The following is a 72089-nucleotide window of genomic DNA, read 5'->3' on the forward strand; positions in this document are numbered from 1 at the left end:
AAAGGCTCCACCTCCAAATTCCGTCACAGTGGGATTAGGTTTCCACCTATGAATGTGGGGGCACACAAACACTGAGCCTATGGCAGCATACAGTTAGGACCTGTGGCTGGACTCTCTTTGGTTGCAGGTAGCTGGAAAACTGGATATTCAGTCACTCAGATGACTTGACTCTCCAGGATTTTTCTTGCTGAGGTTTTGACGCCACAGTTCTGGCCACTGTGGCAGCTCCTGGACATGCCTCTAGATCAGGGGTGGGCAAACTTTTTGACTCGAGGGCCACAATGGGTTCTTAAACTGGACCGGAGGGCCGGAACAAAAGCATGGATGGAGTGTTTGTGTGAACTAATATAAATTCAAAGTAAACATCATTACATAAAAGGGTATGGTCTATTTTTTTTTTTTTAGTTTTATTCATTTCAAATGGGCTGGATGGCCCTCGGGCTGTAGTTTGCCCACGGCTGCTCTAGATGTGGCTCTCATGGCCAGGAATCTGTAGTCTTCGGACTTCGGTCACCAAAGGAATCTTGACAGGGAGCTGGTTTGAAAAGGAGAGGGGTCTATCTTGTGCAAGGAAGTCTCCCCCACATCTTGCAACCTCGCCTTCTACCTGGCCCTGCAGCCCCACAAGCTTCCCAGCATCCTGGTGCAGTATATTCCCTGGGAACCAGAACTTTCACCTGTGACCTCTCACCTTCCATTCCCTCTAGAAGCCTGTCCACTGACTAGGTCCTCATTTGATCATTTGATCCTCCATTTTTCTGTCAAAACTAACCTCTTCGATGCCCCATTGCATCACAGAAAGTTTAGAAGTTAGTACTAGACCAGCAGTTAGTACTAACAGTTAACAAAACCTCAGAATGCTTCATGAAGTACACCGGCTTGAACAAAGGCTCCCTTAATTCCTAAACTCACTGGCTCTCAACTGGGGGTGGTACCACCCCTGGCAGCATATAGAAATGCTTCAGACGTTCCCGGTCGGCACAATCACAGGGTGGGGTGCCGTTAGGACTGAGACCACGGATGTTAAGTGTTTTACGTCGCAGAGGCTAGTCCTGCATGCTGAATGGACCCACCTCAAATGGACCATCGCAGCGCTGCTTAACGCCTTGCACTGGGAGTCATGCTGCCAAATGCCTCCTGCCACAGAGTCCTCGGGTGGGAAGGGAGGTTCTCATTTTGGGGACAGCAAGCATTTTCGAGAAGTGGCTGCTTTTCCTGCTTATACCCAAACCTGCCTCGGGGGTAACCACCTAGCCCTTCCTGAGCTCCCAGACCCTGCCCTCCTCACTCACCAAGATCCTGAGAAAGGCCAGGGGTCGCCTCCCCACTGGCATAGGAATAGGAGAGGGACAGGGGACTCGATAAGCTCATGCTCTCACGGTGCCATTGCCTTGGAAAGCTCCTTCTCACAGAACAGCATCTGTGGCCTGGCCAGGTGGCTGCAGGGTGGGCGGCCTCAGGTCAGGGTGACAGTGGGTGGGTGGTCACTGTGGCTGGACACAGCCTGAGGCTCATCTGGGCATCCGTCATAGATGGTTAATGGTTCACTTGACCAAAGGGAGCACACAGCAGCTGGGAGTCCACACTTCCTGGGGGAGCCCTCGGTCATTTGAAAAATATCCACTTGGAGAGTTTTATTTTCACAGGAAGTCAGCGAGAGCTTCTCAGCCAGCATTTAAAGTGTGCCTGCTCAGGTTGTCAGGCGCCACACTGCCGGATCAGATCCTGGGCCTCTAGGAGGGAGGAGTAGGGAGGAGGCATGTGCCTCAAACCCTCTCCTCTAGTCTAATATTCGTAAGTGGGTGATGAGGCAGAAAAGCAGAAGACACATGACTCAGCGTCCTTGGGTTCCAACAATGGAAACTGACACACACCAGGAAAGCATGTGTAGGATATTCAGTGTTTAACTGGTTTGTCAGGAACGCAATGAGAACCCCGCTCAGAGTACAGTCTGGAACAAAGGGGAGTTGGGCAGCCACACCAGAGACAACATCAAGCCACAAATCCAGACCTCCATTGCTATGGCCACCCAGGAGCCTCTGCAGGCTGCCCTGCCCCTTCGGACACTCTGCACCCAGCTCACTGCACCCCAGCCCCGGTGAAACCTCACGGCTGCTGCCATCTCAGTGCAGCCCCTTTTCTCTCCTTCCCCCTTCCCCCTGCTCCAGCAGCTCACAAAGCAAAAATCTGGGGTGGGTGCATGTGATTGGCCAGTGTGGGTCAAAGACCCACGCTAATTTCAAGGGAGGCTAGAGAAGTGCTTGGTCTTTTTAGCTCCCTCAGGAGAACGTGGATGTTTCCTCCTTCCATGTGAAATATACATGGTGGGAGTTCCCCAAACATAGGAAATATGCTTGGATGCCAGATAGCCAAAGTTGGGCAAATATCTATGCTAAAATAAAACACCCTAATACTACTGCAAAAGGACCACAGAGATTTCTAGCACAAGAAATGCAAAGTGGTATTGATAATTGAGGCAGGAAGAAACAGGAAAGAGGTAGAATACTAAATTCTTGGCCACCAAGGCTGAGACAATTAGGAAAATGAGATTTTCTTATCCTCCACTCACAGGATCAAAGGAGATTTAAATGAGTCACTTGCCTACAGTGGCGCCATTAGTGAGGGGCCAGCAGGGACCAGATCCACCTCCCACCATCTCACCCAATATTCAGTTCCCCGGAGGCCCTGCAGCCTTGTAGGGAAATCCTTCTTAGTCCTGCGAGTCCCAGGCCCTGAGCATCCCTGGCCAAAGGGCACAGGCTTCTCCCCTGATGGGGCTGCTTTAAATCAAGGCTCCTGAGGCCCACCGCCATATGGAGACATCAAAAGCAGGCAGCCTGGAGAGGAGGCTAAACTCTAGAAGGAGTTTCATCCGTGTTGGTTTTGATATGAGCAAAATTTGCAAATGTGATGTATATGAAAGTGGCAGAGTGAATTGTTGTCCTCAGATCTTCACCCCCACTGTGTCCACACCTTACAAGGGTGGCCTCATCATAAGCCTTTGCATATTTCCATCGCTCTCATGCCTCCGCGGTGACTATGAGAACATGGCCTGACTGGCAAACTGCTCAGGAGATGACAGGCACACCGAGCGGGGTCTTTCCAGCAGAGCCCAGCCTCGCCATCAGTCAACGCCCCTGCCAAACTGCACAGGTGGAAGCAAAAACAAGCCATTGCTATTGTAAGCCACTGAGTTCTAGGAGTGGTTAGTAAAGCATTGATAGCTGACGGATGCAATAAGCCGGCAGTCCTTTTCTAGCACCTGACTTAGAGTTCGGTATCTAGCAGCATGGAAATCAACCGCCTCCTGACACATAGGCGCACACACACACACACACACACACACTTGTGCGCACACACACGCTCACACATTTGCTCACACACATATGTACACACCTATGCATACAAAATACAGTCAGGTGAAATTTCATGAAATTGCTGCCTACTCTGCCCAGAGCTGGAGCTGCAGCTGATGACATACCAGACATCACCCCACAGTTGGCCTTGGAACCTGTCCTCTGACCTCCAGCCCTCCTAGTGCCTCTCCTGCTCGTGTGGTTGACCACATAAGCCCAGGGCTGCAGGCACTCTCCCCTCTGCCATGTGGAGAAGGTGAGGAGCAGGGGAGGCATCCAGAACAATGTGACCAAAGGCCTCCTGTCATCTGCAAGTCAACAACCAAACATCTGGGCATGGGGCTGTCTGGTCTTAGAAAATGCCAAGTGCAGCCCCGCCCTTGGGCTCCTCAGCACCCCAGGAGTTGCAGGAAAGGGTCTCCAGGGTTCAGGCAAACCTTGCCATGGACATTCCTTTCACAGGATTGGCACCCAGAATGTGTGTGGGGGGCAGGAGGGGGGCAAGAGTGTGTGGACGGGAAGGGGACTGAATGGTTATAGCATCCTAAGCCAGAGGACAGCGCGCATCAGGGAAGATGGAGAGGAGGCACATGAACCAACAGTGCGGCCTCCCAGCCTGAGCTGAGAGGAGAGGCTGCTGATGAATTCTAACTGCACCGGGAGTTAACCTACCTATGGGAACATCTCTGTTAGACACGGGCTTGGGCCCACTGAGACAACCACTGGGCACCCCCAGCAAGGGCCCACACCGAGCCCTGCAGGGGAGGGGGCTCTCATTTGCTGTCTCCACTGGGGGCCGGGGCCGCTCAGAGCCGGCACTGTGATCCTGGAGGGCTGCGCGGCTGAGAGGATGAAGTGCCTCAGCGATCAGAGCCCCTGATGGCTGCGGCTACCCCGGGAGCTCTGAACCATGAAGGGAACATGAGGAGCGCATTCCAAGGAAACACTTCATCACCGAGAGACAACCTATTGATCATGGATTCCGGGCAGCTGATTTCTCAATTCAGAATGCAGTGAGCGATTTAATACATTTCTCTTCTGCGGGGAAGATAGAGACCCCAGGTTCTGCAAGCTGGCCTCCGAGGGAGGGCTGCACACAGGGTCCTGTGGGAGGAGGCAGGAGGGACCACGCTCAGGCTGCCCCTGCCCCTCCGACCTGGGTTTGAGAGAAGCTCCCAGAATAAACCTCCCTACTTTACATTTCTGCTCCTTAGGCAGCAGGCACAGTGCACCTTCTTATTGCATTTTCATGTAATATTCATTTTAACGAAATCCCCTAAACACTAGCGCAGTCCCTTCTCACTTGCTACACATTCCAGACTCTGGAAGCTGACCTGGGTGGTGCCTCTGACTTGGCTGGAGAAGGACAACAGGGAGCCCAAGGCTGATGGGCCTCTGGGAGGACCTGCTCCCTGTTGCCATGGCTCTTGGCAGAAGGAGGGAGCCAAGAATCATGGGAATCACCTGGTGACTTCCTATGGGAGAGTCCACCCTGGAGGGGCCCTGCAGGTGACGGGAGGGCAGGGATGTTGCCCAGATGCTCAGTCCTGGAACCTTCTCATTGCACAGCCAAGGGCTCTGAGGTCCAGAGAGGGGAAGGGATGGGCCCAAGACCGAACAGCCGGTGGGATGTCACCGCAGGTCTGCCTTCCAGTGTTGTTTGACTTTCCCCCAGGCTGCCTCCTCTGAATTAAGAGGACTGTCTCCAGTGTTTCTTCTTGGAAAAAAGCAGACCTCGTTTTATTGTGCTCTGCCTTATTGCACCTCACAGATGTTGAGTTGTTTTTTTTTTACAGATAGAAGGCAAGACCCTCCACCAGCAAAAAGATGGTGACTCACAACACTCACTTTATCGCGGTAGCCTTGTTGGCGTCCAGCTCCAGCAGGTCCAGGGGTTCCCCAAGGTCTGGACGGAGTCTTCGAAGAAGAAGGAATGACAAACAGAGGCAGCGTTCAGGTGATCATCATAGCCAGGTTCCTCTTTTTATTGTCCTCTTACATCTGTATTTATACTATTTGAGCTTAATCCTATCCGTTCTATTCCAAAGGTTAGGGCGTTTCTTATCTCCATTCCAAGGTTACTCTATTGTTCTATTTAAACTACAAGGAAGTAACTGAAGGAGATTATTCTAAGTAAAGATTATATAGTTTCAGCGTGATTGTTCGTAGTTAAAGTGATTAACTACCTGCCTGGCACTTAGTTAAGGGGTTTTACTGACAAAAATCCTCACCTGGGGAAACAACCTTTCTCGGGGAGGTGGTCTTGTTTAAAACACATAGCGTTAAGACAGGGAGCAAACATATTAAGAACAGTGTGCCATATACGCCAGGTCCCTTGAAACATAAGCTGTGCAGATGTTTCTTCCCTGCAGCAACTGCGTCAAGCAGCAAGGGTGGATCGGCTTCCAGCATAGCCTGAAACCAAATCCACAATATTTCTGAGGTATGTCCCACAGGCATCATCTTTTTGCTAGTGCGAGGCTCTTCCCTTCCATTTGTAAAAAAAAAAAAAAAAAAAAAAAAAAAAAAAAAGCGCAACATCTTTGAAGCTCAGCAAAGCAAAACACAATAAGATGAGCCTGCCTGCACGTGCCTCCTGGCTCTGCCACTGTTTGTTTGTCACCTTAAACAATATACCTAACCTCTCTGTGCTCACCTTGCTCACGAGTGAACTGAGATTCTCAAAACCCATCTCAGAGTCAGATTATAGGAGATAGTGTATTAAAGTCCTCAGCACAGCGTCTGGCATCTATCAAGTACTTACTGAGTTTTAAATATATTCCAAGCAATATGCTGAGTGTTTTACATAAATGTTTTCACTGAATCCTCATAGCAGTCCTTGGCAGTGGGAGAGCTGTTATCCTCATCTTTACCGATGGCTGTTGTTATCCTCGTGTTCACAGATGAGAAGCCGGAGGTGGGGAGCGACCGAGGGGCTTTCCTAGGTCTCATGCTGGTCCTGGGAAATGCCAGCATCCATCCTGGGCAGTCTGAGGAAGCACCTGTGCTCTGCTGCCTTCTCCCTGCTGCCTAGACCGAGGCAGTCATGAGTATCCCAGGGAAAGGAAACCTAAATGAGGGCCCTAAATCATTCTTCACGTTGCTTCTTGAGAAAAATAGTTTTATCTTTGGTTCCAGTCTTTAGCCTCGCCAATGAGAAGATTCCTAGAATGAGAGGGAACAAGGACAATCCCCAAAGAGGAAACACGATAATTTAATTATCAAAAACCTTGGGTTGGGTCATAACTCAGTAGACTTCAGCCCTGAGCTGTCCTTTGTCTGGGAGCAACTCGCACCATCGAGGAGGAAAAACAAGCTGTGAGTGAGTGACACGGCAGCTGGAGAAGTTAACCCAGTATCTGGGGCTGAGTTCCGTGAGGTGTGGGGCAGCCGAACAGTTCAATGTGCAGTGTCCAGAGGTCAGCAGCCTCAAGCAGGCAATTTGGCAATGCAATCTGAGAGCCGCAGCAGGTGATGGCATCCTTGTTCTAAGACTGGAATGGCAATAACAGTAAATTGTGTTTTCTCTCTGACTCCTGTTCTCATGGAAGATTTTGCCAGCCGATCACAGCACTATTTCTGCTGGGTCTATATATGGCCTCAATATTTTTCTCATCTACCTGGAGTTAGTTCCTCAGCTACCCTTGGGAAGAAATATGTCTTGGGGTTAGGGGAAGCACAATACCATAGCAAGGGCATCATTGGATTTATGAGTTGAAGCAAGGCAAGGGCCTCTAGAATAAGCCCCCAGATCTCGCAAGAAACTTGAAATAATACAGGTTTCAGGTGTACGTCGTTACCTTTTTTTTTTTTAAGTCATATGGCCAAAGCCCTTTTTGATACTTTCCATTCTTTTGATTTATAGATCACTTCTTCCATTCTTAAAATTTAGACCAGAATTTGGAGGACATACTCCATCAACTTGGGACAAGATGGAGAAATTAATTCTATGTGTATACTAGGACCTTTCCTAACATACTGTTTGACCATTTACTTTCAATATAATTAGATGTTTAATTTATATTATTCGTGAGCCATATGTCTTCACCAGAAGAAAAAAATAAAAATATATAATTTAACGACACCTAAAAAAAAGGAAAAACTAGAAATAAGGCCAGGGGTATATTTTGGGCCGACTTGGTAGTGAGAAAAATGGTTATGAATGAGACATCTTGGGCAACAGGGCTCAGGCTCACTTAACCCACACTGATGTGCTTAGACAATAAGACTTGCCTTTGCAGAGGAGTGGGCTACCATCCCTTAAACACCCTATCCCGATTCTGGGGAGGGTCAATCCTACAGCTGGAGGCACCAAACAATCCTGCTTCTGAGCAGCCAGGGCAGGCAAGTAAGGGGAGGGGAGGCATGAGCTGACATTGGTACCACAGAGAGATGACTATGCACAGAGTTCTAGGCCCAGGCCCAGTCCACCCATGGACCTAAGTCCTGGGCCAACAAAGTTTGAGGGCTTCGCCCAGTTTGTTAAAATGACCTCTGTGGGGAGGGGAGTGGTGGCAGCTAAACTTGGGTTTCTCTGAAATTTGGGGTAGCCCTTCTCCTACATAAGTAAGATGTCCCTTCAAAGCCTGTCCAACATGTTTATTTATTAAGAGAGTAGGTTCAGTTCAATCCTGGGTCTGCCACTAACTAGCTGGTAACTTGCGCAAGTTACTTCACCTCTCTAAGCCTTAGTTTTATCATTTATAAAATAAAAAGTTCTAAAAGCTATGTCTTAGGGTGGTTGTGAGCCTTAGATAATTATGCAAAATGCTTACTGATCTTAATACAGTACACACAGTAAGTGTTAGTTGAGATCACAATCAAACATTTATTATATATTATATACCAGACATTATGCTAAGTATTTACAAGCATTAACACATTTAATCCTCATAACAATGATGGGGATTGATTACATTTATGATCCCTATCTCTGGATTTCTTGTATTCTCTCACTTTGCAATATACCTTTCACCCCCCATAATAGATTGAGTTTGTTCTGTAACAGATTGAATCTGTTTGCCCACCACCTGAATCTTATGGGTTACTTTGACCAGAATAATGTGGTAGAAGTGATGTTGCGCTAATTCTGAGCCTTGCACACATCTGTCTCTTGGAACCCTGCCATGGCTGTGTAAACAAGCCCAGACCATCTGGAATAAGCCTCCAGCCCCAGTGTTCCAGCTGAAGCCATTAGACAAGCCTACCACCAGTCAATCCACAACTTGTGTGAAAGACTCATCCAAGATCAGCCAAGCCGCTGGCCTGACCGGAAACATGAGAGAGACCAGATCTACCCAGTGACCTCTACTTACACACTTTAAGTTATGGAGTATTGAGGCAATTTGTTACACAAAAAGCACTAACACAATAACTTTATTAAGTTGAGAAAATTGAGGAACTGGAAGGTTAAGCAAATTGCCCAAGGTCACACAGCTAGTAAGTGCTGAAACTAGGGCACAAACACAGGCTGCTTTTGCTCTAGAGTCTGCTCTCCTAATCAGTATCTTATCTTCTTCTGCTAAAGCAGTGGATGAAAAAAATGTTCTTATTTCTAAGACATCATTCAACCAAGTATGCAGCCACATTCTGAGGCAGATCCAGACAGGGCCTGGGGCAACTGATTGGTCCCTACTATGGCCACCTTGACCAACTATGAGACCAGCAAGATCTCAACCTGGCTGGATGTGAGGCACTTTATACTTACAAGTCAGTAGCATTTAGAAATATAATTCCACTGTCTTACACCTGAGGGCTGAAGGGTTTCACTAATCAGATAAGTCAATGGTGACAAATAAACATTCAAATCTCAATAGCTTAACCCAACAAAGGTTTATTTCTACTTACTACTGTGTGTGGCCTGCCTTGTGGTCACCAAGAAATAGGGAGAAGATATGTGCAAAGGCCAGGCCTAGGAATGCCTCACACCAATTTGCCCACGTCCCATTGGCTAGAAAGTAAGACCCAATCTAACATCAAGGGAGCCTGGGAAATGTAGTCTTCCTATGTGCCCAGGAAGTAGAAATGGCATGACAAACTTATAGCATTGTCTCTACCTAAGTGTCAAGGATCTATTTAGATATTAATACTGTCGATGCCCAGGACAGAGTGTGTGCCCTGGTCTGCCTGGGTCTCTGCTGACCAGTATGAATGCTGTCCTGTGTCCCAGCTGCTGTCCTTTTCTAAAATATATTTTTATTGATTTCAGAGAGGAAGGGAGAGGGAGAGAGATAAAAACATCATAATGAGAGAGAATCATTAATCGGCTGCCTCCTGCACACCCCCTACTGGGGATTGAGCCCACAACCCGGGCATGTGCCCTTGACCAGATGCTTGGTTGTTGACTTGCAGATGACAGGAGGCCTTTGGGGCACATTGTTCTGGACACTCTATCCACTGAGCCAAACCAGCTGCTGTCCTTGTGTAGCTCCTCTGTTTCCCCTTAAAGCCAACTCTACTTAGAATCTCCCTTTGTTGAGTTTCCAGATGCAAGTCAAAGTGAAATTAATACTCCAACTGCCTTCACTGCTGACCAGCCTCCGCTCCTCATCCCATTCTTCTGATAAGGATCTTCTTTAAAAGCTGAGACTTCCCAAGGAATTGACTCGATGAGGCCATGGACCCTCACCTCCCCCACTTTAAATGTCTAAACAAATATGAAAATTTTTGCACAAAATTCCAGGGCTCCCTACTCCCCTGAGAGTCAATCGGTAATGACATTCCGTGTGAGAAACATCACCCAGTCCATCTTGTGAGTGAGAGAAGTGGCACCCAGAGTAGTTCATTAACTTCTCAAAGGCAGACCACTAGTGTCCGTGGCAGGAGTAATGGGAAGGTGTGTCCTAGAACAGAAGGACAGTTCTTGTCTTACAGGCGGGTCTAATACATTGGGCCTCTGCCTCAGGCCCCCCAACTCTGAGTGTCCCGTGCAAGGATTGTAAAAGAGGCCTGTGAGAAGTGGTTCTGTATGTGCACAGCAAATGTTCCATAATCCAGACCTGCCGGGGACTGCTGACCCCTTTTCTTGTCTTTTTTTGAGGCCTGTTAACAATATTTCCTTCATGAAGTTACATGAGAGTTTGATCAGATTGCTGTGGCCTAGAGGTGTGTGGGGAGTGGAGGGGACAATGGATGGGGCCCAGTGGAGGCAGGGAAGGGGCTGAGACAGCAGGGGGCCTATCAATGAGACAATGAGGCATTCAACTGTGAACAATAGAGAATAACTAGGAGGAGGAGAGGTGACAGGCCTATTCCCCAGGAGAGAACCTCACTGCTTTCCTCCCTAAACGCCCTGTCCATCATCTACTCTCCTCCACACCTCCAGGCACAATAGGTTTGCATCCCAGGGCTATGTGGATGCTATTCAAAGCGAGGAGCCAGGAATGAGCACTCCACTCCCTTCTCCCTCTCAGGGTCTTGATGGCCTCCTTCTCTGTCTCTAGACAGCCTGAGTTAAGGGCAACATGTGGCCCAAAACATAGCTCAGGACCACTCTTGTTTAGAGATAATCAAGCTAAAATGCACACCACCTAGCCATAGAGTAAAAAAGAACTGAGGAAACGAAAGGGGTGAGAGGACTGGAGGAGGCCAAGGACAGACTACATGTTTGTCATTGTGGTGATGATAATATCCTATAAGAAGAAAAGGCAATTGAGTGGAGTTTGTGAGTTTGCAAATCTGTTTTTTAAAAAGCCCTTCCCAACTGTCCCTTTTCCCCCCAATTTAGTTCTTGGATCTGTTTCATGGAAGCTGAGCCTTAGAAATATTAAGTGACTTGTCCAAGACCACACCAACAGTTTTGGCAGGAGCTAGTCTCAGGCTTAGGTCTCCACCATTCAATTCCAGGTCCTCTCTGTTGCATGGTGTTGGAGGAGATGGATGTGTGGGCTGGGCGCCGTGTGTTGTGTGTGTGTGTGTGTGTGTGTGTGAGTGACTGGACAGGATGCCTTCCTCCCACCAAATCATGAGGCTTAGTCACCTCACCCCTCTGCTTCTGCCCAGAGCACAACAATGAGACCACTGGACTCCTTCTGGCCTTTGATGACAGTGCTGATGCAGGGTGAGTGTCTGTGGTGTGAATGTGTATGCAGTGTGAGTGTGGTGTGTATATGGTATGAGTATATGTGCGGTGTGAGTGGTATGAGTGTATATAGTGTGCATGTAGTGTTAGTGTGTGTGGTGTGTGTGTATGCAGTGTGTGAGTGTGGTGTGTGTGTGGTATGAATATGTGCATGGTGAGAATGTGTGTGTGTTGTGTGTATGGCATGTATGTGTGTGTGTGTGGTGTGAATGTGTATGATGTGAGTGTGTGGTGTGTGAGTGTGTGATGTGAGTGTGTGGTGTGTGAGGGTGTGATGTGAGTGTGTGGTGTGTGATGTGAGTGTGTGGTGTGTGAGGGTGTGATGTGAGTGTGTGGTGTGTGATGTGAGTGTGTGGTGTGTGAGGGTGTGTGTGTGATGTGAGTGTGTGGTATGTGATGAGTGTGTGAGTGTGTGATGTGAGTTTGTGAGGGTGTATGTGTGGTGTGAGTGTGTGATATGAGTGTGTGATGTGTGAGTGTGTGATGTGAGTGCATGGTATGTGAGTGTGTATGTGTGCATGTGTGTGTGATGTGAGTGTGTGGTGTGTGAGGGTGTGTTTGTGTGGTGTGTGAGGGTGTGTGTGTGGGGGGGAGTGTGGTGAGTGTGTGTGAGTGTGTGTGTGTGTGTGTAATTTGTGTGTTGTGTGAGGGTGTGTGTGGGGGGGGTGTGTGAGGGTGTGTGTGTGTGTGGTGTGTGAGGGTGTGTGTGTGTGTGGGAGTGTGGTGTGTGAGTGTGTGTGAGTGTATGTGTGAAGGTGTGTGTGTGTGTGTGATGTGAGTGTGTGGTGTGTGAGGGTGTGTGTGTGGGAGTGTGGTATGTGAGTGTGTGTGTGAAGGTGTGTGTGTGTGTGTGATGTGAGTGTGTGGCTTGTGAGGGGGTGGTGTGGCACTGGCATGGCAGCGGGCTGCTCAAGGCCAGCACCGCAGGTGGCTGAGAGTTCAGCAGGCCTCTGAAGAGGGAAGTGAGCCTCTCCTTTCTGACTCATTGCAGAAACGCGGTTCACTCCTGAGAGGCAGGAGAACCTGGCGGAACCCGTGAAGACTCAATTACAGGTGCTCTTATCTCTGCAGCATGAAAGACCTAACTTTCCTCGGAGCCTGGATTTTTCACCGTGTGGTAGGGAGAGGCGGGAGAGAAGGATTGGCGATGGCTTTTCCTGTGTGCCCTTCCCGGGACCTAGAGCCAGTGCAAGCCCACTCTGTTCTGTGGCATCTGGGGAGCTAGCTCTTTACAAAGGTCCAGAACTCTGTCATCTTCCCATCAGCTTCCAACTCGTGTAATTCCAGGAGTGGGATTGGTTTCATTTCAAAGATGGGACCCACAAAGGCAGAGTGAGGGGCTTGGAAAACATCAGCTCGAAGGTCGTCATTCCTTAGAATGTTTCTTGAGCATCAGCTACATTCCATGGACCAAACAACTGACTCAAAGGTCCGTGATGGTGCCAGGCACAGGATGCTGACAAACAAACCCTAAATCTCAGTGGCTTTAAGCAACAAAGACATAGTTAATTAGTTAGTTAGTTGGTTAGTTGGTTAGTTAGTTAGTTCAGCACGTTTCTTATCCATTGCAGGTTGTCTGAGAATTGCGCTCCCCATTCTCCTCTCTTCAGGACCCAAATATTCCACTATTTGAAATGTTGCCAGCCTCAGTGGCTAGCTTGGAGCATAGAAATCACATATGGACTCTTAACATCTCCATCTAGAGTTTCCACGGGTCATTTTGCTTGTGTGCCATTGTCCACATCTAACTCTAAGACCCAGGGAAGTGTAGTTCTGCAATGTGCCCAGGAGAAATGTCCGATGTGTCTGTGACCAGTGCTGGTAACTACCAAAGCAGGGAGAATCTGTAGGCTACAAAGTCACAGAATAGACGTGGAAGAACCTAAAAGATCACCCAATAGGTGTCTCTTAATTTACAGAAGATCAAAGCTCAAAAAGGAACTAATTTACCCAAACTTACAGTGTTCAGTCATGTTGCCCCCTTGATGTTAAGGTGGAGAACCAGTCCTTCCCATGGTCCCCAAGATCCCACCAGTCCTGGGCCTCTAGGAAGCCTAGACCCTAGACCCCAGACCCAAGCAGGCCACCCCATAGGCATTTGTACTTTTCCTCCATAACTCTTATCAGAGTTATTACTTCTGAATTTGGATATGGTAGTGACCTCTTCCTTCTCACCAGCAGGTGTTGTGCCCAGATTTCAAGGTTCCCAGGACCTCCAGGGAGCCAGTCAGTCGGATGCAAAAGCAAAGAGTCATTATTTCAAACCTAGGTTTGGCTCCCCTGCCACACTCACCACAACGGTAAGCTCCAGTGACCCAGAGAGAGAGAGAGAGAGAGAGAGAGAGAGAGAGAGAGAGAGAGAAAGGCCTGATGGGACAGGGGGTTTTAAAGGGGGGTGGAGTGAGGGCAGGAGAGGGGACTGTGGGCCCCGCCGATTGGCCAGGCGCAAGTCGGTACAGGATGTGGTCATAGTGATGGCGTGCACTTCCCTTGATTATTATTGGTTAGTCCAGAGAAATCCTGGGTGTGGCTAGCAGTGGCTTCTTCCCGTGAGGAAGCACATGGCACCGTCCCAAAATGGAGGACCCAAGGCAAGATGGAGGGCACACATGGCTCTGTCCCAAGATGGAGAACCCAAGGCAAGATGGAGGGCGCAGTCCTTGTCCGGCTCCTGCTGCTGCCGCTCGAACTCGCCACAAGGCAGGATGGCCCTCCTGCACAGCACCCGCAGCTGGCCTGCGGGCAGACTGGGACTCCAGCGCGTCTGGGCCGCACAGGCCCAGCAAACGGGGTGCGGCCGGTGGAGCGGCCCAGCCCTGGAGGAGCGGCACCCGCCCGGAGCAGGCCCGGCCCATGGGGCCGGTGCACCGCAGCATGGCGGCCTCCCCCAGCTAGGGCACGTGCCCCACTCCGCTGCTGCCCGCTGCTGCACTGGGCCCAGTCCGGGGGGGCAGCGGGCGGGTGGCAGCCCGCACCGGGCTCCCGCCGTGGGCCGGGGAGCCAATGCCCCCCGATGGGGCCCGGCGGTCGGCCCACGCAGGCCCCGGTCCCCCCGACCGGGCCCCGAGGGCCGCATGGACCCCCGGCCCCAGCGCGGGCAAGCGGGGAGCCGACCACAGGGGAAGGGAGGAAAGAGCCAGGCGGTGAGGCCTTCCGCTCCCATGACCTCCCCTGTGGTCGGTCGCCGCCCGGCCCCACCCCTCGGCCGCTGCCGGCCACCACGCAGTGGGTCCGGACACTCAGACCCGTTCCGGGTAGGCCAGGCCCTACGGCAGGCGCGAAGGGATTTCAGAGTCCAGCGGCCAGACTCCTCCTCCCGCACCGCCCGGAGAGGCGGGCGGCGCGCCTTTCACAGGTATGCAACCATGTCTGTTTGCTCACGTTTGTGTAACAAGATTATTTATTCTGACCCTGCATCTCCAATATGTATGTGTATATGTAAGTGCCATGGATTAAGTACATGACACCCTTCTATTCTACAGCAGGGCTAGCCGAAAGAATAGGGTTGTGTGCAGGGCAAATGCCTTATTCACCTCACCATCCCCAGCACTTAGCTGTGTCTGGCACCATCCCCAACACTTACCTGTGTAGGACCTCATTAAATGTGTGTTTGCTGATATTGAAACGAAGAAAATAAAAGCCACAAGTCTGGCTTTCACTGGGGGTGTACTGAGGAGTGTAAGGTGCCCTCCTTGAGTACATCATGGAGCCATCAATAGTCATACATCAGGCAGGAATACCTCAGTGTTTGGTCAATGAAACAGAACTGTTGATGCAGAATATCTACCTGGCCAGCCTGGAATGCCCACCACTCTATGCCTTGGGGCTAAAGTCGGATGGATTGCAAGTGAATTAGCTAGTACATTACTGGTGGTTATTTGATTTGAATAACCATTAACACTTTGGGTTGCCATTAATTTTTTATCACCCATTATTGCCTTGCTGTGAATTACTAATCACAGACCAGGACCCTGAGGTACAGGCATAGGAAGGGCAACTGTGGAGCTGGGAGGAGGAAGCAGAGGGCTGGAGGGAGCCTAGGCATGCTTGATTTGAGTGGGATCAGGGTCTGATGGGGAAATAGCAGCAAGAATGGCCCTCCCCACCCCACACCCCCTCCCACTCCCTGCCCCACACACAGCCTCAGTTGGGAATGAGTGCCAAGATTTAAACCGTAGCTTTATGATGAGAACAATGAATTTCTCTACATGGGTCTCTTTCCTGGAATCTTTGTTGATGAGCCCCCAGGAAAAGTGCTTCAGGTGCCCCTAACCTGGCCTGCCTCCAGGCACACTCCTCTTGCCCTCCCGTGCACAGAATGGAGCACGCAGATAAGCTAATGCACACTAGGACTTCACAGTGGATATCTAGCTGCCAGCACTAGGACATTGGATTCCATTTAGAAACACATTGATTTAAAACTCTCCTGTATAACTAACGGTGAGAGTTCAGGTGTCACAGATACCGTGGGACTTCCACCTTGATGGGCCATGGCTGCAGGAGTGTCTATGCCTGCTCTTCTGGACCCACAGTCCAGTGGGCCACACCGGGGCTGACCCTGCACCTGCCTGACCTGATAGGGCAGCAGTGACAGCTTATTTTCAATCTGCAGATGCAGCTGGTCTTTATGGAGAATAAACCAAACCATTGGGGGTGATATGGCTCTGATTTGACTTGAATGTGCCAATTTCCCAGTGATTGGATTCTTGTATCAGATCAACGCTTTTCTGGTTTCTTGCTTCCAGGCTTGTATCTTAGCTCCATCATGGCCAAGCAGCCTTATTAGACCCTATATTCAGTGTCCCATGTCTGGGTCCCGACCTCTAGCTTTAGATGCCCCAGTGCTAATGTCCTTACTTTCTAACCCAGGCCCTTCTCTACCTGGAGGGATAGTTTAAATGGGATTTTTCTATGTGGACCTTCTTACATTCTTCCTGCGTTGGCTGCTTGGACTGACAACTCTATCTTTAGGCTCCAGTCCCTGTGTGCAGCCCAGGATAATCAATCTCTGGGCATTTCTACCCCTGACTCAACTTCACACAGCCCTGCAGATCTGCCAGGCTTCCCATCCCAGCATAGCCAAGGCCCTGGCTTTACCAGTGCACTGTTAAACTAGGATTGGCATTAGGGGAGTTTTATTTGATTGATTGATTGATTGATTGATTGATACTAGAGAGAGAAAGGGAGGAAGAGAAGGAAGGAGGGAGGGAGAGAGAGATGTCAGAGAAAAACATTGATTGGTTAACTCCTGCATTCACTCTGACTGGGGATTGAACCTGCAACCTAGGTATGTTGCCTGATGGGAATTGAACCTGTAACCTTCGGTTGTATAGGACAGCCTTCCAACTAACTGAGCCACCCGGCCCGGGTGAATTTTGTTTTATTTTATTATTTTATTTATTTTGTTTTGTTTTGTTTGGTTTTTTAGGAGACCAGTGTTGGGCCCGGGAAAGACGAGAGAAGTGACTGGGGCGGGAAGAAGCCCAGGAAGGGCCAAGGAGAAACTAAGAAGTTAGGAAGGAAAAAAGTTGAAGACAGGAAGAAGCTGGGAAGGGGAGAGCTAGGAAAGGAAAAACTAGCAGCGTTAGGGGAGTTTTAGCATTCTTAGTTAATTCTATTCTGGGAAGACTTGAAGGAACATGTAAATTTAATTCAGAGGTTTGGGGATTTTTTTTTTTTACTTAAGAGAAAGTTCAGGGTTCAGATTGGTGTTGCTTGTTTGTTGTTTGCTGTTGTTGGCACCTTCCTTAAGGTATAATCACATACAGATCATATTTATGTTCAAAGAAGTTCCTATTTTTATCCATTTTGTCCACCTTTTGCCTATTTTTAAGTATATGTTAATCATAATCATTTTGAAACCCTTAGCTGCTAACTCCAATATTTAGATTTTTAGAGGTTGGCCTCTTTGAGTGTTTTATTCTTACGTTTAAGTTTCCTTTCCCTGCTTCTTTGCATGCCTAAGAATTTTTTTTTATTATATAACAGATTTGTGGATGAAACATTTTAGAAATTCTGGATTTAGTTGGGTTAGTTTTGAAGGAAGGAAAAAAACATTTAAAGTTTAAAAATAGAAGTCTTAATGAGCTGATCATAATTCTAAACATCAAGAAATATTAGGCTTAGAACTTGAGATAGACAGAGATTCAGCCACAGTGAGGAAATCTATTAGACATTCCTTTCCAAGCTTAATTTTCAACGTATTATATTTTGCTCCTTTGTTGTTTACTATGTGACACTGTCAAACCCACTGTGTGTAGCAAAGCAGCTATCTTGATGCTTGGGAAGACTGACTCCGACATTGAGGGGCACACTGCCTTAGTCCATGTGGGGGTTCAGCAAGTCATTTGGGAAGAAGGGAATGAGGAACATGGCCTTTAAAAGTTAGGGTCTGGGGGAGTTTCCCAGACAGGGGGCCCAGCTTATCTGGATGACTCACTTTAGAATGATGGTGACAGAACTACAGTTAGCAGTTGTAGAGTGAGAATCAGTTAGCTTTTATTGCATTCAAAGCACCCCTAAACTTAGAGGCTTGAAATAATAGCCTTTCATTTATTTAGCTCATGACTTTGCAAACAACCAATGTGGATGCGGCTCCATTGAATAGTTGTTTTTGTCTCAGCTGGGATCACTCAGGAGTCTACAGTCAGCTTCTGGGTTGGGTGGAGGCTGGCTAACAGAGGATGGCCTCGGGTGGAATGGCTTGCTTCTGCCCCTGGTGGTTTTTCTAGGAGGCTGGCCTGAAATTCTTCAAATGGTGGCTGAGAAAGATTCTGGGAAAGACCAGGACTGCTCATGGTCTCTTGAGGCCTAAGCCTAGAATGGGCATACTTTCATCTCCACTGCATTGTATCAGCTAAAACAAGTCACCAGCAAAGCTCAGATTCAAGAGGAAGGGAAGTAGACTTCAATTATTCATAGAAGTAACTGCAAAGCCACATTGAAAAAGCTGTAAATGCCAGGAGGCTTGAACAGTTATGGTCAAATATTTTGGTGATCTAATACATGGAAGGGAGGGATATATTTCTGAACATTTGGGGTTAGGAGAAGTTGAAGACTTGGATCATCTTTTTACTTCCACAATAATTAAAATCATAGCCCTCTCTTAAAACTTCTTCAAGAGGCAGCACAGTGTAATGGAAAGTGCATGAGCTTTGAAGTCAGACAGACCCGAGTTACTGTCTGTGTCACAATGCTCAGAGCGTATAAGTTCTGCCCTGGCCTGGCGGCTCATTGGTTGGAACATTGTCCCTTGCACCAGAAGGTCACCAGTTCCATTCCCACTCAGGGCACATAACTAGATTGCAGGTCCCAACCCCAGGACACAGTCATGTGTGTAGGTGAAGCAATCAATCCATGTGTCTCTGTGTCTCTTCTCTCTCTCTCTCTCTCTCTCTCTCTCTCTCTCTCTCTCTCTTCTCCTCTCTCTAAAATCAGTTTAAAAATATATCTATTTTTTTTTAAGTACATAAGCTCTTGAAAGTCATCTCATATGAAATTTGGATAATCAATATCCACCTCAAATAATTATTGTAAAACTTTGTCAGCCAATAAGACTACTGGCTTGACATGTAGTAATCACCGAATAGTCACATGACCATTATTCATTCTGAGTCTAGTTCTTGCTTCTGTTGCAGAAACTGCACTGACAACCTCAATCTACAGAGATGCTCTCTCCTTGAATCACAGCATCGAGTCACAGCACTGGCGAGCCAGAGGGCCCTGGCCGCTTTCACCCCAGGTTTCCATTGACAGGTGAGGAAATGACCCAAGCTAAAGGGACTTCTCCAGTGTCTCATGGCTTTTCTAGGACTGTAAGTATCGATTTCCTTTATTTGTCACCTATAGAGTCTGACATTGTTAACTCTTTGTTAACATAACCTTGTCTTTTTCTGTAGCCTGGTAGTGCCTTAAGACAGTGGCCTGACCCTAGTTTCCAGGAATGTGCTCTGCAGAGGCTGGCACAGAGTGGCACCCGCTGAGGGGCAGCTGCGTGACTGGGTGTGGATAGTAAAGACTGACATGTCTTTAAAGGTATCTGAAATGGTCAGCAGAGCAGAAGTTACCCACGGGCCCGGTGGAAATGATAAGCTGAACTAAGGAAATTCAGATATCAGAGAGTCTTATTTACCTATCATATTCTTCTAACCTGACCTTGAGGTTATAAATCAGGAAGAAATACATACAGATTTATAAATATCCATAATCATGGCTCTTTATTTAAATGTGTAAGTATCTACTGTGGCCGCATGGCACACATCTCTTGATTTCTCCTCTAATTCACTTCCCAGTTTTCATTATGCCCAGGAGACTGGCCTCTGGGAACTGCTCTCCTGCTGGGTGGCCAGCCCTCCTGGTTTAACACTGACTGTCCTGCATTCCAGGCCACTGCTCACTTCCTGGCAGACTGGCATGATTGGTCACAGGACCTCTTGCCCTCAGCTTCTCCTTGGGTTTAGCCCATGGGAAGCACCAGTGGATCAGAGGGTGGAGCAGATTAAAATCAGGATCTTTGTTTCTGGGCTGCTTCCCGCCGAGTCTCTGTTGACTGGTGAAAACTTCCCTTCCCTTCCCTTCCAATCCCTTCCTTTCCCTTCCTTTCCCTTCCCTTCCCTTCCCTTCCCTTCCCTTCCCTTCCCTTCCCTTCCCTTCCCTTCCCTTCCCTTCCCTTCCCTTCCCTTCCCTTCCTTTCCCTTCCCTTCCCTTCCTTTCCCTTTACCAAAGCCAGTTTTTATCACACAGCCTTCTCCCAGCAGTGGCCCTTCCGAGGTTCCGCTCCTTCAGACCTGAGGGTGGCAATGCCTCCTCTGAGTTGTGAGATCTGGATCCTCTCCTTTTCCATGACCCACACCCAGATCCCTGTCAATGTTCCTCTATTAAATTTGTCCTCACATCTCTGAGGACGGCCCTTATTCCCTGCAAGGATTTGACTGACACTGGCTCTGGTCCCCAAGAACCACGCTTAGTTCTGTGACACGTATAGGAAAGTGTGAAACACGATCCCTACACAGTCTCGTGGGAGAGAATCCCTTCTAATAAAGTCATTGAAAAGCAATAAAACAACATCTGAGCCTCCGTGGTTTTTTTCAGCTATGAAATGAAGGGAATGAACTTAAAAAAACATGTTTTTAGGAATTTCACAAAGCAAGAAGGCATTTTCAGGCAATTTTTTAGTCTTACTAACCATCTTGATTACTGTCTAACTGATATTCTATTAAAAATAAACACAATTTGTGTGGTTCCAACACAGTAAGTCTTCTGACATCTTAATAAGGCGCTGGATTCAATGGAATGTTCAGGGAAAGCCAGGGTGAGGAATGAGCAGGGCTGGCTCGGGATGGTCGCAGAAGGCATCCAGGTGACACTGGGCTTGAAAGATGGGCACTTTGGGATACAAAAAAGCCTGCGAGGAAAAGGCATTCCAGGTTAAGTCAAGACTAGAAGTTAAAACGAGACCTGCAGGGAAGCCCAAGGGTGATACAGAGGCAATGGACTGGCTGGGGTGGGCTGTTTGGGACGGGGTCCAGGGGAACTAAAAGCCTGTAATTCCAGGAGAATCTGACAGGCATAGATTTCCTGCTGCTCTGGGTCAGGAAGGGGAAACAAGTCATTGTAAGCGTAGGATGTGAACATCATTTCCTCTGTCTTAGATGGACTTTTCTTACATGTTGTCTGTGTGAGTTCACATGGCAATAGTGTCAAGGTCACAGCACACATGTTCTCTGTAAGCAGAGACGATGACACGGAAGACCCGGCTCCCAGACAGATGCACTGGTTTGTGTCAGACGCGGTTTGAGAAGCCGTCACTCAAAGGGAAACTCAACACTGGGCTTCCCTTCAGATTCGGATCGGTGGCATTCCGAAAGGGCCAAGATCTACCATTTGCAAAGACCCTTCACACCTCCGCCCTCTTCCTGACAGAGGGTTCCCAAAGGCGGGTCCCTTTATGGCGGTATTTAGTGATATTGTTTACACATTTGCACAATTAGTGTGACTTTTGGATGTAAATACAAATCAGCCCAGGGAAACACAGGATTAAATACCAGGCAACATGCAGAGGATTTTAGAAGGGCTGCCAATTTGGGGTTAACCCCAGACCTCATACCACACCAAATGCATGAACCACAGTACAAGACCTAAGCCCGCTGAGGAGGGGAGCTTCCGGAATGCAGCGGAAGGCCAGGGCTGGGGAGTGAGTCCCAGGTGACACTGTTTGAATGTCATTTAAAGTTCACTTTCATTATTTTAATTGTCACTGTAAAAATTTCCCATTCAGGACTGATTATGTTATAAGAGAAATCAGAACTTAAATTCCAATCAATCATAATTGAATGTATTGTTGCAAGTGGCATAGAAACCTGTGCCTTGGATGTGATTAAGACAAGAATTAGTCACTCGTGAAACACTTCAGGGAGATCTAGGAGCAGGCAGGATTTGTTCCACGGCCAAAGTGACCGGGCAGGAATGGAAATGCCTCCCAGGCGCCCACAGGCCGAGAGAAGGCTGGGGCTGCTGTCTCAGGTTCAGGTATGAAGCAGCAGAAACGTGACGAGCTTTGTAAGGCTTTCTGTTAACACTGAGTCCAGAGCTCCATCCGGAGACAGGGGACTGGGTCCTGGATTTTCCTGTGTAAGTTTAGGAAAGGCACTTAATGTCTTTGAAACCAAGCATCTCCTTTAAAATTTCTGCCTTAGACATTTAAGCTTAAATAAACCATAATGTACTCCTACATGCCAACAAGTTATTCTTCATGTCAGCTTCACACATGGGATGGGCCTCAGGTTCTTTAGTGGCTGGACTGGGCCCTGTCAGGGTGGGAACAAGAGGACAACGTGAGTTTGGCCACCCGGTGAGCCAGCCCCAGACACAGTGTCATTGAGAGGGGTCCTCAGGTGCCAGGGTCAGATCCTGGCACAAGGGGGTCTCTATTCCTCCTGCCCATGTCCCTTCTTCTCTAGCTCCCCTCGGATCCAGGTGTGCACACAGCCACCAGGCTCATACCATCCGCATGGGGATCTGGGACCTTCGTGTTTTTCATTGCACAGAACCAGGCTTAAGATACCTTGTTACAAAGACTGGCACAAAATGCAGTCCCTTGAATAGAGGAGAAGTTACACTCACTTCTTTTGGAGTTAGGCAGATCAATTTGTCAAGTTTCTGAATCTCTGATTGTCGACATCTGGGAAGTGGGGATCACAGCTACCAAGTACAGACAATTTTCAGGCTCTTGTAAGGGAGGAATAATTTTCCTTCTACCTTTCTAGGTTCTTTGGCTGGTCAACTTATCAATTAACATAAGACCGATTAACAGGAGAAAAACAAATTTAATTTTGTATGTACAGGAATCCCGGAGATATGAGGCTCTCAGTCAGGCAATGGAGGCTTACATACCATCCTGAGCTAAGGAGAAGGGTAGAGGCCTGGGGCTTCAAAGAGAAGAAAGACAATTCACAGGGAGTTAGGAAGAGCTAATGTTTGATAAATAAATGTTTGCCAAGCCCTACAGAGAAGTCCTGGGTCGGGGGGAGGGGGCATAAAAAGAAGTTATCTTTGGTAAGAGCTCTTCCAATTCAAATTCTTTTAGGCAGTTAATAGAGGTAAAAACAAAAAACAGAAAAACAAAACACAAACAAACACAACAAAAAAACAGGAAAATTTCCTGAGTCTTCTATTTCTTAAAAATAATCCACTTAAAATAATCCTCATGCCAAAGATGCACATTTGGGGGTGGCAAATTTTGCTTCTCAACATGCTCAGAAGTGGTAGCTATCACTGATACTTCCAACCCACTGGGGCATCAACACAGCTTTGGGATTTGTGCAAGAATTTCCAAAGGAAAGCCACAGGCCAGGCCGTGGTTTCTGCTTCCAGAGGCATCTGACCAACCCGCAGTTCCCTGGGTCTGAGATTCTAGTTGTGTATGTGGTCCTGCACCTGGTGCCTGGGGCTCCCCTCCTGGCCGAGGCAGGACAGTGACACTGACCAGTAAATGACTGTCTGCGATTGTCCCCTGCCTGGGATGTGCCAACAGTCTCTCGTTTCAGAACCTCCCAGAGAAAGGAGGACCCCAAGTGGTTTCTCCCTCCAACCCCACAGACAAACCAACTTTCTTGGGTAGGGAATTCAGGAGAACTGGTAAGAACCTAATAAAGGTCTCCAAAAACAATGTTTCTCCATTTGAAAAATAAACCATGTCTTTAAATGCATTAACTCTGTGGGGAAATAAATGTAATAAACCAAATTCAATCCCTGCCAACATTTGTTTTCTTATCTATGTAAAATCAATATACTTGTTGCAATTATGTCTTTCAATAAATCCTCCCAAAGTCTTATTTTCTCATAAGATTTCCTGCCGCACTCAGATTCATTGCGTTCATTCTCCATCGAGAGAAATTGTTTCTTGAATTTTCAAGCCATCCGGTTTCCTTGAAAGATGCTGTGCCCCGCCCTCCTTCTCCTTCAGCGGCTGCTTCTCTTCTGCCAGGGCCATTTCGGCGACAGTTGCTTTAATTGGATTGTGCTGCTGGGCTGGGGTTTGTGCTCAGGGGAACAGCCCTCTTTGCTGCAGAAGTGAGAATCCCACCCAGAGCTGGCCCCTGACTGCTGCCTCCTTCCCTTGGTCCTGGCGGGACAACGGGGGCTCTGCAGTAACCCCCCACTCCCAGGTGAGTTTTATTAGGGAACGAATGGTACAGCTGCCCCGGATTCTTCAGCTAGGAGCATTTATTTTATTTTTTAACGGATGTGTGTGTACTCTTGGGACCCTGTCCCTGCCAAGCTTCTAGGAGACAGATCTCAGTGTGCTAGAGACAAAAAAAAAAGCCTGGCAAATGCCCAGCCACCCATCTGCCCGCTGTCTGCCTGCTGCCCTGTTGTTCTGGGAATCCAATGATGCACAGGGCAGGTCACTGACTTCGGAAAAGGGAGTGAGTTGCCCCAGGGAGTCAACTTTGAACTTGATTTTGATACTGATGCCTAATAATTAAGTTGTCTGTCTGTGCACCCTGGCCAAAGCAAACCTGAGCAGGGACTGCAGTAAAGAAAGAAAGTAGTTGATTAGAGTTGGTCAATCCAGAGGCGTGTGAGCTCGTGCCCCGAAAGACCCAACTCCCCAGTGGCCTATGGGAGGTCCCAGATCACATAGGGCAAAATCACAAGACCACACAGGTCAGGGGTCTGAGGTTATAGAGGCTGATTGGTTAGAGGTGAGATAAGGGTACTACATCATTTCTTCAGGTCTTGAGGACAACTCCAAGGTCAGCTTTTCACAGAGAGGTAGCCAAGAGGGCCTTCCCTCTTAGGGCTCAGGAGCTAAAACATAACAAAGACAAGATGTTATCTTTAACACCTGACACTAATGCAAAATAATATTGAATGTAAACTGTATTGGAAAATAAAATCTCTTTTAAAATAGATGTCATCTGTAGCCTTCCAGGGGCTATCAGAGTCAGGCTACTGTCTTCTGCTGCCCCAGAGGTCACGATCCAGGTGAGAGGCCAAGGTCAGGGCCGTGAAGTGTGCTGAGGAGGGAAGAAAGAAAATGATTGTTTTGAAACCATAGTTAACTGCGGTGATCAGTACCACAAGGGCCCGTGGTGCCCGTTTTGTGACTCTCAAGGCTGCGCCATGCTACTGAGACACAGGCGTCCACCGGCCGAATGGCTTTCCTACCTCTCCCGCTGGTCCAGCTCCTCTGGCCTCAGGGCCTCCAGGCTCTCAGATCTGTTCTCAGCTCCCCTCAATTTCTGCCCAGGTCCCTCCTCTCCTCCCCCTCAGGGTCTCCCACTGACCCTCCCCAGGCCCTGCCCTAGTCACAGGAGGGCCTCACCACCCTACCTGCCCCTGCACGCAGAGCCCTCACGGCAAATTGGCTGTTTGTTTCAATGACCCTGCTGAGTGATTGCCAAGACGTGCAGCAGCATTTGAAAAGGCGATCTCTTACAAACGCTGTTTGCTGGGACAGGACGGGAAAGGCCACCAGCCTCCCAGAAGTCCGCAGCGGGCATAGCTTGACGAGCTGAGGAGACAGGAGATGAATGAGCTGCCAGACTCTGAAGAGACTGTGGACTTTAACTTATTTATTAAGCTAAATTATTTACATTAAGGAGTCACTGCTCTAAGTAATTTATCTCAAGCTCCAAGTCCAAACACCGTTTTGAATAGGAGTGGTTGACCCTGGGGGACTAGAAAACAAAAAATGCCCAGCTTAATGGTTGATTGTTGACCTATGAACCTGGAGGTCACGGTTTGATTCCAGTCAGGGCACATGCCCAGGTTGTGGGCTCGATCCCCAGTAGGGGGCATACAGGAGGCAGCCAATCAATGATTCTCATCTTTGATGCTTCTATCTCTCTCTCCCTCTCCCTTCCTCTCTGAAATCAATAAAAATATATTTTATAAAAACCTCACAGAGAAAACTTGCTCAACCCTTCCTTATAGACCTCTGCACCCCAGAGGGGAAGGCCGGATTTGCGGAGAGGGGCTCTGCCCAGTGTGCTGTGCCCTTCACCATGATGGGACAGTGCCGAGGGCTGCCACAGCCACACCCCAACCCCTCTGCTTGTTGGTGTGGTCTGAGACTCCGGCTGCCCTGAGTTACAAAGCCACCAGGTTAAGGGGGACCCAAGGCATGGCCAGAGGCTGCAGAGGAGTCCAGCCACATCCTGCAGAAATGCAAGGACTTAGCTTCACTATTTTAAAAGCCCTGTATGGGACCCCTCTCCCCATATAGGAATTTGGTAATTGTCAAGGGGGACATTTGCTATTCATTTGCTTTCAATTGTTAATCAGCAGAAGAGGCCAGGTGTGCCTGGAAACCCAAGCACCAGCGGTTACCCAGGTCTTCCCCAATTTGCATGTGTGTGTGTGTGTGTGTGTATGTGTGTGTGGGGGGTGGGGGGAGGGGTTTGCCCAGAATTTTCTGAATCGTGTCTGCTTAAGACGGCAGATGAACAACCCCCTTGACATCCCTCCTTCAAAATGCTGTACCGGGTCCTCTGGTCTACCTTCAGGGGAAGTTGGCTGGTTTGGGTACAGAGCGCACCGGCAGCCTCCCCTTGTAATAATGTGGAAGTGGCCCTTGAACTATTGCTCCAGTATCCTCTGAATGTTTGATGTCCTCCAGGATGAGGAGGTATTTCCCCAGGAGTGAGTCCTCTGTGTCTTCTGTAGTCCCTGGGTACCTCCACGTGACATAAACCTAGTGCGGAGGCCCCAGGCCCCAGGCTTTGGAACTGGACAGAACTGGGTAGAATATTTTATTCTGTATAGTAACCGGGTGATCTTTGACCTCTGTTTCCATATCCATATAATGGGGATAACAGTATTATCCACTCACTGGGTTGTTTATAGTGATAGTGTGCATCATCAGCAGTCAATATAATGGCAAGAATTACTTTGTTCAGGTTTATCTATAATGTAGTGGAAAAAAAACAACAAAATATGCTTTTAAACTCCAGAAAGACAGGCAACCTCTGCTGAGAACCTACGTGGCACGGCACCTGCTGTCTCCTTGGGGCTCAGTTAAAAGTATTCTTCCAGCAGCTCAAAGATGATGTGCTGTCCAGAGACACATGGTTTGGTAGAAAGGGCCCTGAACATGGGGTCAGAGGTCTTGGGTTCAAGTTCTGCTGCTACCACTGACTAACCGGTGATCCTGGGCTAGTCACACTACTCAATTTTCCTTCTGACAACTCTGAGACAAATGGTATTTATGCACGAGGAAATTCAGGCTCAGTAAGCATTTGATTGCAAAACACCATGAAAATTTTAGCACTAAGGCCAGAAAGGTGTGTGTTAAGGCAATTGTCAGGCTGTGGGGATAGATTTTCACTAAGATCTTTCTCTTATGTGGACAAGTGCCCAAGCAGTGAGCGGGCCCCCGGGGGCGACCAGGTCCATGGTGCAGACCATCGGGCAGAGTCTGAGAAGGAAGTGGATGGCCCACTTTTAGTTGAAAGTGAGTTTAATATAAAGACGTGTTAAATAACAACTCAACTAAGTAAATGTTAAAGATCTAATTGGCTTTGTTGAACGATTCATGAATCAGGCGGAATCCCATCTAGCAACTAGGAGTGTGCTCCGTGAGCTGCTGAGAAGGAAACGTTTTCAAAGGCAGAGAGGGAGTAGGAAAAGGGAAATTACTAGCAAAGAACGAATTGCTCCAGGCACTGTCTCCCTCCTAGGGGGAAGGGAAGGGGTCTTCCAATTGATTACTCCCTGGTGCTGACCAGGAAATTCCAGGGTGGCTGGTCAAAGGTCACACTTTGGGGGAAGATTGAAACTACAGGGTAAGTATTAAGTCTTGGTTTGCCCCAGTGGAGCCTTAGCACCATGACTTCATTTGGGTCTTTTGTCCCCTTTTCAAGGACTATTCACAAAGGTGTGGACAGGGTTTAGGGTTTACCTCTACAGGCAGGACCTGGCTGGAAAACCACAGAACTCTAAAGGTCCTTTAGGCCTGAAGGGTTGAGGGTAGGAAGCAATTCCTGGAACCTGAAAAATGCTGTGTCTGACAGGTCCAGACCTTTGGAGCAGGGACAAGCCAACCACTGCCAGCTCTAAGGCAGAGAGGGAGCCGGGGGACTAAACACACCGTCCTCTCTCCTCTTCTCTCCTACCGCTCTCCTATGGTAGCTGAATTCACCCTGAAGCAAGGGGCCTGCTAATGAAGGTCCTTGTCCCCAGTCAACAGAGCACGGGGAGAGGGGAGGAGAGTGGACCTGGAGGGCCAGGCAGAAGCACTCTGCACACTGGCTGTGTTAACTCCATACACACGCTATGAAAACCTGAACAGACTTATTTAAGGCTTATTTAAACATCAATCACCGAAGCCGGTTTGGCTCAGAGGATAGAGCGTTGGCCTGTGGACCAAAGGGTCCGGGGTTCGATTCCGGTCAAAGCACATACCTTGGTTGCAGATTTCTCCCCAACCCAGGCCCTGGTTGGTGTTTGTGCAGGAGGCAACCAATCAATATATTTCTCTCACATCAATGTTTCTCTCTGTCTTTCCCTCTCTCTTCTACTATCCCCCCAAATCAATGGAAAAGTATCCTCAAGTGAAGACTAAATAAATAAATATCAAAGCAATGCAACTGACCAAAAGTTTCTAGCATCCTACATGTCCCTGTGAATGGATCAATTACTTCTCTGCCCATTTCCTCTAAAACTCAGATTTTAGAAACCAAGCTAATAAATTAGACCCTTACCAGCGACCTCCCAATGGCCTCTTGTTCGGTGCTCAATCCATTCAGGTCATCAATGCCTCCAACAACCGACTATGTACTTTTCTCCTGGGGGCTCCTGGCTGCACCAATACAATCTCAAGACAGCTGGTCAATTCAGTGGGGTGAGAAACCTCAGCAGCAATCCATTAATTTGCGGAAAGCCAATTGACTTAATTTTCAATCATTTGCTTAGGACACAGTATACTGTCAGTTACCACCTCATGTCTGCTCTTCATTCATAGCTGCTCACTTCTAATAACCCAGGTTGCTCACCTCTCCAGGTCCAGTTGGGGATGGTCCTAATCCAGTTCTTACTGAGGCTTCAATACAATGAGGACCTTCCTGCATCAACTGGTAGGGGTTAGGATCAAGTTACTTCCTTAATCCTAGAATCTGGGAGCAATGAGTCTCTACCTTGCTCCTTAAGTGCTCCTGCTTAATAGTCAATCCTACATCTTTAAGATCAATTTAGAAATTAGTTTGTTCAAGACACACAACTTTCTATTCTTCCTCTTCATATATTGTGTTATCCCAGTCTGCGGGACAAGTCTTCTGCCTTGACCTTGACTTTTAATTTTATTCATGCATTAATTCATTTATTCATTCAGTATTTAGGAGAACCTACTCTATGGGTCACTCAAGTCCTTAGTCTTCTTGCTCGGTGACGTTAATTACTCCTCTATGAATGAGTCAGCATAACCTCCACTGACTCATCAGTCCTGTTGCCCATGAGCAAACATTTATTGAAGGTCGACTATTACTAGTCTTTCAGTCTTCCAGGTATAAAGGATGCTTGGATCACTTAAAGCTACACTTTCCTTGCTAATTGGAAACCCGAGTACCACTTTCTGCCTGTCTCACAACCTCATTCACCACTTTTTTCCCATTTAGCTGACCCTCTGGATCAGCATGTAAATGCTGGGTCACACACAGGTCCCAGATCCTACTTTCTGGAGCCAGTTATTGTCTCTCACACAGGCGTTCTCACTCATGACAAGCAGCCTGAGAGCAGTTTCCGTTCCATAGTCAAGGATTTTTAGGTCATTTCTATGAAGTCCTTTCTAATCCCCCTAGATATAAACAAAACTTCCTTCTATTTTGCATTACTAGTTTCCAAATATTTACAGTCTTCCATTTTTTTATTTATCTTTCTCTTCCATGAGCTCTGTAAGGGCAAGACCAAATTGTGTTCTCAGGACTTAGCTTAGAATGAATAATTGTATTAGACTGAACGACCATCTGCCTAGCGACTCCGTGATGGAATAATTGAACGAATGACTATTAGTCAATGGAAAGAAACAGAGATGACAAAGGTCTGGTCTTAGTGACGTTAGTGATTTATGATCTTTGCTACTCAAAGTCCAGTGGGGAAATGGACATTGAGCAAGCTCCACTTCCATCAAGAGAAGAAAGTGCCAAGTAAAGGCACAAGTAAAGAACCACAGGAGTTCTGAGGAAGGAACCTTTCTGTGTCTAGAAGGCCCAGGGAAGTGGTCCTGTAGAGAAGGATTCCTGGAAGAAGACCAGATTCCATTCTTCTCTGTCTTTTAGAAGGAAGACATACTACGCATGCCCTTAGGAGGTCCTAGTGGGCTGTATTGGTCATTGAATTTTCCTATTCCTAGTCTGATTTGGTATACTGTTTCACAAATAGGTATGTTCTAAGTGAGCCAATGTTTTTCACAGGTTGTAACATGTTGCTTTTACTGCACATTCTATGCTTTCCTCCTCAAGACAACCAGTGCAAGCTGGTCTGACTTTTCACTTGTAGTTCAGAATGGATTATTTGCTTTTATATTAAAAAAAAAAAAATAACAACACAAGGAAAGAGAAAATAAATGACTCAATAATGTTTGAATTCCAGACACTGGAGCCAGACTGGTCTTGAAGGTCAATATTTTGGAATATCAGCCACTTGGATAAAACTAGTTAAAGAATATGCTCCATTTAATATTACTAATCATAACAATTTGGTTCTTGTTTACTTTCAAATATTCTTAGAATGAATTGTCCAGACAGTTTCCCGGTTCATGGACAAAAGATCACTTTTCTCTCCTTGCTCACAAGACTGATGAGAGTAGGCGAGGGTCATCAGCAATAGAGTTAAATAAGAGAATTGGTACATTTATATATTAGGAAGGGGCATCCACTGAACTTGGAGGCTTTACACCCACTCTTGCCCTGCATGGAGAATGAATCAGAAATTACATTGTTGTAGAACAGCCACTTCCACTCACCTAAAATGATCTGTACCTAATAATAACGGAGCTGGTTAAATTGCTGTTCACAGCACCCACAGAACACCTTGGTGATTCTAATTTTAAACTCTTTAGCTTGTCCTACTCAAACAGGAGGGAAATGCTATCCTTTCACCAGCCGCCCATTATCTGGAGAATAGGATGTTCCCACAGAAAACTCAGGAACTCTCAAAACCAGGGCTCTTAGAGGGGATCCGGAGATTTTTTTCACATGCTCAAGTCTTATCTCTTCTACATAGATTTCTCTGACCATTCTATGCTATTGAGATTTAGCCTCATAAAATTCATTTTCTGCAGAATCCTGTTGACAACCATGAACAGCTTTGCGACTTTGCACATGATGGTGTTGTTTTATTTAATTTTTATAATAAAATTTAACTATTTTTATGTGTTAGTCTTGCCTCTAGTTTTATTATAAGCTCTGAGGGCAGGGGCTGTGCCTCAATATATAACCATTTACACGCCACATAGCTGCATAGGTAACATAGCATCTTGCTTAGAAATACCTAGGAAAAGATGAGACTGCAGCAGATGGCATTTATTGGAGTTGCAGGCACCTCTCTGTATTTCACCACAGGTGATTTTTACTTTTGCCTGTTATCATTGTATCACAGTAACTTAGCATAGTGCCTGGCACAAGTGGGTGCTGGATAAATGCTTGTGGAGCCATTAAATCAGTTACTGAAAAGTTTCCGTTCTTTTCTCTCTCTCTCTTTTTTTTTTTTTATTCAAACTGGCCTCACCCAGCACCCTGACTCACCTCCCTCCCTCTCCCTTGCACATTCTATTCCAGGGGTGGGCAAACTTTTTGACTCGAGGGCCACAATGGGTTCTTACCACGGCTGTTCTATTCCCATAATCATTAAGCCCTCAGGACAGTGAGGTTCTGGGCAGCATCAAACAAACTTGGGAACAAAGCCTTGGGTCTGTTGACCACAGAGACAGCGTTAGTCAAACTAGAGATAACATCTGGGCTTTAGTTGTGTTTCAGCTCCAGACTCAGAAAAACAGAACAAAGCCCATTGACCTTGTGAAACCAGAAAGAGCGATGCCATGGCTGACATGGACCAGATGCAATGACCAACAACCCCCTGCCCCAGCACCGACCCATCAATAAAGACCGTATCCTAACTTTACCACTATTAATTATTTTTCCCCTATACAACCCATCCCCTAGAAGCCATCAGGAGCCAGGTGTTTGAGCTTGAGCTCACCTGTGCCTCTGGGTGGGGTGTCATTTTCTTAAAAATAAGCCTTTACTTTTTTGGCTGCACACCCCTGTTCAGATTTGATTGGGCTTTGATGTGTGCAGGCAAATGAACCTCTTTAGTTTGGTAATAAGTGGATGAGAAGATGCAGAATTCAATGATTATTTTTTCTCAACCCCCACACACCTGTTTACCTCTAGAAATGAAAGAATAGGAAAATATTTTGAGGGTTCTACCATTGCATATTCTTCAAAACAAGAATATTCTTTACAACAAACATAAGCTATATTCAGGAAGCTCACTGCTTTGCAGGTCAGTTCAGTCTCTCTAGGGACATCTCTAGCTGTTATGAAAGTATTCTTATGGACATCCTATTCCTATGTAATAGAATATTTTCTTGGGATTGATGACCAGAGCCTTAAAAAAAAAAAAGAAAAAAAGAAAGAAAACTAGAAAACGAAAAGATGATCCTGATCTAAATGTTCTGGTGGGAACTTCCAACCATCGGGGCCAGCTACTGTCTCCGGAGCTAATGAAGTGGTGACAGAAACAGCCTTGTCTCAAAGTCCACTTTGCTCCTTACAACTCTTTCCCAATCCATATAAGCAGAAGCTAAGCAGGGCAGTTAAACCAGTAATCATTTATATTTTGTGCCCTTGGATTCATTCGCAGCCACCCGCCAGGCTAAGTGAGGAAGCTCCCAGAGAGTAAGTGTAGCTGCCGGGCTGCCTGCAGAGATGGACACCAGCTGGATGCTCCCCGATCTGCAGAGCGCTGCAAGTCCACCTTCCTGCTCCCCTAGGGGTGATGAAGGGAACGCGACAGGAGAATCAGGAAGTGTGAGTGTCAGATTCCTTCCTGGCATTTCTGAAGGAAATGGCTTGCTGGAGGGAGTAGTCTGACCCAAGAACCTGAAAAGGGGCTGTGAGTAGAGTCCCTGGGAAAACGACGGAGCACCTTCCACTCTGAGAGGAACTGAGCAGTTCAGGAGCCTCGCATGAAAGAACACTCAGGTAAGAGGAGGAAGCACATACGTGGGCCCTAAGAAAAGGGTTTTGGGGCATGATCTTCTGCTCCCAGGAAACATGACATCTCCTCTCTGAGGGAGCTATAGTTACCAAGGAGACCAAAGTGAGGCTGAATGCTACCCTGAGAAATCCAATCCCAGACCTACCTGGTGACCAACACATCATGGATGTCACAAGTAGAGAAGAACCAGCCCAGCCTAGGGCCATGTAGTTAAGACCACCTCTTCTGAAAGATCTTGTCCCTTTTGACCAGGCTCCAACCACAGCAGCAAAACAATGTGGCGCCAAAACCGGTTTGGCTCAGTGGATAGAGCGTCGGCTTGTGGACTGAAAGGTCCCAGGTTCGATTCCGGTCAAGGGCATGTACCTGGGTTGCAGGCACATCCCCAGTAGGAGATGTGCAGGAGGCAGCTGATGGATGTTTCTCTCTCATCAATGTTTCTAACTCTCTATCTCTCTCCCTTCCTCTCTGTAAAAAATCAATAAAATATATTTAAAAAAAACAACAATGTGGCAAGGTGGGGAGAAGGAATAAAAGATTAAACCATAGGCTGGTCACACTGAAGATACTGAGCTAGGCCAAACCTGAACTGGGGGAAGGGGAGGGGGGGGAGTTGATGAGATTAACATAATTAAATTAAGCTTAACTAAATTAAAGGAAAATCATGCAGCATCTGTCATTGTGATTTGATGGAACATTTGATTTGTCAGACCATGGTTGAAGGCATTCATTGGAAAAAAGAAAACCCATTTTTAAATATTTGTAAGCCACTAATTTTGACTGTTCATGAAATTGGCTCCATTACTATTGAACCACAATCAGACTTCCTGTAATTTCCATTTATTGGTCCTGGTCCTTCCTTCTAATGCCACCATCTACTTCTTCTTCCACATAAGGGTCCGTCAGCTACCAGAAGATAGTGGCTTGGTCTTATTTAGGCTGAACTTGTGCTGTTTTGTTAACTGTTTTCTGAAGCTTTGGCTTTCAGACCTCTCACGACACTGTGGCTCTCATTTGGATATTCTCCAGTTTTCCAGGATCTTTTAAAAAAATGTGGTGACAGGAAATGACTCTAGTACTTCTGGAAGGATCCAGCCAGAACAGGATAGAAAGCAAAAGTGTTCTTGATCTGGAAGCCATCTTTGGCTATAAACACTTATTAGTTTGGTTAAAAATTAATATTCACAGTTTTTCTTACCCTGTGTCAGGAATTATGCCAAAGTCTTCTTTTGTATTATATTATTTAATCTTTATAAAAATACTTGTGGTGGCTGGTCTGAGTGCAGCGGTGTCTTACAACTAAAAATACTTGTGGAAATTTCCTATTTGGGTCAAAGTAGAGTAATGGTAACCAGATTTATTCTCCCACCTTAAAAAACACACACTAAAAATCTGAATAAAATACAAGAAACAACAATTTTCAGGAATTATTCGAGACTAGGCAACAAAGAGCAATGTTCCCCAAGATACAGGAAGCAAACAAGTTGAGCCCTATGATTGTCTCAGCTTACTGTCTAGAGAGAGCTCTCAGGCCACTGAACAGGGAGGTGGAGCCCAGGCAAAGCCCAGTGGCCTCATGGAGTTGAGGAGACAGAACGGGAATCTGGGAAGGCTAAGGGGGGCACTGTTCACAGGGCAGAGACAGGAGAGGAGAGAGCTTGAGAGGGGGACAGCGCTCCCACAGAGTTTTCAGATGAAGGGTGCTGAAAGCTCAGCACCTGTCCATGAGAAAACTAACCCAGGCTGGGGAAAACCGCCTGAAAGGACTTGAGGAACAATCCTCAGACCACACATAGAGTCAGGAATAGTGCCTGTTCCTACCAGTGAGAGTAAAAAAATTAATACCACACACAACATTGGTGGAGTATTCAGCAGGCTCTTATCTCAGGAGTGAGAAAAAATTCTCTCTAGACTGGTCCTGGATGGTTTGGCTCAGTGAATAGAGCATCGGCCTATGGGTTGAAGGGTCCAGGGTTCAATTCCGGTCAAGGGCATGTGCCTGGGTTGCAGGCACATCGCCAGTGGGAGGTGTGCAGGAGGCAGCTGATCAATGTTTCTCTCTAGTCGGTGTTTCTGACTCTCCCTCTCCCTTCCTCTCTGTAAAAAGCAATAAAATGTATTAAAAAAATTCTCCCTAGACTAAATATTTATCTTGTCCTGTTTATCAAAGTTATTATTTTAAAAATGGGAAAGATCCCAGAGGTTGAGTGTCAACCTATGAACCAGGAAGTCACAGTTCAATTCTGAGTCAGGGCACATGCCTGGGTTGTGGGCTCAGTTCCCAGTGGGAGGTTGGTGGAGGAGGCAGCTGATCATTGATTCTCTCTCATCAGTGATGTTCCTATCCCTCCCTCTCACTTCCTCTCTGAAATCAATAAAAATATATTTTAAAAAATATATAAAACAGAAAAGATCCAACTTTCAGTGTAACTTAGCGGTGTCTCAGAACAAATCTCAGGGATATTTATAGAAATAAAAAATATTCAGCACCGGACAAGGTAAAATTACAATGTCTAGTATCTAATCATATATCACCAGGCATGCAAAAGGCAATAAATTACAAAGCGTAATGAAAGGAAATATCAGTTCATTGAAACAGTACCAGAAATAATACAGATGATATAATTAGTAGGCAATATTATACAGTTATTATAACTGTATTACATATGTTTAAGACACTAGGGGAAAGATTAAACATATTAACTAGAGACATGGAAAATAAAAAATTTCAAATAGAAATCCTAGAAATTAAAAACTCTATTTCCTCATGAGAAAAAAATATACTGGAGGGATTAACGAAAGATATGAAATTGCAGAAGAAAAGATTAATGAACTTGAATGAATAGCAATATAACTATTCAAATTTAACACAGAGAGGGAAAAAGGCTGAAAAAAAACAATGAACAGAGCACCAATCAGGTGTGGGACAAAGTAAAACACTTGATGTAAGTGTGATAGGAGTTTCAGAAAGGGCAGTAAGGAGGAAAAAAACAAACTTGATGAAAAAGTGGCTAATTTTTTCTAAATTTGAGTACAAGAAGGTCAACAAAATTCAAGCACAAGAAACATGTAGCACACCAAGGCACACTGGAATCAAATTGCTTAAAACTGGTGATAAAGAGAAAAATCCTAAAGGAGCAAGAAGGAAACAAATCAAAAGATAAAGAAGAGCAAATATAAGGACAACAGCAGATTTCTCATTGGAAACAATGCAGAGTAGTAGACAGTGAAGCAAAAATCTTTAGAGGGAGAGAGAGACAGAGACAGACAGAGAGGGGGGCGGGATTATCAACCTAGAAATTCAGTTAAAATATCTTAAACAAAGAGAAGAGAAAATAAAGACTTTTTAAACATAAAAAAATTGAAAAAAAAATCAATAGCAGACTGGCATTACAAGAAATTTTAAAGGGTATCCTTTTAGCAGAAGAAAAATAATATCAATGGCAATCTGCATCTACACAAAGGAACAAAAGCTTTAGAAATTGTAACTAAGTGGCAAATAGTGTATAAAATACTTCTTTCTTGTTTAAACACCTTTAAAAGATAATCAACTGCTCAAAGGAAAAATAATAGCAATACATTATAGGTGTTATAGCACATGTATAAGTAAATGTAAGACAACAATGGCCCAAAGCAAGTGGAAGTATACTGTTATGTGGCTTTATGCTACATATGAAGTGGTATGACCTTACTTGGAGAGTTGGTTGTGGATGTAAAGATGTAACTTTAAAGCAATCACTAAAATAAAACAAAGAAGAATTATAATAAATAAGCCATTGAAGGAGACAAAATGGAATCATACACAATACTCAATTTAAAGGGAGTCAGAAAAAGGGGGGGGGGGAAGAACAAGTAGAAAGCAAATAGTAAAAATGGTAGCTTTGAAATCAATCACATCAATAATCACATTAAATTTAAATCTTCTTAAATATCCCAGTTAAGAGGAAGAGATGGTCAGATTAGAAAACAAAAATAAGACCCAACTATGGTGCCTACAAGAAACCCATTTGAAATATAAATGCACAAATAAGTTAAAAGAATAGAAAAGATACAGCCATGCTAATATTAATATTTTGTCTTTAACTAAAGTGGCTATATTACTATCAGACAACATATATTTCAAAGAGAAGAATATTATCATGGGTGAAAAAGTTATTTCAACATATTAAGGGCTCTGTTCATCAAGAAGACACAATAATCTTAAATATTTACGCACCTAATTAATAATACAGCTTCAAAATATGTGAAGCAAAAACTGAGAAATAAATCCATTTTTATGTTTGTAGATTTCAATAGCCCTCCCTCAATAATTTACCAAACAAGTAAAATGAAAATTACTAAAGGTATAAAGGACTTGAAAAAAACTGTTAACTAACTTGACCTAATTTAGATTTATAGACCATTTCACTCAATAACATCCAACAGCAGAGTATACACTCTTCTCAAGTACATATCGAACATTTTCCAGGTGACCATATTCTGAGGATTAAAAAGTCTCAATACATATAAAGGAATTTAAGTCATACAAAGTAAGCTCTCTGATCATAATGAAATTAAATTTAAAATCAATTATGGACAGATATTTGGGAAAATATTTAATAAAAACTTGTTTACTAAATTTATACATTTCTAAATTATCTTTTGATTAAAAAAATAAATCAAGGAGAAACTAAGATGGCGGCATAGGGAAACACCGAAATTGCTGCCTCCTACAACAACTTCAAAACACAATAAACAGACAAAACGGACATCATCCAGAACTTACAGGAAGGCTGGCAGAGTGGAAATTCTACAACTAGAAGGAAGGAGAAAAGCACATTGAGGGTCAGGAGCTGCGGAAGTAAAGTGCAAAGGTACAGAGGCTCGAGAGTGCGTGGAAAGGGGCCAGTACCTGAGGACGCAGCTGTCTTTTTGAATAGGGAGGGAGTCACAAGCTCCCGACTGCTCTGAACTCCGGTTCCGGGAAGTCTCTGGGGACCCAGGACTCATACGGGGAGAAACTGGACTGTCTGGAAGCGGGCAGAACTCGGAACTCGAGGGCGGCTTTCCCTCAGAGGTGCTTGCAGCAATTAAATTATCAGGACACAGACGCGCACGGCCCCTTAGGGCAGGGCTGAGAATCCGCCATAGTTCCTTGCTCCGCCCTTTGATTCCCTGAGGCCCGCCCCACCCAGGCTGCAGCAGAGGCTTTTCCATATGAATGCCCTGGCCCTTTGCAACCTGAACATTACCTAACAAACTGCAGCTGGGCCACAGACCCAGAACTTCCAAGAGAAGGCCCAAGGCCCCACAGCAGCTTGCATTGCTTCACAGCTGGGCCTCATCAGGGCACCTCCAAACTTCAAAAAAGGAAGGGGAATCTTCAGTTCTCTTCATAGCTCCTGCTGTCCTCCAAGAGCCAGTGTACCCAGTGGTCAGAGGGGACCATCCGGATTACAACTCCACAGATCCATAAGGGACACACCCAGGGGGCAGACTCAGTGAGCACCAAAGCCCCACTGAAGCAAGTCTTGCCCCAGAAGGGTGTCTTCAGCACAGAAGTTCTCCCACTGCAGACACAGCTGATTCTCACTGCCAACTGGCCTGGAGGTCAATTCCTCCCAGTGATCCTACAAGAATCAAGGCTTAACTACAACAAGACTGTGCACAAAGCCCACAAGGGGGTGCACCAAGAGTGTCCACCTCAGGTAACTGGGAAGGCTGAGCCACTGGGCCCTACAGGGCACCTAGCACACAAAACCACTCTACCAACACAGGGAAGCATAAAAAATGTGGAGACAAAGAAACAGGTCACAAATGACAGAAATGGAGGAAAGCAAACGACTGGATATAGAGTTCAAAACCATGTTTATAAGGTTTTTCAAGAATTTTATGGAAACCGCCGATAAATTTAGTGAGACCCTCAAGAAATCTAGTGAGACCCTCAAGGATATGAAAAAGGACCAACTAGAAATTAAGCATACACTGACTGAAATAAAGAATAATATACAGAGATCCAACAGTAGACAAGAGGATCCCAAGAATCAATTCAAAGATTTGAAATACAAAGAAACAAAAAATACCCAACCAAAAAAGAAAAAAAAAAAGATTCCAAAAATATGAAGATAGTGTAAGGAGCCTCTGGGACAACTTCAAGCGTACCAACATCAGAATTATAGGGATACCAGAAGAAGAGAGAGGGCAAGATATTGAAAACATATTTGAAGAAATAATGACAGAAAACTTCCCCCACCTGGTGAAAGACATGGACCTACAAGTCCAGGAAGCACAGAGAACCCCAAACAAAAGGAACCCAAAGAGGACCACACCAAGACACATCATAATTAAAATGCCAAGAGCAAAAGACAAAGAGAGAATCTTAAAAGCAGCAAGAGAAAGAAAGTCAGTTACCTACAAGGGAGTACCCATACGACTGTCAGCTGATTTCTCAACAGAAACCATGCAGGCCAGAAGAGAGTGGCAAGAAATATTCAAAGTGATGAATAGCAAGAACCTACAACCAAGATTACTTTATCCAGCAAAGCTATCATTCAGAATAGAAGGTCAGATAAAGACCTTCACAGATAAGAAAATGCTAAAGGAGTTCATTACCACCAAACCAGCATTATATGAAATGCTGAAAGGTATTCTTTAAGAAGAGGAAGAAGAAAAAGGAACTCTTACCATTTGCCACAGCATGGATGGAACTGGAGTGCCACAGCATGGATGGAACTGGAGAGCGGATAAATACCACATGATCTCACTCATTTGTGGAATATAATGAACAACATAAACTGATGAACAAGGACTGATCCAGAGACGGAGAGGCATTGATTGGACTGTCGGGCCTTGGAGGGAAGGTAGGGGAGGGTGGGAGTAAGGGGGAAAGATCAACCAAAGGACTTATATGCAAGCATATAGGCCTAACCAATGGACACGGACAACGGGGGGGTGGGGGGGTGAGGGCATGAGCGGGGGGAGGGTAGGGGGTAATGTGGGGATAAGGACACATATGTAATATCTTAATCAATAAAAAATATATTAAAAAATAATAATAATAAAAAGAAGCTATCAGTAACTATGTTTTCAAGGATGGATAACAGCTCTGTCATGTTTCTCTTGTGGAATACATCATGTGGGAGGTGGGCATAGATCCAACTCAGGTTGGAGTGACCCTGCATGCTATTGGTCCCCTTGGTATGATTATTTACCAGCTTACAGACTTTTTTTTTTTTTGTCATTTAGTGCATTTTCATTATAAAAATCAACTTTTGCTTGGAGTAGTGCCCTTCTACCCAGGGCTGAAAAAGAAAAAAAAAAATCAAAAGGCAAAATAGAAATCATTTTGAATTAAACAAAAATTCTGGAGATGAGACCTAAATGTAAAATCAAAAATATGAAAAATAAAATGACAACGAATACATACCTATCAACAACTGAATCTAAAAATCAAGATAAATGAACAAGGAATCTGATGAACAAAATAAACCGATTAATAAAATAGAACCAGAGGCATGGGAACATGGAACAGACTAATGAATTCAGAGGGAAGGAGGGAGGGGATGGGAAAAGATTAACTGAAGAACTTATATGCATACTAGAGGCCCAGTGCAGGAATTGGTGTATGGGTGGGGTCTCGCTGGCCCACCCCAATCTGGCTGATCAGGGCTGACCTGGTGAGGGGGTTAGGGGGTGCGGGATATTGGTTGGTCAGCCCCGCCCCTGATCAGGCCAGTTGGCTGGCCGCAGTGTGCATCAGAAACTGGTTGTTCCAGTCATTCTGGTCATCCCGGTCGCTTGTCTTTTATACATATAGATATGCATTACCTATGGACACAAACAATAGAATGGTGAAGACTTGGGGTGGGGCAGGAACTGGGTAGGAACCAGCCAATGGGGAGAAAAAAGGGGGACATCTGTAATACTCTCAACAAGAAAGATTTATTTTTAAACTATAAAATTTTTAGAAGAAAACGTAAGAGAAAATTGATCAAAAAAATTTTAAGCATGACACCAAAAGCATTATCAATAAAAGAAAAAAATGATCAATTGGACTTCAGTGATAAAAAGGAATAAACTATGGATAGTGCAATAAAATGGATAAATCTCAAAATAATTTTTCTGAGTCAAAGAAGTCAGAGAAAAGGGAGTACATATGGTGCTTATATAAGTGCACAAAATACAAATAAATCTATGGTGAGGAAAGGCAGTTCAGTGATTGCCTTGGGAAAAGGTAGAGTGAGTGAAGGGTTTGAGGGAGAGTTTACAAAGAACACCCAACAACAATAAAAACATATGCTAAGAGACATCTACTTATTGACAGAAAGTTAGAGTGACCTACTCTAAAAATAAACATATGGGTTTATAACAAGAAAAACCCAGCCAGGCATCATCTCATAAAGAACACCTGGACTTAGACAGGAAAACATGTTCTTCTTTCCTTCCATCTTTCTCGTGCCTCAGAGACCCAGGTCTTCTATTTCTTGATCTGAGAAAGTGATTCCTCCATCAGCAATGTGGACACACACTAGGAAGGAGTGTAACCCACACACCCTGCGTGTTGGCAAACACTGGATATAGACAGTTTTCAGCATATTTGAGCTCCGCTGAGAATAAAGTCAAGGAAACATCTCCTGATGACTCAGAGGAAGAGCAGTGCTCCAAAAACATCCACTGCAGGATTAAAAAAGAAATTACAAGAAACTGACATTTTCAATAGAATACAAAATAGTTGGTTTCCAAAAGAGTAGGGACAAAAAATAAAGAAGTAAAATAAAGGCAGAAAATTATAAGAACCAAATGGTACAAGATATAGCAAGATGAATTAACAAGATACATGAACAATATAGGAAAGAATTACAAGATATTTTTAGAAATAAAGAAAGGAGAATTAAAATCGTTTTTTGAGTCTGTTTATACTGCCACAGACCAGAAAAGACTGTGGAGATACATGAAGGCTAAATTCATCATGATATCCTGGATTGGATTTTGGAACAGAAAAAGAGCATTAGTAAAAAGTGAATGAAATTTGAGTTTCATTAATACTAGTGATATGTTCTGTGGTAGATCACACAATACCCTCTCTAGAAATGTCCACTTCCTAGTCCCCCAAACCTGTGAATAAGTTACATTTCATGGCAAAGGGGACTTTGCAGATGTGATTAAGTTAAAGATCTTGAAATGAAGATCTAGCCGGGATTAATGATCTTGGTGGGCCCAGCAATGTAATCACAAGGGCCTCCCTGTCAGAGAGAGGCAAGGTGACCAAAAGCATAAGAAAGAAAGAGATGAGAAGCAGAGGTTGGAGGGATAGGCTTTGATGATGGAGGAAGAAGCTGCAAGGCAAAGAAAGCGAGGAACCTCCAGAAGGAGCACAGACCTCCCAGCACCTTGATTTTAGACTCTGACCTCTAGAAATGTAGCAGCCTAAATGAAGTTTGGGATAATTTGTTACAGCAGCGGTAGGAAACGAAAAAGCTTACCAACGTTGGTTGCCTGGTGTGAAAATGTCCCATGGTAATGTAATATGTAAACCTTGTGGAGAAATCAGTACGGGTGTGTTGGAAATATCTGTACTAACTTTGAAAATTTTCTGTAAATATAATTATTCCAAAAGAAAAGTTCATTTTAAGACTTCTTGTTTGGGGCCTTCAAACACAGAAATTGACACTGCAAAAAAAAAAAATCACTTAATTAGTATAGCAGTCATCAAAGTGTCTCTCTTAGAATACAAAAGAAAAACATATACAAATGGTCACCAATGGGTTACATATAGGGAAGGGAAGGAACAAACAAGTGATATTTTGATTACGGGGGTTTTGAGGAAAGATATCAGAACAAAGGAATGAGAAACAATAAACCTATCATGCCAGAAGAAAATGTTTCTGGACTAAAGAAAAACATGGGTTTCTAAACCCAATCTGGTGATTAAAAATAGACACCAGTCAAGCTGCCTGCCCAGCTCTACAGGACACCCTCTCGCTGGGTGGGCCCCCAGCAGGCAGTGCGGGGTCCCCTGCTGATTGGAGTTCAGCAATCTGCCGAAGCTGCTTGCTTGTGGTAGACCCCTGGCTCACGCTGGACCAGTCTGAGTCTCTCTCCCAGGAATGGGAAACTTGGACAGAAACGTCCAGTTGTTGGAAGTGTGCAAGCTAAATCACCTAATAACATCATCCTGCAAAGATCCGTGAAACACCTGCAGTTACCTTGGTTCCTGATCTTCCCAAAACTTGAATTTCAGCCCCTTCTTTCAATTCTGTAAAGTAACCTTTTCAATAAATTCCTTGTTTTCTTAAGTTACTGTCTTAATCCATTTGGGCTGCTATAACAACACACACACACACACACACACACACACACACACACACGCACGCGCGCACACACCCTGGGTAGCTTATAAACACACATTTATTTTTCAGTTCTAGAGGTTGGGAAGTCCAAGATCAAGGCACCAGAATAGTTGCAATCCATTGAAGGACCACTTCCTGGTTTATAGCCAGTGCCTTCTCGCTGTCCCCACTGGTGGGAGGAAAGAGGGATCTCTCTCTGTCTCTCATAAGAACACTGATCCCATTTATGAGTTCTCCACCCTCATGGCCTAAGCACCTCCCAAAGACCCCACCTCATAATGCCATCATGTGGACCATTGGGATTTCAAAATGTGAATTAGAGGGGGGAGGGGCACAAACATTCAGTTCATAGCAGTTCGTCTGTCATTTTCCTTTTCTTACAACCAAACTAGCTTTAATTTACACAGTTACAAAGGAAACAGATCACACTTGCCTCCAAATTTTCCTCTGCAACATCGAAAGTCAAAAGGTAATAGAACAAGCCTTCCTCCATCCTGATTCATCTGCCCTTTACCTTCTTCTACCTCCCTCCAAACACAATACAACGTACAAATGATGTACTGTAGAATTATATACCTGAAACAACTTTAAGAATGTTAAAGGATATTACATATGTCTCCTTTTTCCCACCCTTGCCAATCCCCTGACCTCCCCTACCCCGCCCCCCGTGTCTTATGTCCATTGGTTATGCTTATATGCATGCATACAAGTCCTTCGGTTGATCTCTTACCCTCCCCTCCTGCCCCCCAACCCTCCCCGGCCTTCCCGCTGTAGTTTGACAGTCTGTTCGAGGCTGCTCTGCCTCTGTATCTATTTTTTGTTCATAAGTTTATAATGGTCTTTATTATCCAGAAATGAGTGAGATCATGTGGTATTTTTCCTTCATTGACTGGCTTATTTCACTTAGCATAATGCTCTCCAGTTCCATCCATGCTGTTGCAAATGGTAAGAATTCCTTCTTTTTTACAGCAACATAGTATTCCATCGTGTAGATGTACCACAGTTGTAATACTCTTTGTAATACTTTAAGCAATAAACAATAAAAAAGGGGCGGGGGGAGAATGTTAAAGAGAGGGAATTTATTATGCAAAAATTTATAGTCATCAAAAATTTTGGGAGACAGGCAAGTGTTGAGAAAATATAGCATCCAGCTATACTTCTAGCAAGAAAAATTACTTGAAGTTGCATTACTATGCTGAACAAAAGTAAGAACTCAAGAATTGGAAAACTATCATGTAGAAGGAAAGATGGGGAGTTTTACACCCAGAAAAATAGAATTAAGTCTTAAAATTGTAAGTTTGGTGTAAAAGGAATGCATGCATTAAATTGTCTCTTGTAAGACATAATAATTTGGAACTGATAAAGTAGCTGTAGCATTATTAACAAATATTATTATATTATACAAGCAAAATTATATTAAAAAATGCAAAAGTGGAAAATGAAAAAGTGAAATAAAAACCATTGCCAAACTCTCGCCTGAAGGGTACACAAATATAATGGTAGTTCATTTTTCACTTTGAATTAAAGATAGATTTGGCAAATGCTTTTGAAAAACAACAAACAAGTTATCAATGTAATAAGTTATATAATTTCAGAAATAATAGGCATAATAAAAAACAAACTAAATATAATCCTTATAAAAAGACATTAAGGAAAGAAAAGAAACAGACTGGAAAACTCCATATAAGATTATAAAAGTAAGAATAAACTTTTAACTATAACAGTAGCTAAAACTTTAAATGACAGTTTAAATGTATTAAATTAATCAACTAAATAAGAAAAACTTGGAGATTGGACTAAACAGTAAAGTATGTTATTCCATTAAGACAAAACTATGACAAAATTTAGCAAGAGTAATCAAAGAAAAAGAATACACATTCCTCAAAAGACAGCAAAGACTGACCATAGTTTTAGTATTAAACAAATGATAATTCAGCACAGAAGCATAAAATTGAAATAATGAAATGTCTGTACAGAAATGTCAAACTCTTCATCCTATTAGGTAAAACGCATACTTTTTCTGTGCTTGTGAAACAACATTTTATTATATAGTATGCAAACAAAAACTCAATGAGTTTCAACAAACAATTACTACAGGTGACATTCTTTAGTAACAATGATATAATTCTAGAAAAATATTTTAAAAATCCACCAATCTCATAATTAAAAACAAAAATAAAGCTCCTAAATGCCTCTTGGATCGAAGAGAAAACCACGTGATCAAAGATAATATACAAAAAATAGCAAAATAAACCTTTCATATCAAACTTATAAGATATAGACCAAATTGTATTCAAAATGAGATTCTTAGCCTTAAATGTGTATTTTTTTAGTTTTGAAACGACAAAAGTGAATTAACTGAGTATGCAACTAAAGAGGTTGTGGGGGGACATTTTCATATGAAACTTAGGAAGAAGAAATTAAACATTTTTGAAACTGCTGAATTCAAAAAGAGAAAAAAAATCAATACAATAGTACATGTTCTTTTCTTTATATCACACTACCTCCTACTTGAATTATAAGTTCCATTTTTCAGCTCTATGGTATTCTACATATTCAAATGATCTGAGAATATATTCTGGGAACAAATTGGATCTTGATAGCGGGTTGGCCATTGCATAAGCAGTGGAGCGGGAAGGGATGGCTTCCACTAAGAACCAAAGAAGCATAATTCAACCAAAAGTATCTCGGAATCCACTGTATTATCCTAGTGCAATTAAACATGGTCTGGGATCATTGCCAGATGCCATGTACCTGCTGTCACCTCCAACGTCACCTCGCTGTTACCTGGTCTTAACAATTAACCTTTTCAAATAATATGACAAGTAATTACCCATAATATAATCATTGTTCTAAGACAATAATCATGCCTTGTTTTTGCTAATTCATATTTTACTTTACTTGCTTATTTTTGTGGAATACTGGGTTGCCTGAAAAGCAGACTAAAGCTATTCTTTGAGCAACAGCAAAGTAAGGGCACAAACAATCCTATTGGTGAAGAATTGGATGTTTGTTATTTCAGAAGAGTTATCAAAGTAGTCATCAGATTTTGTTGGGCTTCCTTACATTTATTTTACAGTTTAGTACTTGCTTTATTGAGTCACATGGAGATGATATTGTTTTAATTCCTAGGACATCTAAAGGCCTAAACTCGGCTCTTATCACAAACATTATCTGGCTTCAAATCTGAATGACTTTGGCGATGTTTCCTCTTGTTAAAATGGAGTCTTTGGCTGATATTCTCAATTATGAAATAGACACAAAATTATCAACCCCATAAGGTTCTTCAGAATGTTCAATGAGAAAATAAATATAAAGTGATTGGTGCAGAGCAAGAACTTGGTACATGTTCATTTCCTTTCTGCTGATCATTACAACATTCTCTGAGCTGGGTACCTTCCTCCTCATTTTATAGAGGAAGATAGGGAGTATGCTCCCAAAGGTGAGGAATTCTCAACCAGCCTGATTCTCCCAATAAAACCAAGAATGTTGGTTTCTCACCCTGCCTCACTCACCTTTGTCTCATTTTCCTGCTTCTGTTCACGCTAATGAGCCACTCAAGGACTGACTCTTAGAAAGTTCTGGTGAGAATGAAGTTTTGGAATCCAAAAAATCCTCTAGTAACAAGATTAATGCCTGTCATGTCCCTTGTTTTGTGCATCCTACCCCAGCAGGCAATATGGTTCTGCTTGTTGCTTACCCAGTCCACCACCACCCTACACTCTCTCAGGAGTGCCCAGAGCATAGCTACCACCACCTCATAAACAGCTGTCAACCACCACATCTACTGTGGATCCTGGCAGCCTCTCCCAAGCCAGGAGCCCCCAAGTCACTAAACCCATTCAGTGTTTTTCAAAACGAGACTACTTTCTCCCTTTTAAAAAATCTAGGCTATTACAAATATCTGAAAGATGCTTCTTGTGACAAAAATAAAATCTTAGAGAACATTTTAGTGAAATAACTTTCAACTCTCTCCATACCCAATACCCATAGATTTAGAAAAGTACATAAGACGAATATTGGAAAGGGGACAGAGCTAATTGACAAATCCCAGGATGTGCCTAGAATTTCCCTTTCTGGAACAAGCAGGCTTGCCCCACTTCTGTTAGCATGAGTTTCTCCCATGAGGAGAGTTAGATTCCTGACAGGCTCTTGTGTATCTGAATCTCCTGATGGATGTAGCCACACCCCTACTATTCTGGTCACTGTGCCACAAGCCTGTTGTCCTGAGGCTTATTGGGCAAACTCCACATCTCAATGGACAAGTCTCCCAACAAGAAGGTCCAGGAGCCTCTTTGAAAATAACTTAAAATTGTTATTGAAAAATAAAAGAGAACATAAAGATAAGTATGAAGTTTAATAAATCATGTTGACATCTGTTATTAACATTAACCATGTTAAGAAACAGAGTATTGTAAGGCCCCATCTATCCCCATGTCATCCCATCACATCATCCATCCTCCCCACTCAAAGTAGCCATTGTCCCAACTTTTATGATAATCGTTTATTTGCTTTATTTTATACTCTATATTGGTTTCCTAGGGCTGTCATATTAAATTTCCACAAACTGCAGGGCTTAAGACAAGAGAAATTTATTTTCTCGCAGATTTGAAGACCATAAGTCTGAAATGAAGGTGCTGGCAGAGTCATATTCCCTCTGAAGACTCTGGGAAAATTGTCCCTGTCTCTTTCTAGCTTCCGGTGGCTCCTGGCATTCTTTGGCATTCCTCAGCTTGTAGACATATCACTGCAATCTCCGCCCCTGTCTTCATATGGCCATCCCCCTGGCTTTCTTAGGACACTAGTCATTGGATTCAGGGCTCACCCTAATCCAGGATGACCTCATCTTAACATTTTCAAAGACCCTCTATCCAAATAAAAGTGACATTACATGTTCCAGGGGAACATTAATTTGGGGAGGGAGGGCACTATTCAACCCAATATATACTCTTAACACTTAAGTATATGTGCATCCCTGAGTACTCCAGCTCCACTTTGCCTGTTGTTGAACTTTATAAAATGGAACCAGAGAGTATGTATTTTTTTTTCACCTGGTTTCTTTCACTCAACATTTAGTTTTACAATATTTCACAATGTTATTACATAGAGCTGAAGTATGCTTATTTTCATTACTTCATGATATTCCATTCTATGAATATACATTATTTATCCAGTCTACTCCCAATAAATAGTTGGGTTTTCCAAGTCTGGGTTTGTTAGGAATATGTTCTATATATCTTCTCTTTCATGTCACCTGGTATATATGCTCATGGCTATCTGCGGGTTGTATACCTGCGGTAGGCTGAATAATGGCTCCCAAAGACATCAAGTTCTAATCCTTGGAACCGGTAAATGTCACCTTATTTGGGAAAAGGGTCTTTGCAGATGAGATTAAGTTAAGGATCTTGAGATGGGAGAGTACTCTGTATTCTCTAAGAAGGCCCTAAATGCAATCAGCAAGTGTCCTTATAAGAGAGAGACAGAGGGAGATTTGACACAGAGAGGAGGAGGCAATGTGACACGTAGCAGAAATTAGAGTGATGTGGCCACAGTCAAGTTATGCCAGCAGCCACCAGAAGCTGGAAAAGTCAAGGAACGGATTCTCTCCTAGAGCCTCCAGAGGGAATGGGCCCTGCTGTCGCTGTAATACCGACCTCTGGCCTCTTAAAATGGGAGACGATAAATTTATGTTGTTTTAAGCCACCAAGTTTGTGGTAATTTTGCGGTTACAGTGGAATAGGAAATATGCAAGGGTGTGCATATTTTCAAAGTTAGCACATAATGCTGAACAACTTTCTTAAATGGTTGTAGCTCTTTACACCATCAATATAGAGGAGTCACTGTTACCATGTCCTGGGAGTGGTGTGGAAGGCCCTACGATGCCATGAAGTTACTCTGTGAAGACTGTAAAGACTGGTTTCAAGCCAGACACCCGCTCAGCATTTCATCTACATCGTTCTGAGACCGTTAGCTCTCAGAGTGCTAGTAGGGTTCCTGGCATGAGACCTCTGACAGTAGATGAGCTACCCTGTCTGAAGTGAGGAACTGTGTAGGCACAGGAACTAGAGCTGGTGTCCATGTGGCAAAACCAGTTCACAGCATTTAGGCAAAGTAGAAATTCAAGGATTTGGCTTCGTTAATTTAGAAGGTGAACTATGCTTCATCAACACACAAGGTGGTCTCTAAATTGCTCGGCTCAAGTAGTTAGTAGCTTCCCCTCTATTTGGTACATGTAAATGACTAAATGCGTATTTGACAAGAAGTACCAGAGGTTCTAAGAACAAATGCTCAGTCAAGGAGAGGGCGGCACTGAGTTAGTTTAGCAGCCACTCTGTACACTAGAAGATGTAAATAACCAGATGGAAGCATTAACACAGAGAAGCTCCAGACAGAATTCCTTCCCTCAGGGAAACAATACCATAGCAGGAGGGAACTTGGGAGAAAAACAAGGTGGTTGTTGAAGATGGTTTGGTCAGGATACTTTAGAGAAAAGAAAAGCAAGGGAAATGTATCAAAACAGAAGGTAATGCAGAGTTTCACAGACATTAGTGTTCCATGTGAATTCAGGTTTGGGCTACAGAAACAACAGAGGAAGGAGAATAGTTCAAAGCAGAAGTGGGTCAGGATGACACTTTTTAAAGACAAGGATCTAAACCAGCCGTGGGCAAACTATGGCCCTTGGGCCGGATCCGCCCGTTTGAAATGAATAAAACTAAAAAAAAAAAAAAAAAAAAAAAAAAAAGACCGTACCCTTTTATGTAATGATGTTTACTTTGAATTTATGTTAGTTCACACAAACACTCCATCCATGCTTTTGTTCTGGCCCTCCGGTCCAGTTTAAGAACCCATTGTGGCCCTCGAGTCAAAAAGTTTGCCCACGCCTGATCTAAACTCTAGATAAGTAGTTGCTGCCCAAGAAAAATGATCCATCCAAAGAGCATGGTCAAAGGCAAGGCAATCAAGAATGAGGCCAGAGGACAGGTTCGAGACACAAATAGAACATGACTAGCAATTCTTGAGCCTCTTGGGGATCTGTAGGGTGGCCTGCAGCAGAAGTTCTTGAGGGTGATAGGGTGGTAAGAAGAGTAAAGATCTGGGGAGTAGACAGACTTGAGCTCATATCCCAGCTCTACTAGTTACACGCTGTGTGACCATGTGCAAGTGATATAGCCTCTCTGAGCTTCAGGTCCTCACCCATAATTCAAGAACAATGATATCACAGGTTTGTTATTATGATTAAATGAGACAAGGTGTGCAGAGTGTCTCCTAGTGCCTTAGCAAATGCGGGGAGCCCTCCTCTACACCACTTCTTTCTTCGCCCACTTTCCTCCTTGATACATATTAAGCCAACATACTGGGACCAGTGAAGACTACAGCTTAGTGGGCAGGCAAATATCCACTATTCCTCTTAGGGACACTAATTTTCAAGCCCGTAGCAGCCAGATTTATTTCAGATCTCATTCCCTGATGGGCTGGGAATTCTGATTCTTATTCTCTTGCCTTATTCAGAAAAAAAAAATTATAAATTTGGCATGAATAAATAAAATCCAAAGATTGAGGGCTTCAATGATCCGCTCAACTTCAGCATGGAGGGCAAAAAAGGCAGGCTCTGACACTGGATAAGTCAGGAGGAGCTTAAAAGTTCTTTTAAAGTGCCAACCATGGCAGGATTTATTTAGAATTGTGTTCAGAATCTTTGACAACATGAAATTGAAATTGCCAGAACAGCAGACAGAGAAAGCTGAATGGATGACAACAACCTGTAATCATGCCCTTTATGCCGTCTGTGACGTGTTCAGCCAGTGTTTAGAAGTGCTCAGTGATGTGCTTTTGGATGATATTTTTGCCCAGCTGTACTGTTGTGTGCAGCAAGACCATGAGCAGTTAGCACGATCTGGTACAAACTGCTTAGAGAACGTTGTTATACTGAAGGGGGAAAATTTTACCCTAGAAATCGGGGGTAAAACTCGTAAGTGCACACTGGATATCCTCAAAACTACAGTCCCACATGCGCTTTTGACCTGGCATCCCACTGTGGACGGAAGGGGCCACACGTTGACCTGACAAGCTCAGGGAAGGCCTGCGTGGCAGCCTAGCAGACTCAGAGACCTAAAATAACCACAAAGGATGGTCTGAAATTAAACTTTGACTAAAAGCAGTTATGGTGGGCAGTTATGTCCTAGGCCAGTATCTTCACTGACAAGATCAACTTTGATCCTTACTGAGCCCATTTGCCTTTTTGCCTCTAAGATAACATTCCTTTGAAGTGTCTGGGTAACTTGTAACTTCCCTTTTTCTGGAGCCCCTGGGGCATAACCAAATGTTCTGGGCACCAGGGCAGATACTACAAATTCCTTCATTATCATGCTGCTTGATCCTGCACCCACCTAAGTAAGTGTCCATCATTTTACTTTTTACCCTATCACAGAGGTTTCCCCGCTTCGATTAATCCCACCTCCTTAAATCTGTCACCTATGAATTTCATGTATAAATATGATGTAACCCTGCCATTCTCCGGAGCACTATCTCAATTCATTGAGGTTCTGCTTCCCGGCATATGTCGACAGTTTGGCTCAAATAAACTCACAAAAATTCTTTACAGGTTTCAATGGTTTTTTACATTAACACCACTTCCGGAGAAACTGTTCTCCTGCCCTCAGCTCCTGTGAGTGAAAACCAGCTGGCTACAATGTCACAGAAATCTGTAGATACCCATGATTCTATTCAACCAAGACCTGCAGATACTAGACAGCAAGCAACATCGGCTTCTGTCTCTACTGTGAGTGAAGAAGCCAACAAAATTAAACCTTCAGCAAAATATCCAGAACAAAACCTGTTTGCTGCCCTGTTGATTAAATGTGTTGTGCAGCTGGAACTCAACCAGACTAGCGACAACATGTGTTCTTCTCCGCCACAAGCAGGAGGGAGGATGTGGAGAACTTAGCTGCAGCCGTGGACTTTGATGTTTGAGTTGATACTCAAGACCAAGGAAGGCACCGCTGTTAACATCACATCAGCTTTTTAAGCTACTGGACTGCTTATTAGAGTCACATCGATTTGCAAAAGCATTCAATTCCAACCATGGACAGAGGGCTGCTCTGTGGAGAGCAGACTTTAAAGGCAAATCCAAACCCAACCTTCTGAAGCAGGAGACGAGCAGTCTGGCCTGTGGGCTGTGCATTCTCCCGGATGTACATGAATGAGAGCCGGGTCAGTGCCTGGGATAAGGCCCAGCGAAGGCTTTTAAATGTGCGCAGTGAAGCACTAAGTTACTTCCTTTCTCTTACATCAGAGAGTCATTGGGAGGCCTGGACTAACTTACCGCTTTTGTTTCTAACTAAAGTTCTGAAAATTAGCAATAATAGGTTCAAAGCTCACGCATCTTTCTACTGCCCACTCTTATGTGAAATTATGCAATTTGACTTGATGCCTGAACTTTTGCTGTTCTTAGAAGACATTTTCCTGCGAATCGGAGTAGTTTTTCAGATATCACAACCACCTGAACAAGAACTCAGAATAAACAAGCAATGATGGGAACTTATATACATCCCTCAGTCTTTAAAAGGGCCCTGGAGCTGAGATTTCCGACCTGAAAAATGGTTTCTCTGAATTTCAGTGTCTAAGGCAGTGGTTCTCAACCTTCCTAATGCCGGGACCCTTTAATACAGTTCCTCATGTTGTGGTGACCCCCAATTTCATTGTTACAAAGTGAACATAATTAAAGCATAGAGATTAATCACAAAAACAATATGTAATTATACATGTGTTTTCCGGTGGTCTTAGGTGACCCCTGTGAAAGGGTCGTTTGACCTCCAAAGAGGTCACGACCCACAGGTTGAGAACCGCTGGTCTAAGGGTTACTGACTGGTACAGTACTTAGAACTGGAACTCAGTCTTGCAACGCTCCAGTCCCTCTCCGTGATGGACCCTGTGTGTCTGTTAAGCAGAAAGCCCATTTCCACAGTGTCAGCCATGCTCACCTGTCCTTAGTGGCAGGTGTGGAAGTGAAACTTATCCAAAGAACTATAGATGTAAAGATTTGAACTTCTGAAGGAAGTACAACTCAAGAGAGCTGTATTTTGAAGGATATAATGTTTATAATTGGGGAGTGGGGGGAGAAGAAATTATTGTTCATGGAAAAAGATGTTTAGCAACTAGGGTATTCTTATTCTGAAATTTTTGCACACTCAGGCTACCTGAGATACTGGTAATCATCCTTCTGTGAAAAATGTACTGAGACACAGGTCTGTAATACAAAAATCTTAAACATGATATAGTTCTTCTTGTACTGTTTTATTTCTTTATTTTCTTATTCACTTGCTAAATACCCATACTATTCTGTCAAATGCACTAAAAATTTGGGTTGTGTTAAGCCCAGATTTCAGGATCCTCAATAAACCATCAGGGAGCCCGCCGAGTCCGATGCAAAAGCAGATAGAGTCTTTATTTGGGCTAGCTCGAGCTCCCCCTCCCCCCCCCCCCCCCCCCCGCACACTCACCGAAGCAGAGGCTGGGGCAGAGAGAGAGCTAGCCCTGTGGGAGGAGGGCTTTTATAGGGGGGTGGAGTAAGGGGAGGAGAGAGGACTGTGGGCCCTGCCGATTGGCCAGGTGCAAGTTGGGGTCTTGTTACACAGGATGTGGTTGTGTCTATGGCACGCACTTCCCTTAATCGCCCTCTCATTTGAACGTTTTGTCTTTTTTATTTTGTGGGGATTTTGGTGTTGCCCTTTTCGGGGGTGGGGGTGGTAACTTCAAAGGTTTAACATGCCCAGAGGTCATTGTGGCTCAACAACAACAAAAGCGTATAAAAGATCCCTACTGACATAACCTCCTGTCATACACTTCTCTTAGGGTTTTTAAAGATGAGCCATTAAAATAACATGATCCTTCATGGACTGAACTTGAATCACTGTAAAATGAATCTAGGTTGCTGTCACTTTTTCTTTTGGGTGGCAGGGTTTGATGTAGATTTTATTCTATGTACAGAACGTAATGGTGAATATATTAAAATAACACTGGCATGGTTTGGGGAGATGTACTGGAAATGTATTCATACTGTGAATTGTGCTCTGATGGTTAAAAATGACAATATTTTCAAGCATTCCAGATTAACAGTGGATGTAGACATTTTTTCAGATGGATAAAATGTATATGTACAGATGTAAAGTTTTCTGTGTAAAAAACTCTGTGCAACTTTCGGTACAATATTGATTCTCATCTGGCATATTCTAATCGGATTATAAGTCAATAAAGTTTTGGATTATTTAAAATAAATAAATAAATAGACAATAAAGTACCAAGCAGTGTCTAAAAGTGAAGTGATGGGCATTTAGGCAGCTGAGAATCTCATTAGGTGACCCAGGGACCTTAGCTAATTAAGAGAAGACCACCCAGACTCAGGGACCTTAGCTAATTAGGAGAAGACCACACGGACCAGCCAGATCCGTGTCAATGGGCTTTCTGCTTATATGTGACAGAGAGGTGTTTCCAGAAGATGGGCAATTCCTTCTTGAAGTCATGTATGCCTCCAGCAGGTCCTGTTTATTCTGCAGCTTTTAAGTAATACAACAAAATGTTCTGGCCATCCCAACTTCTATTAGCAATTTGAACCAGGAGAAGTAGGAAGGAGATGCATAGTTATTTGCAGCATAAGAGTTGAAGTTCTAGACCAGCAGTTCTCAACCTGTGGGTCGCGACCCCTTTGGGGGTCGAACGACCCTTTCACAGGGGTCGCCTAAAACTATCGAAAAACACATATATAATTACATATTGTTTTTGTGATTAATCACTATGCTTTAATCATGTTTAGTTTGTAACAATGAAAATACATCCTGCATATCAGATATTTACATTATGATTCATAACAGTAGCAAAATTACAGTTATGAAGTAGCAACGAAAATAGTGTTATGGTTGGGGGTCACCACAACATGAGGAACTGTATTAAAGGGTCGTGGCATTAGGAAGGTTGAGAACCACTGTTCTAGACAAAACAAGAGCAGTTAAGATCTCCTGCTATCTCCTGTTCCAACAGGTAACTTTCTTCATGTTTCTTATCTGAGTAAAGAACTAGTTCAGCAATTCCCGACTGAGGCTCTTCAACCTCCCAGCTGCTAGGCTCACATCTCACCCCCTGAAAGGATCTTAGAACTCCACCTACACTGACCAATTTCCCAAAAAAGAAGTAGCGTAAGTTCCAAACCCCCGAAAACAGAAATATTGAAGGAAACATACTGCAGAAAGTTAATTTGTTTGGCATCTTGTTAGCTCTCTTCTGAGTGTAATATGGGAGGCTGTCAATTGCTTGATTTACTGTAATAGTCATTCTGCCTACAGCAATAAATAAAGTTAATTAATATAAGGTAACTCACTGCCAGGAAGGCTAGTAATTACCAGAAAATTAAAGAGAAATTCTCTTTGTGGTAGCTTTAAAAATGAAAAAAAATACAATTTATTATCCTCCTTCTTGTGTATCAATCTTCTTTTTAAAAAGTTCTTGCCTTAGGCTTTCTGTAGAAATAGCTTGGGTTCTATCTTGTGTTCTTGTTTTTGCTTTTCTTTATCTTCCCTTCATCAAGATGGCTGCACATGGATCGAAAAGGAGTAAGTGGAGTGACTTCACCCCTCCAGCTCCTGTGGGAAGCTGAAATGGCGTTAGAGTAGTGGGCAACCAGAGGGAGCCTCCTCAATGTAGACTGTCTCTGTTGTCAGAAGGGATTCATCCACCATGAGAGTATCTTGCTCTGACCTCCAACACATTTTTGCTTAGTTCTCCTTCACCAGGGCTCTTTCTTAGAACTTTGAAGTGGCATGCTATAATGGAAGCAAGGATGGTCTGTAGAGCTGAAGACTTATGTTTATACGTAATAGCTGAAAATTTTTTAAAATATTTCTTAAACATCATGGACACTCAGTTTCCTATTCTTTAAAACTAGAGGCCCGATGCACACAATTCATGCAAGAGTAGGCCTTTGCAGCCACAGCGGCTGCCTGGATCCATCCCTTGCAGCCGCAGCAGCTGCCTCCATCCTGCGACTGCAGCCCCAGCTTCATCCAGAAGGGCGTCCCAAAGGACATCAAGTGTAATTAGCATGTTACTCTTTTATTATTATAGACTAGAGGCCCAGTGCATGAAATTCATGCATTAGCGGGGAGGGGTTCCTCAGCCCAGCCTGCACCCTCTTGCAGTCCAGGAGCCCTTAGGGGATGTCTGACTAACAGCTTAGGCCAGCCGTGGGCAAACTACAGCCCGCGGGCCGGATCCAGCCCGTTTGAAATGAATAAAACTAAAAAAAAAAAAAAAAAAAAAAAAAGACCGTACCCTTTTATGTAATGATGTTTACTTTGAATTTATATTAGTTCACACAAACACTCCATCCATGCTTTTGTTCCGGCCCTCCGGTCCAGTTTAAGAACCCATTGTGGCCCTCGAGTCAAAAAGTTTGCCCACCCCTGGCTTAGGCCCTCTCCCTGTCAGCTGGACATCCTTAGTGCTGCTGCGGAGGCAGGAGAGGCTCCTGCCACCACCGCTGTGCTCGCCAGATGTGAGCCTGGCTTCTGCCTGAGCGGCGCTCCCACTGTGGGAGTGCACTGACCAACAGGAGGCAGCTCCTGGGTTGAGCATCTTCCCCTTGGTGGTCAGTGCACGTCATAGCAACCAGTCATTCCACTGGTTGATTTGCATATTAGCCTTTTATTATATACCATAGGAAACAACACTTTTTACATAAGATTTATTTTGGGATTATATGAGATTGTTTCTGAATAAATATGAGCTTCTCTTCCTCCAGTCTATTCTTATATCTTTTCTTTAAAAAAAAAAAGTATGACAATTTTTCTTTGTTTTCCTTCATAAGCTGGGTGCTGGATATTTTACTGACAAATTTGTTTCTCCCTTTGTTAAATATCCAGCATATATCATGTATACCAACCACACATGACATCTTATCTTTGCTATCTGAATTTTCCTTTTCCCACTTTTCTCATTTGAATATTTTAAATTTTATTTAATCTTTTGGCATATATTTATGGTGTCATCTTAAATTCTTTTTAGATGAAGCGTTTATGAATAAACACATGTGCACACATAAAAAATGTAACATACACATGTGTATGCTTATGTATAGATGGTGTTAGTTATATTCAGCAATGTTCTCTTTTTCTTGAAACCATACACAGCACAACATTGTTCCATAAGTGTTTTGCCTCCCAGCCAAAATCCTAAATCCTCTGAGATGTGAATAGATTTTAATGTCAAATATTTGTTGAATTTAATTAAATCTCATAGTTTGGTCATTTCCTTAATTTACAGCAACTTATGTTCCAATCCGAAAATTACATAAGCCTGCCCACAAAATGTGCGATATATGGCTTGCAGAGCTAAAGTTCTTTCTAATAATAGTAGCACTCTTTTTTTCCCCTTTGTGCAGTAACTATATAACCCTTTGAAAAAAATAGAAATCCATTTTTTTACACAACCAAATTTTGGCAAGGCAATCTGTGATGAATGAATCACTAGCTAAAACTTCAGCGGCAGTATGTGTATGATGAGCATTTTTGAGGAAAATGTAGGACAGTTTATCTACATATCCTACATGAATGTGACTAGTCACATAATATATGCTCAATAAAGACTCACTGTAATATTTGAATATTGCAAATTAGGGCCAGGCACTCTTGAATCCTTGACACTGTACACATTAAGCATTCTCCTATTAGCAGCTCTCCTATTCCTCCAGCCATGAAGTCAAGTACTCAGAGAAATTAACTCCTCCATTGTTCATCAGAGCCAATCTCTGATTAGGCCTCTAAATCCAACAGTAGACTATTTTTTGAAGGCATGTGTAAACTAGAAATTTTCATCTTCAGTTAAGTGACCATGAGACTATAGGTTTAGGTTTAGAGTGGGGTGACAGTATGACAGGAGTAGGTACACAAAAAATTAAGAAAGTGCTATACAAAAATCACATGTGTATGTAGTAACTACATGATGATGATCTCTTGTGTGCCACCTCTACTTGACATTGGAGTCTTGTGAGCATACTGAACTATATGGTTTGATGGATTTCAGATAATATCCAATTTATGATAGGCAGCTCAGATCACATGTCACTTATGTCCCATGGTCAGTTTCTAGCAAGCTAAGAACTGTTTCCTGAAAAGAGAGGAAATTCTCTGCTGAAGAAACATGGAATTGATACAAAATCCTAGGTGCCAAACTTGAGACTTTGTTCTCAAATCTTACTACAGGACCTATAAAGCATCTTAATGTATCTCTGACACTTTCATCATCTTGGATCTCCAGGACCACAATGCCCAGGCAACAGTGATACTTACACTATAACTCAAAGTTGATAACCTGGAGATCATCTAAGCTTGTTGAGCAATATAGAAATGAGAGCAATATATCCAAATAACGTATTTGTTGTCTCCAAAATCCACAGAGATCTCACTCTCAAAAATAGTAGAAGCAAAGACAACTTGTTCCTCACTTTAAGGGTATATTTCACATGGAAGGCCCCTACATTTTCATGAAATCTCTTTCCTTCCCTCTGACATACATATATATCTATTTTTGGTTAAACAAAGGATCTGCAGACTAAATTATTACATTGAGCCAGATTTACTGTAACTCTGATTAAGGACTTATAAGAGTATATTGTTAACCCTGCTAGGTAAAAGCAAACTCATAATTTTTGTTTTGTTTTGTTTATCCTATAGAAATAGAAAAATAATAATTTTCCAGATGCATAGGATTATATCATACTCATAGTTTGTGTGATTTGCTCAAAAATGGAAACATCTGGAATAGTAGCTGCAATTGGAGTTACCACCTAATTGAGTCACCACCGTCACATTCTCTAAAACTCAAGCTATTATTTTTCTACACTGAGTAAACAGGGAGCCAAGTGAGGATATGAGAGGAAACACTATGCGTATTAGTCAACTATTGGCTGCAATAATGCTGGATAATGTCTTATTCCAAAACATAGTTTGACTGAAACTCAGCTGGTGAGGCTGTCTATCTAGGCTCTAGGACAGGGGTGGGCAAACTTTTTGACTCGAGGGCCACAATGGGTTCTTAAACTGGACCGGAGGGCCGGAACAAAAGCATGGATGGAGTGTTTGTGTGAACTAATATAAATTCAAAGTAAACATCATTACATAAAAGGGTACAGTCTTTTCTTTTTTTAGTTTTATTCATTTCAAACCCGGCCCGCGGCTGCTCTAGGACCTAGGCTCCAGGCTCGAGCCTCTGACCTCCACCTCCAGGCTGCAGATTGATTTCAGGTTTCCCTTGCATGTTCTCCACATTTTCCTTGAGCTAGCAGCTGTCTGGGGTTTGTCCTCTTCTCGGTGAATTATAGGACCAAAGTGCTCATCTAAATCATGAAAGCATAGTTCATCGGACACATTCCACTGGCTGAAGGAAGTCATATATGGCCAAACCCAAAAGTAGTGACTCGGTGACATATACTCCTTCCCAAGGGGAAGGGGAGTATAGTGAATATTTGCTGAGCAATTAATTATCCAATCTATCATATCACCCCTGCATATTCCAATCTTTAATGATGGTCCTACTTTTTATAATTTCTGCAAGGTTGTGGCATTAGTTATTGCCTGCTAGTTGAAGAAATAGCAAGCTTTTTCAACATAATGGCCCTTACTCCATGACAAGCGTATGCTAAAAAGTGACTCAAATTATAAGTGTTGAGATAAAGGTGAGGATGAGCTGCAAGAAGAATTAGCTTCCTCTTACAAGGTAACTCTTTCAAGTAAAGTCATTACAGGATATTTAGTCAAGGCAGGAACATCCTAATCAGACAAGAAAAGAGAGGACTGTTTTGACTGTCAAATGATGCTTAGAGGGACTTGGGGGTTAGTGTACTTTAAATTATCTGAATCTTGTTATATATCCCACTGCAAGTTTTAGAATGTTACTCTTTCCCAATAAATGCCTTAGCTTTAATCTGAGAAACATAATGAATGTATGAATGTGATGGATATTATACTTGATATTGACAGACTCAGATTTGGTTCTCTCAACCTTAAATATGTAAGAAATCAAAGTATTTTGCACATTTACATAAAGCTCCTTGTTTCCAGCCCATTGCTTACTTGTAGAATTTAGGGGTTTGATTAATTCATTCTCTTTCTTTTGTTTTGCAGCACTAATTGAAAAATCTTTCCCACCCAGTGGTGATTGATTTCTTCTTGCTTTTCAGACTGTTCCATGTAACTGGCCACTTGATGGACACATTATTATAGATGACCACAGATGATAATTTGATAAGCAGTTTTATCATTACAAGCCACTGTCAGAATTCCATCCTACAATGGAATTTGGATACTGTCAACTAATTGTTAGCGCCAATTCAACGTCAACGGGAATCCCCAGTTTGGGAGGTGGTGAAAAAAGAAACTTTGTTTAGTGCCAACAGCTCCATGGGAATAGAGCACAGCTGTGAAAGTAGCATTGTCGTGGAACAGCTCAAGAGTGAGACAGTGCAGATGTGAAAACAGCAAGGCCCTGAGGCTGCCCTGGAGTCAGGCAACCCTAGGGCCAACCCTCTCTTCGGCTAGGCAACTCTGCCCCACCGTACCCTCTCCACGATAGTCTGTCTGCCCTGCTCCATGCCAACCTTCTCCTCACCAGTCCCTTCTGCTCCATGCAGCTGATTGGCTCTGAGGAGACATCTTCGGTGTTTCACCTACAGCCTGGAAAGTGCAGCCTCCAGTTTTTGGTGGAAAGTGCCCTCCTCAGCCAGACTTATTACAGACAGAAGTCCCACCTCTGGTCCCTGATTGGTCAGAATAGAGATACTCTGATTGGTCAGAGCTGTACAGGTCCCATTGGATGGGGGAAAGCCTCAGTTCTATTGGTTGAAATAGACTCCAGGAGCTCCTTTAAAAGTGCTGGCTCACCAGGCAGAAATGCAGTGTAGGCAGCGTACTGTTGAGACTTCTCCAGGAATTCAGTTTGCGAGAGAGGCCCCTATGTAGAGATGGCTGTTAGGCTCGGGTTTTTTAGGTTGTTTGTTTGTTTTTAAATATTTGAGCTCAGCCACCAAGAGCCCTTCTTAGTAGGTGTCTTTTCTTTTTTCGGGGTTGACAATACTAACAGCCCTCAAATTTAATAAGACCAGATGATCACTTCCAGGCCCACCGTTTATCTCCCAGAGGATCTGTTTTCGTTGATTCATTCTCATACCAATTTTTGCGTCAGTCATGGTTCTTAATTGCAAGCAACAGAAACCAACTTTGGTTAGTTTAACAGAAAAATAATTTATCAAAAGAAAATTGAATAGTTTACAAAAATCTCAGGGAGGGTTAGAAAGCCAGAATTGATGTCTACAAAGGCAGGAATACAGCCCCGAATTACATCACAGAGCTAATCAGGGGACACCCTGCAGCCACCTCGGGGCACTAGATGCTGGGTGGTCTCACTTTTTACCACAGAAATTGGACACAAATCACAAATACCACTGTTGCCCTTGGACACAGATGTGGCTGCTGCTGCCCCTGCTATTGTACCACTCCACCCAAAACAGGTTCTGCACAGTTTTTTTTTTCCTTTTTAGCCAGTTTACAGTATGTATGTCTGACTGATGGAGCGAGGACATATATCTCTACTCAACTTCAAAAGTTCTAGAATATTGGTTATACAATAGCAGGCAGTTTCTCCCTCTGAGTATGGTAACGTCCCCCCATATTTGAAAGGGGTTCAGTTATTGTGTGGCCAAAACAAATGTCCATTAAACTGAAACACAGGGGCCCTGTGAAAGAAAAGAAACATTTTACTGGATTGTTTGCATGAGTTTTGGGTGACATACTTCATTTTTTCTCCAAAAAGTCTATTCCTTTGCCAATGTGTGTGTGTGTGTGTGTGTGTGTGTGTGTGTGTGTGTGAGAGAGAGAGAGAGAGAGAGAGAGAGAGAGAGGTAAAATCCTTGATAAACTATCTTAGAATAGTTTCACACACACACACACACACACACACACACACACACACACACACAACTCCACACACACGTGCGCACACACTTAGATGTTCTAGAATACCTACAATTGGCACTACAATGGGCTTGATGTTCCCAATGTTCTTGTTTGGCTTATAAAAGCCAAACCAAAAGAGACATCTCATCAACCCCAGACAAAATGCACCTGGTACTTTCCTGGCGAGGCTGGGCCTGAGAATAGCTCTGGGGAGGAGGCAATCCACAAAAGCCTGGAAATTGTAAATTGCTGTGTCTGGAGGCTTGGTTGGTGATGATAGATCTCAATCAGGGACAAGACACAGCTCATAAGTACATGCCATGCTTGCCATATGCCAGCCGTTCTCAGGGCTCAGACACCCCTCCATGAGTCAGAGATCCTGACAGTCAACAACTGATACAGACAAATTGGTTTAGCAAAAGGGAATGACAGCTCTTAATGACCCCAGTCCAGAGCCTTGTTGAAATGGCCTCTAATCATCCTGCCAGTGTGTGAGGGAGCTTTGATAAGTGGCTTGCGTGATACCGGCCATGCGACAAGTGCTCTCAGCCAATGGGAGGGAGGTGGCGAGAGTCGGAACAAATGGTGCATGAGAACAGCATGTGGAGAATTGAGTGGGGTGAAGCGTGGGCTAGAAGAGACACTGGGGTTGAGGTTGTATACCAGGTGCTACCTGGCATCCTCATCCCTTGAGCCATTCTACCCACTGGGAAACATTCCCAGACTAATTATAACATGGCTGTCAAGCCATTTCCCTGGACCTGCGACCCAAGACAGGCTTGGCTGGCTGAGCACTGTGGAGTCTCACCTGTAAGAGGCAATTTATGGATGGTTCTTGGCCTCTTTCCTCTGAACACTTGCAAAAAAAGTAGAACACAAGGAGGGAGTTCATGCTCACCCTATCATCTGACCTACCATCAAGTTGAATTTGTTACCCTGATGTCCTTCTTTAGCCAGATCCCACTCTTCCATGCACACCTGCATGCCTGGCACCTCCCCTCAGAAATTATCCCCCGCCCCTGCATGCCTACTTCAGTTCTATAAGAGCAAACCAGGGAGGGAGGGGAAATTAATTCGGGGAGTGTGGATGATCCAGGCCCTAAAGGCTCTTGAGAAGAAATATTTTGACACTCTGAGAGATGCAAACCCAGTAGCATGTTCAAAATAGTTTCAAAAATCTTCACTGCGGCCATGTACTCTGAGAAAACTTCAGGCCATTCTTTAAATACTAGTATTAGTCTTAACAACTGTCAGAAATGGCGTTTCCATGTTGCTTAAACCCAATCGTCGTCTTCTGTTCATTGTTAATCTTCACCATCTTTCTCCCCTTTCTACACTTTTCTCTTCTGGCTTTATCTCCTCTCCTCCCTTTCCCCCTCCTCTCCCGCCCTCCCCTCCTTTCATTTTCTCTTTTCCTCTTCTCTCCTTCCCTCCTCACCTCTCTTCCACTAGCTCCTCCTCCACCCAAGTCAAGCCTCTCCTCCCTTCAAGGCCCAGTTCTGAGCAGCCCGCTCTGACTGGAGTGGACCAGGACACTTTGAGTTCCAATCTGTTGCTTAGCACCAAGGTTGCTTGGATACATCTCTCAGTGACAACTGGCCTTTGGCTTTGACTACTTACGCATATAAGCTATGCATTGAGCATCTCTGTTCAGAGGGGCATCGGGCCAGAACCAACTTTCACAATTTCCTTTTGAGCTACCTGGGTAATGGTAGGAGTGGGTGTTGTTTTAAAGGAAAAGAAACCTGAATTTTTTTTTATGCTGAACTATAGGAAGAATGTAGCTGTAATAAAGGACCCATTATAGAGTGAGGAATGAAAGAAAATCTCCTGGTGAAAACAGCTCTAGGCTGTCTTTATGCCAGTTTATGAATGAGTCAATGGAAACACAGCCAGGATCTATAGGGACAAAGAATTTCTATTTTCCTCCAGCAAGAATCATCTCCTGTACTTATGATTTGTGTTTGTAAGAGAAAAAGTGTTGAGGAGTGTGTGTGACAGAGAATAGGGGTATGTGGAAAGGGGGTGGAGAGAGAGAAAGGAAGACATTAAAAAGGACTTTTTGACAAATGCCAAAGCAAAGTGAAAAATTAGGTCTCTTTGTATAAAGATACCAAGGCAATAGATGTGGTGCCTAGTGTTTGGAGAGGCCATTGTTCCATATCCTTCTGGATCTGTTTGGCAGTGACTGCTCCCACCACCCTGTTCTCATGCCCAGACCTCACTTGGGCCTAGAATCCTTTATTCAATCTCTGTGTTCCATCTTGTCAGAGACTATGGTTGGGGCTGAGAGGGACAGGGGAGCAGTGGGTGTGATTGGAATCACATGCAAGGTGCAGGGAGGTACAGACCAAGCATGATAATCAGCCGAGGACGGTGAATGGGGAGGCAGGACAAACAAGCTCAGGGATCCAGTTCTGGGGGAGGGAAGAGCAGAAGGCCAGACGCAGCGACAGGGAGTGAGAGATGGAAGAATGAGAGAGAGCTGATGGACGGCCTGTGTCATTGGATGAGGGGAAAGGTGATACCCAAGATGGCTGACAGAGGTAGGGTGGTGGGAGGAGCAGGCTTCACTCATTTAAGGACATTACTACAGTTGCCCACTTTTCCTACTGCTCACCTGCTTGCTGAAGCGTTTTTCCTTCTTTGCTAAGCAATGGTCATTACTGACCTTTCCAAGCTAATATGTCCTTGCTGTGCTCCTACTCTGCACAGAGTCTCATATGTAGAGAACATACAAAAGGCACAGCCCCTGCCTTGTTGAGAGCTAGTTAGAGGGACAAGATCTACGGGAATGTACTAAGGAGCTCACAGAAGCGGGATGGGGTGGGCTAGGAAGAGAGAAAGAGAGAATTGGAGTGGACTTAGGAAGAAAAGAGGAAAGTTTTCATGATGTGGCACTAAGAACTCACCGTTCTGGGCCTTGGATGGAATATCTGTAAATGGGAAAGTGGAATCACTATGTAACCTCAGAGCCCCCATCAGAGTTCCTCTTCTGTGGTTCTAAGTAAGATGAGGCCACACCCAGTGTGTTTTGAGTTAGAAAGTCAGCCTGAGGACTTCACAGCATTACTTACAGTTCCTTTCCTCTCCTTGCTCCTGCACTAAGATTGGAGGATTATTTCCAGTGACAAACAGGCTTGGCTGAGGCTTGGGAGAGAGAGGTGTACAGAGGAGGAGAAAGCTGAGGTGGCTTTTATCCATGTAGACAGGGGTTCTAGGCACCCTCCTCCCACGCTCCATATCCTGGGGTTAGACAGTATCTAGAAACTGTGGCGCTTGTCTGCTTGTGTCAAACCATAGCCCGACTAGTGGCCAGCCAGGGGCCGAGCTCTCCCCACTCCCTGTGTCTCCTATGTGAAGTGCCTAATGTACACTATTCATCAACCCACGTGAGGCAGGAGACAAACCACCTGGCGAGAGACAAGCTGATTGGTTACTCATTGCAGTTTTTCTGAACTATGACTTTTGTGGCAGGCAGGCGAGGGGCTGGGGAACTGGGCTTCCAAGGTGGCATGACACTTGGTTTTCATGAAGTATTGAGGAAGGAAACTGCGCCTTCATGTTTCCTGTGGCTGCTGGCATTTGCCCCGGTTTCAGTACCAGCACGTTACTAAAGTTGGATGCCCTGCTTTCTCAACAGGGTTACAGGCCTGGAAAATGATTCCCAACCTGAGAGAAAGCTAGGGCTTGGAATGGAGAACTCTTTGCCCCAAATCACCTCGCTGGTTAGAGGAATCAGAGAGACCTGGGCTCAGTCAAAACTCGGGTCCTTAAAACCACTTCCGCATTCTGCCCATTCTACTGACTCTCACAAGTTCTGGGTTCCAAGCCCCTCGGCAGTAGGCAGGGACTGACTGAAATGCTTAGACATAATTGGGATTTCAGTGGGTCTGAATAATAAAGGTTAAGGGTATATGGATACACCTCATCCAAATGGGGGCACCAGCTCCTCATCTCTCACATGTGAGACCCTCTTTCTTTTCTGACCCTGGACATTAGCTGTTTAGTAGAAAACCAAATAAATGTTTTTGTTGGAATCAGAGGCTTCTTTTTTTTCCCTTGGGCTCTGTAGAGGTCTGTCGATTAGGGCACAAGCTTAGCAGAAGGGGAGAGACATTTAAAAATATTCTTGTACTAAAGGTCTATGTAACCTTGAATAAGTCCCAGCGCCTTCCTGGTTTCCTTACCTTTGAAATGTCAAGATACATCATCTAAGGGGCTATACGTTGAAAATACACATCCCCAGGGTCCTCCCAGGACACGTAGAGTCTGATGTCTGGGGCTGTGGTCCAGGAATCCATGTTTATACCAGCTGCTCAGGTGATTCTGATGAGCATCTTGGTGTACAAACTGCTCTATGCATGAGCCCTGAAGCAACACCCAGCCTTACATTTTATGTGTAGGCCGGTGTAAGGAAATATTTCTCACAACTGAGAGGTTTATAGCCTTTGCATGTCCTCATCTAGAACAGAAGTAGGAGAAAGAAAAGCAGCAGATTTAAAGGTGAAAATTCCCACCATGGCCAGTTTGGCTCAGTAGGTTGGCACGTGTTTATATGCACCCAAAGGTTCATCATGCATTTGCTTCCTGGTCAGGGCACATAACTAGGTTGCAGGTTTGATTCCTGCCCCATTGGGATGCATGCGAGAGGCAACCGATCGATGTGTCTCTCTCACATCAATGTTTCTCTTTCTCCCTTACTCTCTAAAAATCAGTAAAATAATCTATAATAATAACAGCATAATATGCTAATTAGACCAGATGTCCTTCCCGACAAAGCTGGGGCTGCAAGAGAAGCCCAAGTCCCAGGTACCAGAGGGAAGCCAGTGCCTGGCAGCAGGGGGAGGAAGGCCTATTCTTGCAAGAATTTCATACATCGGGCCTCTAGTAATAATAATAATAATAATAGTAATAAATAATAATAACAGTAATAATAAATGAATTAAATAAAGGTGACAATTTCCCAGGGGCCCTTTTTCCTTCCTAAGGTTCCTGTGGAATTCCATGGGCTACTTCATGGCACTGGGTCTTCCCTTCTGAACCAGATTGTCTGAATCCCTTTTGCTGTTTGTCTTCATGTCCCTTGTATTTCCCTATAACCTTTGGCAAAGTCTTGTATAAAGGTGTCAGCCTGGTTGGGTCATGACTTGTCCAAGCCATGCTGGCTCGTCAAAGGGAAAGACTAAGCCCCTCCTCCTTACCCCACCCCCTGGCCGACGTCATAGTCATGTGACATCACAATCAATGGGACACTCAAAGAATGTGACATTCAGCTCTCAGAGGCCAAACGAAATAGCTAGCTGTGCTCCAGCCCAAAGAGATTGTTCTTCCAATGTTTGCCTTGAGGATCAGGAGGTTTATTTTCATTTCTAAAGTGGCTTTTCCTTCTAGAACATTCTGGAGGGCAGATGGGGAAGATAATCAGATAGTCTGCACACTGTCAGCACAGCTGTATTTGAAGATTGCCTGGGACCCTGAAAGAGTCATGCGGATCTGTAGCTGGTGGATGGGGCCCAGGCCCCTGGAAGTGAGCCTTTCTCAGAGCATAATTCAAAAGAGGCCAGTACACCTCTGCTTTGCAAGGCCAGACTAGGAGGCTGCTCTGTGCCTCATCATGGTGTCCTCTGTCCCCACCTAGGACAGCGTGTTCCAGATTTCTCCAGAGAATGTGACATGTTGGAGAATGAAGAGCCAATGTCTCTGATGAGAAGGCAAAGAGTAGGCATGGGAAGACTGGTCTCCCTCCCTCCGAGAGTGCAATCTGCTGGCTGTGACAGGCACGCCTGAGCCAGCCCACCAGCCAGAGCTGCCGCATCAGAGGAAGGGCAGGATTTTGAGGTTTGGGGTTGCCAATGGCTAACACTACAACTTTAACTCTTCTTGCCTGAACTCTGGGGCAGTGACTCAAAGAGGTAATTGGACAGTTACTCTCAGCTATTCTTCTTGGTCCTGAGAAGGTGGCTTTCCCGAGGTGGGCAAAGGCCCTGAGTTGACTTGGCCTGTGACTCCCCTTTTGGAGGGAGCGTAGTCCCAGGAAGGCCACAGCTACCTGTGATGGCATGTGTGCTTGGTGTGTACACATGGATGCCCACACGTGTGTCCCTTACACACGCACCTGTGCTCACATGGTGGACGCCAGTGGCGGCGGTGCCAGGTGGCACTATTCACCCCTAGTGAGATAGGCCTGCCTTCTCTTCAGAGCTTGACTTCACAACACCTTCTTTCCACAGATGACGCAGGCAGCCCCTCCTGCCAGCACTCTGCAGCCGCAGCCGGCAGCCTTGTGCTGAGTCCTGTCTTGAGAAATGAGACAGAAAAGGGCCCTTCAAGTCCCGCAGGCAGCCCCGAGGGCCTCCATAAGATCCCTCCACATCAAAGCTATTCTTTAGGAAAAAGGTCCAGGGCCCCGCTGGCCCAGCTTCCCAGTGACTGTATTTGCTTGTTTCCTTAATAAGGACCCTGGACTGCGGAGCACCAGAAAGGTCAGGGTGCCTTCAAATGCATTCTCATCCTGCCCTTGGAGGTGGCAGCGCCAACCTGTGGGAAGGCTGCTGCTTTCTGCTTAATGCCACCTGGAAGTAACAAACCCTCATTAGGAAGCTGCCCCCTGCTGACCACGCGCTGGACTCCCATCTGGAAAGAGGATCCCTTCCTCCCGTCCTCTCCCCTCATCTTCCCTCCTGCTTTCCTGTTCTCTCAGCGCCTCGCTTGTCCTTGCCTTGATTGGGGCTCTTCTGTCCTTGTTTTTGGCATCCCTTCTCCTGGCTCCTGACCTGGACCTCCTTACAGGCACTAATGAGAAATTCTGCAAATCCCGCAACCCACCTCCCAGAGTGACAGGCGGCTCCACGAATGCTCACCTCCGGGGCGAAGGCACGGGGCAGTGGGAATCAGAGGGGCCCAGCGGATATTTTCCTCCTGCTGTGAATGTTTTCCCGTCTGACCTTCTAGCCTCTCACTTATTGCTCACATGCTTCTCTCCTGAGCCCTCAGCTGGTCCTCGGCTCCCCCACCCGATTCCGTGGCGCTTCTGTGTGTGAGCAGCTTTGCAGCGTTGGGGTGATTGAGAGGTTTGGCCGCCAGCTGCCAAGCAGGCATTCTTGCCTGGCTTTCCCATTTCTCTCGTCCCCTGGCCCAGCCGCCAGGTATGCAAACCACAGTGCCCTGGGTTTACACAGAGCCTCTCATCCAAGAAATCTCACAACGGTCTTGCCAGCCCGTCTGATTACACTCATTTTTCTGGATGAGGAAAGTGTCTTTTCTGGAAGGGAAGTCGATTGCCAAAGGCTGTTGTAAACACCCTGGGGAAGGGCTGCAGAATTGGCCGGCAGCTCCCCCTCTGGTGTCTGGCCACGTGCTGGCCCCACCCTACCTTTGTGGGAGTGAGGGGCAGGGGGGGTTAGAAAACCAAGACAAAAGGCCCTGCTGGAGCAGGAATCCAGCCTTAAAAATGGGGATGAAGTAAGATTAGGCACATCCCTACGTATCAGTCCCTCATTTTTCTAGTTAAGTAACAGATAACAAGGACCTGTCACAAACTCACGAGGCCCTATCCTCAGGATACTTAATTCCTGTCATCTGAAAGGGGTGCTCCTTCTGCTGATTGTTACTGTTCTGTGACTCTGACCAGAGCCTTCCTTGCCCTTTTATAGGAGCATAAATGCTTCTCAGATTGCCTCCCAACCACCTGGTCTTGTGCCTCCTGCTGCATCTGGAGGTCTCGGTGTTTGGGGTGAAACAAAGGAACAAGTGGGAAAAGAAATGGACACAAGGGGATGAGGAGATTCTAGAGGGAAGGAGAGGAAAAGAACAATAAGGAGAAATAGAAAGAGGGGCCATGGAAGGAGAAGAGGTAGATTTGCTGTATTTACAGAAATCACTCTTGAGTGTCTACTCTATGCCAGGAGTTCCAGACACTGTGTTGGTCTGCTCATTAAAAAAGTAGCACAGACTGGGCAGCTGAAACAAAGAAATTCAATTTCTCACAGTTCTGGAGGCTGGACATCTGAGGTCAAGGTGCTGGCAGGGTTGGTTTCACCCAAGGCCTCTCTCCTTGGCTTGTAAATGGCTTTTCCCCTGCATTCTGGTCCGCCCTCTGAACCTGTCCTCCCAGAGCTGCTCAGATCCTGGAGACTATGCCCCGGGCTTCCTTTATGAAGTCAATCCATCTCATATTCCAGCATCCTCTTCTCCTGCTGCCTTCTGTTTTCCCCAGCATTATTGTCCTTTCCAAAGAGCTCTGCCTTCTCATGATGTGCCTCAAGTAGGACGGCTTCAGTATAGTCATTTTTGCTTCCAGCAATGCATCAGGCTTGGTTTACCCCTATGTAGACAGTGACGCTGAGGGCAGGCTCTATCTGCCATCTTTCCTGTCTCACGGGGCCTAGCACTGTGCTGGCATACAGTAGAGGCCTGTAAAAACTTTGAGAGAGAGGAAGAACCTTTGGAAAGAGGACTGTGTAACCACACAAGTAGGTCCTTATATTAGCTACTAGTAGCCCTGTGCACTAATCCGTGTGCCAGTAGCTCTCTGCGGGGTCTGGCCACTCTGTGCCTAATTCCCAGAGGCTCTCTGTGGCCCAGAGGCCCGTCCAAGGCCGGGCATGGAATGCTTGCTGCTGGGGTCCAACCCCAGCGGGTCCAGGGGTCCCCAAAGGTGTGGACGGAGTCAGCAAAGAAGGAATGACATGGAGACAGCGTTCAGTTGATGAGCAGCCTAGCCAGGATCTCTAGCCAAGTTCTGGTCAGGATCTCCAGCGAAGTTCTGGTTAGGATCTCCAGCCAGGTTCTGTGTCGATGCTCTCTTGCTAGGTTCTCCAGGTTCTCCAGCCAGGTTCTCCAGCCAGGTTCTGTCCAGGTTCTCCAGCCAGGTTCAGTCACCAGGTTCTAGTCAGGTTCTCTTGCCAATTTCTGTAGTCAGGTTCAGTCCAGGATCTTTTGCCATGTTCTCTCGCTAGGTTCTGTCTCTAGGTTCTGTTGCCAGTTTCTGTCCAGGATCTTTTGCCATGTTCTCTCCAGTGAAGTTCTTCTGTCTCTAGGTTCTGTGTAGGTTCTGTCTTCTAAGTTCTGTGTGTTGCTGTCTTGTTACATCTGTATTTATACCAGTTGATTCAATCCTATCAATAGAGATTCCAAAGGTTAGGGCATTTCTTATCTCCATTCCAGGGAGTAAAGATTATGTAGCTTAAGCATGATTGTTCGTAGTTAAAGTGATTAATTACCCGCCTGGCACTTAGTTGAGGGGTTTTATTCCCTCCCTAACTTCAGGGGAAAATCCCTACCTGGGGAAACAACCTTTCTCAGAGAGGAGACCTTGGTTAAAACACATAGTGCCAAGAAGGTGAGCAAACATATTAAGAACAGTATGCCATATATGTCAGGTCTCTTGAAACAGCAAGGATGGACCGGCTCCCGGCAGCTTGCCTTGTCACCGGGACGATGATGCAAGCGTTCCGCACCCCGGCCTGGCCAGAGGCCCATCCGCAGTCGGGCTCAGAAAGCTTGTTTTGCCGCCGCTGCAGTGAAGCAAGCATTCTGCCAGGCCACTCATGCTGCCCCACCCCCTGGGACTGGGGGACTCCGGTGGGGCTGAGAGGACTGGGCACCG

The sequence above is a fragment of the Myotis nattereri genome, assembly GCF_964212035.1.
Source record: "Myotis nattereri genome assembly, chromosome: 5".
Taxonomy (NCBI): Eukaryota; Metazoa; Chordata; class Mammalia; order Chiroptera; family Vespertilionidae; genus Myotis; species Myotis nattereri.